The 72,089-nt window shown below is 39.2% G+C and overlaps 5 protein-coding genes across 5 annotated transcripts in view; 4 read left to right on the top strand and 1 right to left on the bottom strand.

The window, feature by feature from the left end:
* Positions 1 to 1,619, top strand: part of LOC111886965 (subtilisin-like protease SBT1.7) — a 2,453-nt gene extending 834 nt beyond the window's left edge. The window contains exon 1 of the mRNA XM_023883196.2: positions 1 to 1,619. This exon is cut by the window's left edge and continues 834 nt beyond it. Within this exon, the coding sequence (XP_023738964.1) occupies positions 1 to 1,539 (1,539 nt within the window). The 3' untranslated portion in view covers positions 1,540 to 1,619.
* A 19,492-nt stretch (positions 1,620 to 21,111) lies between these two features.
* LOC111886988 (subtilisin-like protease SBT1.7) lies at positions 21,112 to 23,721 on the top strand. Its single transcript, XM_023883223.3, has one exon. It carries the CDS (start codon positions 21,330 to 21,332, stop codon positions 23,592 to 23,594), a length of 2,265 nt encoding a protein of 754 aa, XP_023738991.1. The 5' UTR covers positions 21,112 to 21,329; the 3' UTR covers positions 23,595 to 23,721.
* A 19,874-nt stretch (positions 23,722 to 43,595) lies between these two features.
* On the top strand, positions 43,596 to 47,564 carry LOC111886990 (uncharacterized). Its single transcript, XM_023883225.3, has 5 exons — positions 43,596 to 44,087; positions 44,202 to 44,313; positions 44,429 to 44,977; positions 45,840 to 46,023; positions 46,759 to 47,564. The coding sequence occupies exons 1-5, from the start codon at positions 44,011 to 44,013 to the stop codon at positions 46,782 to 46,784; spliced, it is 948 nt and encodes a 315-aa protein (XP_023738993.1). The 5' UTR covers positions 43,596 to 44,010; the 3' UTR covers positions 46,785 to 47,564.
* On the bottom strand, positions 46,758 to 49,791 carry LOC111886991 (pyrroline-5-carboxylate reductase). Its single transcript, XM_023883226.3, has 7 exons — positions 49,410 to 49,791; positions 48,948 to 48,996; positions 48,730 to 48,821; positions 48,557 to 48,629; positions 48,169 to 48,289; positions 47,937 to 48,042; positions 46,758 to 47,753 (listed from the first exon to the last, which is right to left on the bottom strand). Exons 1-7 carry the CDS (start codon positions 49,605 to 49,607, stop codon positions 47,565 to 47,567), a joined length of 828 nt encoding a protein of 275 aa, XP_023738994.1. The 5' UTR covers positions 49,608 to 49,791; the 3' UTR covers positions 46,758 to 47,564.
* Positions 49,792 to 55,715: 5,924 nt separating this feature from the next.
* Positions 55,716 to 56,534, top strand: LOC111886983 (peamaclein). Its single transcript, XM_023883217.3, has 2 exons — positions 55,716 to 55,851; positions 56,166 to 56,534. Exons 1-2 carry the CDS (start codon positions 55,767 to 55,769, stop codon positions 56,348 to 56,350), a joined length of 270 nt encoding a protein of 89 aa, XP_023738985.1. The 5' UTR covers positions 55,716 to 55,766; the 3' UTR covers positions 56,351 to 56,534.
* Positions 56,535 to 72,089: the final 15,555 nt, after the last annotated feature.

The following is a 72,089-nucleotide window of genomic DNA, read 5'->3' as shown; positions in this document are numbered from 1 at the left end:
GCTTGCTGGGCTGGGGGATGTTTTGGAAGTGACATACTAGCTTCGATAGAAAAAGCAATCGCAGATGGAGTTCATGTAATATCCCTGTCGATGGGAACAGGCACACTATTTGATTACACCCATGATGTCGTCGCTTACGCAGCATTCAAGGCAGTATCCCATGGTATATTTGTAGCATGCTCTGCAGGTAACAGTGGGCCCGATCCTCTAAGCTTATGGAATGTCGCGCCGTGGATAGCTACAGTAGGAGCAGGAACTTTGGATCGTGATTTTCCGGCTTATGTTACCCTTGGAAACGGAAAGAAATTTAGAGGAGTATCACTTTACGGTGGAAAACCATTATCAGGTTCATTCGTTCCACTAGTTTTTGGTGGTGATGTCGGTAGCAATCTATGTGTGCCGGGTTTGTTGCTACAGGGAAGAGTTACCGGAAAAATTGTGACGTGTGAACGTGGCCAGAATCCTACGGCGGAGAAGGGCATGGCGGTGAAGGCAGCTGGCGGTGTAGGAATGATTTTGGTCAACACGGATGGATATGGGGAGGACGTGGAGGTGGCTGACGCCCATGTCATACCAAGCGCCGCCATAGGTCAGAGAGATGGTGATGCGATAAAGAAATACATAGTCTTGAATGATAATCCAACGGCTATGATTGCATCTGGAGGAACACAATTAGGCATCCACCCATCACCACTAGTGGCAGCATTTAGTTCCCGGGGTCCGAATCCCGTGACACCGGAAATACTCAAACCTGATTTTATAGCACCAGGGGTCAATATACTAGCTGGTTGGACCAATACAGGAAGTCCTACCGGCTTAAATGAAGATCCTCGGCGTGTTGAATTTAACATCGTTTCTGGAACATCGGTGTCGTGTCCACATGTAAGTGGTTTAGCTGTATTACTCAAGGAAGCCCACCCGGAATGGAGTCCAGCAGCTATAAGATCAGCTCTTATGACCACCGCATACAGCACTTACAAAAATGGCGAAGAGCTGCAGGATCATGCTACTGGAAGCCCGTCAACTGCATTCGATCATGGTTCAGGACATGTGGACCCTGTTCGGGCCCTTGATCCGGGTCTTGTCTATGATGCCTCGGCTGACGACTACCTGAGCTTCCTATGCGCTTTGAATTATAGTTCTACTTCCATTAAGATGTTTGCAGGTGGAAACTTCACGTGCATAGTGGGAAGGAAATACCGAGTAGAAGATCTTAATTACCCATCTTTTGCAGTTCCTATACTCATGGCTTCGGGGAATCGTAATGGAAGCAATTCTCCAACCATCGTCAAGTACAGAAGGAGCCTGAGTAATGTGGGCACTTCAGGAACGTACAAGGTTTCAATATCATCAAAGATTCGGGGTGTGAAGATCACGGTTGAGCCCGATCAGCTAACGTTCGTGAAGCAAGGTGAGAAGAAGGGGTATACTGTGACATTTATTGCTACTTCCATGCTATCAGGGACTACCAGCTTTGCTCGTTTAACATGGTCATGTGGAAAATATGTTGTGAATAGTCCGATAGCTTTATTAGCGTAAAGAATGATGTTAAATATGTTACTCTGGCTAAATTAAACCAATGTACATAATTTCGCTCCAAAAGCTAAAAGATTACTGCCTCTCGTTGCATAAATGTGTAGGGGTGTTCATGGATGGTTAAACGAACCGAAATCATATTTCGCAAGGTTAACCGAAACTATCGATTTGCTTTCATAAACCTAAACATAAACTGAAAAACTCAGTTAACCGGTTTTCTATTAACCTTTTTTTTCTAGTTATTTTTTCGGTTAACATATTAACTATCACATGTTCATAATGATACTAGTCATATATGCATAATTCTTTACATGTGTTTAAAAAAAAAGGTTATATATAAAACAAACATTTTGTAGAACCTCTTTTTAAAATAGAGCTTTTAAAGTAGGATAAGTTTTTTTTTTTTGTCCCCTAACAAAAAAAAATAATAAACAAAATAAAAATAAAAAATTTAGTTTTAAGGGGTTTTTTATTTCGTTTTAAATCTATAAAATTACAGTTTTAAGGGTTGTTTGATTTTGTGTTGATCGAGTCCGGTCATACGTTTTTGTCTGATTCAGTCACATCATTGAAACATCCCAAAAATACAAGTCAAAAAAATTTGTTTTTAAAATCATTTGACAAATATAGTCTCATCATCATAAAATAAAATCATCAAACATGTATCTTAAATCACATAAAATCTTACAACAAATAACTGTCTAAAATCTCAGAGTAAGCTCTCAGTCTAAAGAATTGTGGTGTGTGTCATGCCATCAGCTCGAGCCCTTCCTTTTGCTACCTGAAGTATCTGAAACCAAAACTGAAACTGTAAGCACGAAGCTTAGTGAGCTCCCCCAAACTACCACATACAATACAAAGTACATATAACAACTACTGGGCCTCGTCCACTGCATTGGGCCCCGCCCGACATCGGACCGAAATCTGGAATAACTTGGGCCCCACCCACTGCATTGGGCCTTGCCCGGCATCGGACTTAGTCCGGAATAACTTAGGCCCTGCCCACTGCATCGGGCCCCGCCCGACATCGGACCAAATTCCGGAATAAACTAAATCATGACATAAACTCAACACATAACATACTCACATAAACTCAACATGTAACGCTCATAGATCCGGGCTAGTCAATTTAGAGATAATAAGGGTCGAAAACGACTTTTTGACAAAATATTATTTAGAATAAATAATCTTAACCAATCTTTATAATATGTCTCAAGGGTTGCGTACATATAAAGAACGCCGAAATCCGAGTTATAACGAAGAAGTTATGGTCCGTCGAAGTTTTACAGCAAAACCGACACGGCACCGGGAGACGTAAATAGTGAATTTTTGATAAAGGACTTTTTAGCCTTATCAATCCAAATAAAAGTTGTAGTATATGTTAAACCGAGAACATACAAAAAAAGAACGCCCAAATCTGACTTCGTATGAGGAAGTTATGAATTTTATAAGATTTGGCATAGCAGTGCACGACCCGAAACTCGAATTTTAGTTCGAGCAGTTTTTGGCCTACGCGACCTAAATAAGAATTGAATATCTCATTAATAGGAACTCAACGGTAAAAAGACAGACGAAAACAGAGTCCGTATGTAGAAGTTATGAATTTTACGCGGACATTTAATAGTATAATATCCTCGTACTGTTAAATTTAAGATCGGTCGAGAATTAGCCGACGGAGTCAAAATGAAAGTTGTAGATCTTATTTTACCTACGTGTGGATATAAAGAACGTCAAAAATGGAGGTCGTATATGAAAGTTACGGATTTTAGAAGTCGTAAGTGTGCTGTGCGAAAATGGTTGATGTGGCACAATCTTGGTCATTGCTTTCTCCCCAAGTCTTGCCACTAGATGGTGACATGTGGCACCAAGTTCAGCCATTTTCACCCTATAAATACAACATCTCTCACCCTCATTTTCTTCACACCTTTCTCAAACTTTCTTCTCTTTACTCTCTCTCTCTAGAACCTCTCTCTAGCCCCGAATCCCCCCGAAAAAGCCTAAGGAACCTCCCTAGCACGAGGCGGAAGCCCCGAAGTGCTCGACGACTCTGAGAAGAAGAGCTTTTCGACTCGGGAACGCTGCTCCAAGCAAAGCCCGGTTTTCTATAAAAACTCGTTGTAAGTGAGCTACGCTTACGTTATTTTTAATATATCGTTTATTTAATTATAGTAACGTTATTAGGAAGTTATAATAAGTACTTGGGCTATTATTATGGGTTATATAAGTATTGTTTAATGCTTATATAATAGTAATATTATCTAGACTATTAATTAGTCTCGACAAATAATAAACTAAACTCTAGTGGTAATAATACTAGGTTTCGTCGAATGAAATTATTTTTAAGAAGCGAAGCACTGTCTGAGTTCGGAATCACCACCTTTTCAAGTGAGTGCGTATTCCCTTTCATGAACATTATTTTAATACAACTATTAATTAAAGTATTAAATATATGTTGAAGAGTTAAATATTTGTTGAAGAGTTTATATGTGAGTGCATAGTCCCTTTCATGAACATGATTTTAATACAAGTATTAATTAAAGTATTAAATATATGTTAAAGAGTTAAATATTTGTTGAAGAGTTTATGTGTGAGAGCATAGTCTCTTTCATGAACATGATTTTAATACAAGTATTAATTAAAGTATTAAATATATGTTAAAGATTTAAATATTTGTTGAAAAGTTTATGTGTGAGTGCATAGTCCCTTTCATGAACATGATTTTAATACCAGTATCGATTCAAGTATTAAATATATGTTTATGTGCGAATTATTTGATGTTGTCTGGGATACTTATTAAAGAACATACCTGATTATATATGTTGATTTAGGATAAAGAGTAAACCTAAATTAATTATGAGGAATATTGGGCAGTGTTTTCTTACGACTACGAGTGAATTATACTCAGAGAATAAAACCTTAGTATATGTCATTGATCCGGGAGCATGGATTAGACATAGTTATTGTCCCTAGTTCGAGAGTATGGATTAGGCATAATCATACATCATTAATATGAGAGTATGGATTAGTCATTCGTCCCTAGTCCGAGAGTATGGATTAGGTAAAGTCGTTCATTTTTGGAGAGAGAGATTGATTTGTTAATTTATTATATGATTAATAAATTAATTATAAATTGAAATAAATTATTTTTTAATATATTATATGATTAATATATTAATTTGAAATAGTAACTATTAATTAAGAATTAATTAGAAGTTAACTGGAATTAATTTCGGGTTAAATAAAATCAATTGAAAGTGGATGGGCGAGTTGGAGGCCTCAACTCATCGAGTAGAGGTTAAAATTGGACGCGGGTGGAAGAACCTACTCGCCGAGTCAGATGCCCTCACTCGACAAGTAGGCTAGTCTGGATGAAACCCTAATTTTAAGGGTTTACACCCTATTTAAACCCTAATTTCACGATCTGGAGGCATTACCTCTACGGGGTCCACTGTACCATATACACGGACCACAAGAGCTTGAGACACATTATGGATCAGCCGAACCTGAACATGAGGCAACACAGGTGGCTAGACGTAGTCAAGGATTATGACTGTGAGATCCTTTACCATCCGGGTAAAGCGAACGTGGTGGTGGATGCCTTGAGCCGCAAGTTGGCTAGACCTTCTGTTCCGACATCATGTAACTAGTGGGATTGATTAGAGAGGCTCGGGCTGAGGGAGTGCGAGAGGAAAATTGGAAGATTAAGAGGATCAGGTGTCACACCCCCGAACCAGACGGCGGAAACGTCCGGGGGCTGTCGTGACTCAATTGAATACCATAACATTGAATATATATGAAACAAAACAACATTCGTCACCATTCATCAACATAATACAACCAGTAGTGTTTACATGTCATACATTGTTTGAGATATTACATTTCCAAAAATTAATATTGTTTGGTTCATTCAAAAATAAACTGCAACCGTCACTGAGCATGATTTCCCTTGATTCACTGATTTCCTGAGAATACAAGTATTTTGAAAAACGTCAACATATGAAATGTTGGTGAGTTCATAAGTAGTGTTTGAAATCGAATGTTTATATTGTTTGAAAAACCACCAGAAAATCCGATATTTTCTGAAAAGAAAAGCTTTCATAAACGTTTGTGAAGATCCATAGGTATGCTTGTTTGTTTCTATACTTGCAAAAATTGTTCATTTAAGATGTATGCGTTGAAAATCTGTATGTGATAAAAACCCTAGGGAAACCCGATGTTCCCCTAGTTCTTTTGAAATCCATTGAGTTGCGTTGAAACCATTACAAAAATAGTAGTATCGGTCCCAAGCGACGTTGGAAGGTTCTCGAGCATTGATTATTTACTACAAACCCGCATTACACAAATGCCCGGTTTATAGATATACCAACGATTCCCGAAGGCGTCGTCAGTACTAATCACGTTATCCAATCGCCCGGACTATGAGTAGTCCCACATCCGAAGAGAAAGAGGTCACGAAGACCCCGGTAACTCTATTAACCGGCTGGGGAAATATGTGTGCGAGGGGTCCCCGACCCGCCTCGTAAAATGTGTAGACTTTTCTAGCAATACCATGGCCCTTGGGGTCCAATGATACAAGCCATTGAAAGTCACCCTACGTTGTGCCAAGTCGGTAAAACTCAACACTTCGTAGTAAAAAAAAAATGTCTTCGGGCCTTAAGATCAGGTCATTGGGCTAGCTAGGCCCAACAAACAAGATTTTACACTTTTGGGGCCCGAAGATGGTGCGTAGACGTCTGTGCACACTCGTATGTATGTGTATTACCAATCGTTATTTGTATGTATCAAAGAGTTAGTAGTTGTAGATTTCCATTGGCTCGAGACCGAGCCAATTCGTTTAGCAACAACTTTTGGTATTGTAATGAGTTGTATTTCGTTGGTAGTCGAGGTATCGTTATTTGATCAAATTGTATATAGTGTATCAGCCTTGAAATATTTTTGTTTTCAGCCCCTCATCATTTGTAAAATTTACCTTTTCAACCCTTTTATTAAATATTTCCCGGTTTGGTCCTTAAACTATTTTTCTTGACATTTTAACACCAAAAATTATTGAAATTAATATTTTCCAGCATATTTTTCAAAGAAAACAGTTTAAGTCCCTGAAAATGCAGTTTTTCTCGGTTTTAGCCCATCTTTTCGCAATTTTGACAATTTTGGCCCAAAATGGAAAATTTTTGCAACTTTGGTCCCTTTTAAATTTAAAAAGCATTTTAAACCTTTGAAAAGGGTTTGGGACACTTATAGTCCACTGTTTTACAGAAAGTTACAGTTTTGGCCCTCCAAAACAGAAAAATTCGCATAATGGGCCTTATTGGGCCGAAATTTGCATTTTTAGCCCAATAGGCTTGAAATTTATGTTTTTAATCCACCAATTGAATAGAATTCCAGAAATAGCTTTATTGAAACTGTTTGGGCACATTCCAACCATCAGAATCTGTAAAATGTCAATTTGGGCCCTTAATTTTGTATTTTTCACATTTTTGGCCCAAAATGTGTGTTTTTAGCTTAAAGAAAATTGTTGCTAACCACTTGGCTATTTATCTAGTACCACTTACTATGTAGGAACATATTTGAAGCTAATATCATAAAACATGAGTTATATCTCGGTTTTGAGGGGTTTAATGGCTAGATCCAACATTAAAACACATATAAGCATACATATAAGCATGGAAATCATACAAGGCATACAAATACATATAGATCTACACTTTCACTTGTATTCCCCCCCACAAAAACTCTTAAAAACAGAAAATAGGGGTATGAATCTCACCTTGAGTGGGTAGTTTCGGTTCTTGAAGAAAATTTGGAAGAAATGAAGTGATTTTTGGCCCTTGCACTCCTTGATGAACCTTTTCGAGATTAGGGGGTTTCTAGAGTGCAAGATCACGGTTTTTACATGGATTAGGAAGAGATTTTGATAACAAAAGAATTTAAACCATAGATCTATGAATAATCTTACCTTAGATGATGATTTACTTGCAAAAATCCTCTTGGAAAGTCCCTAAATTTCGAGATCTTTGGAGAGGGGAGGGAAGGAGAGTTCTTTGAGTGTTCTAGAGAGAAAGTTGAGATATTTGGTGTGTGTGATGATGCTTGGCCGAGAGCAAGAAGGGAGGAGAGAAAGAAATGACTCTTGAAGTGATACTTGCATGGGTGTATGTGATTTGTGCCTAGAAATCCATTAGGTAATAGTGAGGTGGCAACCAAAGTCAACCTCCCCTTGGATTTGGGCCTTGGGCCGAGAATATGAAGGGGAAAGAGGAAAAATTTGGGCTTTTGCCCCCAAGCCCAACATTAGAGGTAATTAGGGTGTGTTTTGAGTCTAAGGAGTGTGGTAGGATTTTTATGTTTTTCTTGAACTAGTTTTAAGTTATTCATGTATCAAGGCTTTTAATTTATTTAATTCTAGGCCCAACATGACCTAAAATGTTAAAATAAATAAGTGTGGGTCCAATTAGAGCCCAATTAGGGTTCTAAGCCCATGATAGTCTAGTTGGAAGCTTATTGGTCCATTAGGATCCAATAAGGAAGTTCTAGTCCAAAATAGGCTTAATAAGAACTTCTAGGGTCTCCAATTGTTTGATGACTATTTATAGTACTTGTATCTTGTATTTGGTTAAAGTTTTTGATTCACATTAACTTGAATGTGTAGATTACATAGCTTAAAATTTACAGTTGTGACATCATCCCCCCGTTAGAGGGAATTTCGTCCCGAAATTCTGTTTGAAAGCTAGATTTGAGAAAACTAGAATAGGTGAGGGTACTTCTGCTTCATCTGATCTTCGCGTTCCCACGTGAATTCTGGCCCACGCTTTGCGTTCCATCGTACCTTCACGATCGGGATGCGACTCTGCTTAGTACGCTTCACCTCCCTGTCCATGATTTCGATTGGTTCTTCGACGAACAGGAGATTCTCATTGATTTCGATTTCGTCAAGAGGAATGATAAGAGTTTCATCTGATAGACACTTTTTCAGGTTAGAAACATGAAACACGGGGTGCACACCGTTTAGTTCTGGGGGTAGTTGTAGTCTGTAGGCTACCGGACCTATTCGGGCGACGATTTCGAAAGGTCCAATGTACCGTGGGTTTAGCTTTCCTCGTTTTCCGAAACGTATGACTCCTTTCCAGGGTGAAACCTTCAACAATACTCGATCACCGACCTGGAATTCTAAGGGCTTTCGCCGTTTATCAGCGTAACTCTTTTGCCGGTCGCGCGATGTCTGTAATCGAGCTTTGATCTGGACAATCTTTTCTGTGGTCTCGCGAATAATCTCCGGTCCTGTCATTGCCCTATCCGACGTATGTGTTCCTGCTAGCTGGGTGTCACCTACTTCAGCCCAACATAACGGTGATCTACATTTACGCCCGTACAGTGCTTCGAAAGGGGCCACCTTAATGCTCGAATGATAACTATTGTTATATGAAAACTCGATCAACGGTAGGTGGGTATCCCAAGACTTTCCGAAGTCTATCACACATGCACGAAGCATATCTTCAAGCGTCTGAATGGTTCGTTCGCTTTGACCGTCCGTTTGTGGGTGATACGCGGTGCTCATGTCAAGATGAGTTCCCATGGCCTTGTGGAGCGACTGCCAAAAGCGTGACGTGAACCTACTGTCCCTATCCGAGATGATAGATTTTGGCACTCCATGAAGTCTTACAATCTCTCGTAGGTACAAACGCGTCAGCCTCTCCATCTTGTAGGACTCTTTGATTGGCAGGAAATGGGCAGATTTCGTCAGTCGGTCGATTATTACCCATATGGTGTCCAATCCGTCCGATGTCTTGGGCAGCTTGGTCACGAAGTCCATAGAAATCCCTTCCCATTTCCACTCGGGAATTGCCGGTTGCTGTAACAATCCGGAAGGTTTCTGGTATTCCACTTTTACTTTGGCACACGTAAGGCACTTACTAACATAAGTTGCGATTTCCGCCTTCGTGTTAGGCCACCAATAGTGCTGCTTAATGTCTAAATACATTTTGTCCGAACCAGGATGAATGGAGTATCGTGTCTTGTGGGCTTCCTTCATGACGGTCTCTCTAAATCCTCCGATTTTTGGGACCCAAATGCGGTTCATGAAGTAGTATACCCCATTCTCTTTGACTTCCAGGTTCTTCTCCATTCCGCGTAATGCCTCGCTAGTTTTGTTTTCCGTTTTCATAGCCTCTGCCTGGGCTGATGCAATTTGAGTGGTCAAATGAGACTGAATGGTTATCGAGTGCGTTTTCGTACGGCGATTTGTGTATTCCTTTCGACTTAATGCGTCAGCTACCACGTTGGCCTTGCCTGGATGGTACTTGATCTCGCATTCGTAGTCGTTTAACAATTCCACCCATCTTCGTTGTCTCATGTTCAGCTCCTTCTGATTCAAGATGTGCTGGAGGCTCTTGTGGTCCGTAAAGATGGTGCACTTTGTACCGTACAGGTAGTGCCTCCAAATTTTTAGAGCGAAGACCACAGCTCCCAGTTCTAGGTCATGGGTTGTGTAATTTACTTCGTGCGTCTTCAGTTGACGGGACGCATACGCTATCACTCTTCCACGTTGCATGAGAACGCAACCTAAGCCTTGATTTGACGCGTCACAGTAAACTACAAAATCTTCCGTTCCTTCAGGTAGAGATAGTACAGGAGCGCTGCAAAGAGCTTGCTTCAAGGTTCGAAACGCAATCTCTTGTTGGTCTGTCCACTTGAACGGCACACTCTTTTGCGTAAGCAAGGTAAGTGGCTTGGCGATCTTTGAGAAGTTTTGGATGAATCTTCTATAGTAGCCTGCTAGGCCTAAGAACTGACGAATTTCGGTGGGCGTAGTCGGAGTTGCCCATCCTTCCACAGCTTTGACCTTAGAGGGATCCACGTGAATTCCATCTTGGCTGACTACGTGACCTAGAAAATTCACGCTCCGTAGCCAAAACTCACACTTAGAGAGTTTGGCGTAAAGCTTTTCCGATCGCAGCGTTTCTAGGACTTGTCGAAGATGTTGGCCATGCTCCTCTTTGCTTCGCGAATAGACGAGGATGTCATCAATAAACACAATGACGAAGTTGTCCAGGAACGGTCGACAAATTCGGTTCATCAGGTCCATAAATGCGGCGGGTGCATTTGTTAGACCGAAGGGCATTACGACGAATTCATAATGTCCATAGCGGGTTCGAAAAGCGGTTTTAGGAATATCTTCTTCTCGGACCTTGAGTTGGTGGTATCCGGACCGTAGATCTATTTTAGAAAAATAGCTAGCTCCTTGGAGCTGGTCGAATAAATCATCGATTCGCGGGAGTGGGTAGCGGTTTTTGACAGTGAGTTTGTTCAACTCTCTGTAATCGATGCACATTCTGAAAGATCCGTCCTTCTTTTTGACAAAGAGCACCGGAGCTCCCCATGGCGAGTAGCTAGGTCGGATAAATCCCTTGTCCAGAAGCTCACTGAGTTGGCTGGATAATTCCTGCATTTCAGCAGGTGCCAACCGATATGGTGATTTAGCGAGGGGAGTTGCTCCTGGAACGAGGTCAATTCGAAACTCAACCTGTCTCTCTGGGGGTACTCCTGGAAGATCTTCGGGAAACACGTCCGGAAATTCACACGCTACCGGGATGTCTTGGATGTTAGTTTCTTCTTTTGTCTTGTCCACTATGTGGGCCAAGAACGCTAAGTTGTTCTTTCGCAGATGTTTTTGTGCTTTGATGCACGAGATAAGACGAAGATTCGTGCTGGGTTTGTCTCCGTAAATTACTAGGGTTTCGTGATTTGGGAGACGAAGGCGAACGGCCTTCTCGTGGCACAAAATCTCAGCATGGTGGGGGCTTAACCAATCCATGCCGATAATCACATCGAAACTCCTAATTGACACTGGCATCAGATCTATTCGAAAGACGTGCTGGTTAAGGGTTAGGGTACATCCGATGTAGATCTCCCTAGTGGATTCGGTTTTCCCATTGGCCATTTCCACCGTATAGGTTTCATTTAGCTTTTGGGGTAGTTGTTTTAATAGATGTTTAAACTTCTCGCTTACGAAACTTCGCTCCGCTCCGGTATCAAATAAGATGCATGCATAAGTGTGGTTTAGGAGAAACGTACCGGTCACAACTGCGGGATCTTGAACTGCATCACTCTGACCCATAGTCAGCATTCTTCCTGTTCCTCTGTTTCCTGAGTTGTTGTTGTTGTTAGGGCAATCTCGACGGAAATGTCCCGTCCTTCCACACCCGAAACAGGTGTGGCTAGGCCCTACGTTGTTGCCGCCGGCATTGGTGTTGTTGATGTTGCGGTGGTTGTTGTTGTTGTTCTGGTTGTTTCCCTGACTCTGGTTCTGAGAAGGATAAGTCCTGCAGAACTTTGCAGTGTGTCCCCTTCGGTTGCAACTGGTGCAATGGAACTCCCTACATTCTCCTTGGTGATGGAAACCGCACTTGTTGCATTTGGGATGAGTGCCGGAATAGGGTCTTGAAGTATTTGAAGCAGCTGAGGCTGGAGCATGTGAGGTGACTGGAACCGGCGCAGTGACAGCGTGAACTGCCACCGTTTGCTGCTTTTTAGAGGTCTCGGGACCTTGACGCCCCTTCCTCTTGTTGTTCCATCCTTTCTTACCATCACTCTCCTTCTTCTTCTCAGTCTCTACCGGTTTCTCGCCCTTTTTGTGGTTATGATCATACAGCCTCTTTGCCAATCTCTTCGCACTGTCAAAAGTTTCAGGGTTCGCAGCTATCACATTCCCTTGAATGGGGGATGTCAGTCCCCAAATGAATCGTTCAATCTTCTTCCCCTCTGATGTGATCATACCCGGGCACAACAGAGATAGTTCGCTGAATCTCGATATGTAAGCATCGATGTTCCCATTCTGTACCGTGAGATTCCATAGTTCCTGCTCCATCTTCTGTATTTCGCCCCGGGGGCAGTACTCAGCCGTCAACATCTCTTTCATCTCTGCCCAGGGAATAGAGTTGGCAACAGGGAGTGTCATAGCTTCTATGTGGCCATTCCACCAAGTGAGTGCTTGGTCCACGAAAGTGCAGGCCGCGAACTTCACCTTCATCTGCTCGGGGCACTCGCATATCTCGAACACCGACTCTACCTTCTCGATCCATCGCTTTAGGGCGATCACTCCTCCGGTACCGTTGAAAGTTCGGGGTTTAGCGTTCGCAAAATCCTTGTAGGTGCACGTTTTAGTGAGCCCTTGGTTCGTCCCGTTGTTCGAACTTCCGGAGCCTTGACCATTGCCTCCTCCATTGTTTCCTCGGTGAAGTTGTGCCATAGCTGCCGTGACCGCAGCAGACACGGCTGCCTGGAAAGCAGTGGAGTCAACTTCGGGCGGGATTGGTTCGGGATTTCCGCGAGTAGCTGGGCGAGGCATCTTCTTGTCATGGAACGGAAAGATGTTGAGTGTACGTGGTTTCCGTGAGGTCGTGATCCTACTAACTAGGGGTATGGTACAGACTTAAGTACTTCTATCATTTAGCACACAATCCTAGATTCGCAATACATAGCAAACACGTAAAAGTTCACTAATATTATCCTATGTCTCTTTCACTATTGCAGACTAAACATACGTTCTCTTTTTGGTGCTAGAAGGGTATAGTTTTAGGTTCCCTAGCTATCCCGATCTCATCAAGACGTGTGTTAGTTTTACTTTGGAGGGAATGTAGTTGATCAGGCTACATTCACTCCTTGGTATCACTAAGAACAGTCCCGAGTTAACCGAGATACCAGCATTATGGTGTTTGATTCAGCGTTAGGTCCTTACTCCTAATGCAGGCAAGTGTGTTTTATTTATTTGTTTTGTTCAGAGTTATGTTAGTCCTTCTTTTTGGTTTATAGTTGCATATCAATGTATGGCTCGACATGCTAGTTCACTATAAACAAAGCTCTGATACCAACCTGTCACACCCCCGAACCAGACGGCGGAAACGTCCGGGGGCTGTCGTGACTCAATTGAATACCATAACATTGAATATATATGAAACAAAACAACATTCGTCACCATTCATCAACATAATACAACCAGTAGTGTTTACATGTCATACATTGTTTGAGATATTACATTTCCAAAAATTAATATTGTTTGGTTCATTCAAAAATAAACTGCAACCGTCACTGAGCATGATTTCCCTTGATTCACTGATTTCCTGAGAATACAAGTATTTTGAAAAACGTCAACATATGAAATGTTGGTGAGTTCATAAGTAGTGTTTGAAATCGAATGTTTATATTGTTTGAAAAACCACCAGAAAATCCGATATTTTCTGAAAAGAAAAGCTTTCATAAACGTTTGTGAAGATCCATAGGTATGCTTGTTTGTTTCTATACTTGCAAAAATTGTTCATTTAAGATGTATGCGTTGAAAATCTGTATGTGATAAAAACCCTAGGGAAACCCGATGTTCCCCTAGTTCTTTTGAAATCCATTGAGTTGCGTTGAAACCATTACAAAAATAGTAGTATCGGTCCCAAGCGACGTTGGAAGGTTCTCGAGCATTGATTATTTACTACAAACCCGCATTACACAAATGCCCGGTTTATAGATATACCAACGATTCCCGAAGGCGTCGTCAGTACTAATCACGTTATCCAATCGCCCGGACTATGAGTAGTCCCACATCCGAAGAGAAAGAGGTCACGAAGACCCCGGTAACTCTATTAACCGGCTGGGGAAATATGTGTGCGAGGGGTCCCCGACCCGCCTCGTAAAATGTGTAGACTTTTCTAGCAATACCATGGCCCTTGGGGTCCAATGATACAAGCCATTGAAAGTCACCCTACGTTGTGCCAAGTCGGTAAAACTCAACACTTCGTAGTAAAAAAAAAATGTCTTCGGGCCTTAAGATCAGGTCATTGGGCTAGCTAGGCCCAACAAACAAGATTTTACACTTTTGGGGCCCGAAGATGGTGCGTAGACGTCTGTGCACACTCGTATGTATGTGTATTACCAATCGTTATTTGTATGTATCAAAGAGTTAGTAGTTGTAGATTTCCATTGGCTCGAGACCGAGCCAATTCGTTTAGCAACAACTTTTGGTATTGTAATGAGTTGTATTTCGTTGGTAGTCGAGGTATCGTTATTTGATCAAATTGTATATAGTGTATCAGCCTTGAAATATTTTTGTTTTCAGCCCCTCATCATTTGTAAAATTTACCTTTTCAACCCTTTTATTAAATATTTCCCGGTTTGGTCCTTAAACTATTTTTCTTGACATTTTAACACCAAAAATTATTGAAATTAATATTTTCCAGCATATTTTTCAAAGAAAACAGTTTAAGTCCCTGAAAATGCAGTTTTTCTCGGTTTTAGCCCATCTTTTCGCAATTTTGACAATTTTGGCCCAAAATGGAAAATTTTTGCAACTTTGGTCCCTTTTAAATTTAAAAAGCATTTTAAACCTTTGAAAAGGGTTTGGGACACTTATAGTCCACTGTTTTACAGAAAGTTACAGTTTTGGCCCTCCAAAACAGAAAAATTCGCATAATGGGCCTTATTGGGCCGAAATTTGCATTTTTAGCCCAATAGGCTTGAAATTTATGTTTTTAATCCACCAATTGAATAGAATTCCAGAAATAGCTTTATTGAAACTGTTTGGGCACATTCCAACCATCAGAATCTGTAAAATGTCAATTTGGGCCCTTAATTTTGTATTTTTCACATTTTTGGCCCAAAATGTGTGTTTTTAGCTTAAAGAAAATTGTTGCTAACCACTTGGCTATTTATCTAGTACCACTTACTATGTAGGAACATATTTGAAGCTAATATCATAAAACATGAGTTATATCTCGGTTTTGAGGGGTTTAATGGCTAGATCCAACATTAAAACACATATAAGCATACATATAAGCATGGAAATCATACAAGGCATACAAATACATATAGATCTACACTTTCACTTGTATTCCCCCCCACAAAAACTCTTAAAAACAGAAAATAGGGGTATGAATCTCACCTTGAGTGGGTAGTTTCGGTTCTTGAAGAAAATTTGGAAGAAATGAAGTGATTTTTGGCCCTTGCACTCCTTGATGAACCTTTTCGAGATTAGGGGGTTTCTAGAGTGCAAGATCACGGTTTTTACATGGATTAGGAAGAGATTTTGATAACAAAAGAATTTAAACCATAGATCTATGAATAATCTTACCTTAGATGATGATTTACTTGCAAAAATCCTCTTGGAAAGTCCCTAAATTTCGAGATCTTTGGAGAGGGGAGGGAAGGAGAGTTCTTTGAGTGTTCTAGAGAGAAAGTTGAGATATTTGGTGTGTGTGATGATGCTTGGCCGAGAGCAAGAAGGGAGGAGAGAAAGAAATGACTCTTGAAGTGATACTTGCATGGGTGTATGTGATTTGTGCCTAGAAATCCATTAGGTAATAGTGAGGTGGCAACCAAAGTCAACCTCCCCTTGGATTTGGGCCTTGGGCCGAGAATATGAAGGGGAAAGAGGAAAAATTTGGGCTTTTGCCCCCAAGCCCAACATTAGAGGTAATTAGGGTGTGTTTTGAGTCTAAGGAGTGTGGTAGGATTTTTATGTTTTTCTTGAACTAGTTTTAAGTTATTCATGTATCAAGGCTTTTAATTTATTTAATTCTAGGCCCAACATGACCTAAAATGTTAAAATAAATAAGTGTGGGTCCAATTAGAGCCCAATTAGGGTTCTAAGCCCATGATAGTCTAGTTGGAAGCTTATTGGTCCATTAGGATCCAATAAGGAAGTTCTAGTCCAAAATAGGCTTAATAAGAACTTCTAGGGTCTCCAATTGTTTGATGACTATTTATAGTACTTGTATCTTGTATTTGGTTAAAGTTTTTGATTCACATTAACTTGAATGTGTAGATTACATAGCTTAAAATTTACAGTTGTGACATCAGGGGCGAGATCACCCAGTTTGTTCAGGACAGTCGTGGATTGTTAACCCGTTTTGGTAGGGTGTGGGTTCCGGTGTCTGGCAAGGTTAGACAGATAGTGTTTGAGAAGGCTCATAAGTCGCGTTTCTCTATTCACCTAGGGGCCACCAAGATGTACAGGGATCTGAGTTTGAGTTACCGGTGGCCGTGCATGAAGCGAGAGATCGCTTGGTACGTCGAGAGGTGCTTGACCTGCAGGATGGTCAATGTCGAGCATCATAGGCCACATGGGAAGCTGCAGGCTCTAGAGGTTCCCATGTGGAAATGGGAGGACGTCACGATGGAATTTATCACTAAATTTTCGTGGACCAAAAGTGCCCATTTTCTGGCAATTTGGGAGAGTTTGTCGGCTAAGAAGTTGGTCGATGTGTATATCTTGAGATCGTTGCTCGCCATGGGGTGCCAGTCTCTATTGTTTCAGACTGTGATGTTCAGTTCACCTCCCGGTTTTGGCAGAAGTTCCATGAGGAACTGGGCACAAGACTGCATTTCAGCACCTCATACCATCCGCAAACAGATGGCTAGAGCGAGCGGACCATTCAGAACCCGAGGATATGTTGAGGGCATGCATCATTGATTTTAGTGGTAGCTGGGACTCCCACCTACCCCTTGTAGAGTTCTCCTACAAGAACTTTCATCCAACATTGGTGCTCCACCTTTCGAGCTGTTGTATGGACAGAGATGTTGTACCCCAGTCTGTTGGGGCGAGGTTGGTCACTGGGTTATGGGACAGACCGAGGTGGTTCTGCAGACTACCTAGAAGACTCAGCAGATTAGTCAGTGATTGCAGACTACCATAATCGGCATAATAGTTATGTCGACGACGTCGATCCGAGTTGGAGTTTCAGGTCGGCGTTATGGAGTCGTTGAAGGTCTCAACCTGGAAGGGTGTGATCCGCTTCGGGAAGAGGGAAAAGTTGGGTCCCCAATATGTTGGATTGTTTCGGATTATTGTCAGCGGTGGCAAGGTGGCGTATAGGTTGGATCTTCTAGAGAAGCTTCGTCAGATTTATAACACTTTCCATGTTTCGCAATTACGGAAGTGCATATTAGACGAGGATGCGGTGGTGTCATTGGATGACATTCAGGTTGACAAACACCTGAATTATGTTGAGCAGTTGGTGGCTGTCTTGGAGAGTAAGATAAAGGTTATGCATAGCAATGAGATACATTTAGTAAAGGTACAGAGTTAGCAACAGAAAGGGTCCGAGTGGACTTAGGAGCCGGAGGCAGAGATGCGGGAGCATTACCCATAACTATTCGTTGCAGCAGGCTTTGAGGACGAAGTCTAGTTCAAGTGGAGGAGAATTGTAACATCCCAATCTTCAGGTATAAATTTAAAACTTATTATTTATGTTTTAAGGGCAACTCGATGAGCTGGAAGGCTCCAACTCGTCGTGTAGAGTTTAATGGACGCACATCTTTCAGGGTCTACTCGACGAGTTAGAAGACCCCAACTCGACCAGTTGACGACTGTTTATGAAACCATAATTTTCAGGGTTTTGCACCCTATTTAATGAACTTATGACTCATTTATGGCCTCCCTCATCGTCCCTTCAGTCCAGATAAAACCCTAATTGTGCTTCTTTCCTCATTTTGAGTGTGTTTAGAGTGTTCTTTGGTGGTTTTCCTAGAAGAGTGGAAGTTGGTGGTGCATAGCTGAAGAGAGGAGCTCTAGATCCGAGATTTTTAGTGTTGTTGCAGCTACCTGGAGGTATAAAGTTGTTGTCTTGACAATCCTTTTTATTAGATCTCTTCTCTTGAAAGTTTATGGCCATTATTAGCTTATTTTGGGGTCAATCTTGGATTTGAGCATGTCATGAAGCTAAGACTCCAGATTTGGACATCTCATGGCCTCCATAGACTTAAAGTTGCCAACTTTATCAAGTCTTGGCCCTCCTTCATGTCCTAAGTCCCTTGATAAGCCTTATTTGAGTTTTCTAGCCCTCTGATACCATGCATGGACGTAAAGTTAGCAACTTTGCGTGGTATCTTAGTCCTAGGGAACCAAATTTATAGTTTGGAGCATTAGACTTGCTTAGAAGAGACTGAATGCATAAAGGCTAGGACGAACTCTACGAGTTGCTTTGCCAACTCGACGAGGTTGTAATGGTTTTCCCGCTTTCTGTATACTGAAGAACTTGACGAGTTGCTCTTTTAAGTCGACGAGTTGGATCGAGTTTTCCCGTCTTCTGGATGATAAACATACTCCGCGAGTTGATGAAATAACTCAGCGAGTTGGCTAGTGTTTCTCCCAGTTTTCCGAACACTAAAGGAACTCGACAAGTTGTTGGATGCACTCGACGAGTTAGGTCAAGATGGACTGTTGAGCTTAACTATTGATTGTTGACTCTGACCATGGTTGACTAAGGTTGACTTTGAGGGTATTTTTGGGAATTCGGGATTTTGATGGAGTTAGTCACATGGTGATTGTAGGGGTTGAGCTCAGAGCTGTGATTCAATAGTTGGATCTTGTCAGTCAGTGCTACTTGTAAGGTGAGTTTTCCTCACTATATTAAGGGGTTGAAGGCACCAAGGCTAGTTTGATATCCTAGTAATTATTAATATGTTGAGTATGAGTTAGATATACATGCTAGTTTGATATGCTAGTCTGGTAGATCTATAGGACTACCTGTGATACTGTCTGATTATCTGTATGTGAATTTATCTGTTACATGTCGACATGTTATGTTGGATGGGTTGAGCCAACAAACCCTAAAGTATGCCACATATGAGCTGAGGTTCGGGCAGGGCATGTCAGACTCATACTGAGGACTCCTGAGCATTCCAAATATGAGTTGAGGGTCGGGCAGGGTATGCCAGACTCGTACTATGGGCTAATCTTTTGTCTTTCAGTCCAAGGACTAAGGGAGCAATCCAGACATAAGTTGTGGACCCAAGGGGCAAGCCAGACTTATGTTGTGGGCTCAGGAGCAAGCCAAATATGAGTTGTGCGTCCTTTAGGCAAGCCAGACTCATGTTGTGGGCTCGAGGATAATCCAGTCTGTATCATTGTGGACCCATTACATGTTGTTATTTGTATATGTGCTACTTGTAATGTATCGGTATTTTTGGGGAACTCACTAAGCTTTTGGCTTACAGTTGTGGATTTTGTTTCAGGTACATCAGATGATCGCGGGAAGGAAAAGGTTTGATCGTGCACATCCTCACATTTTATGTCATGATTTTTGGGATTCTCTAATGTGATACTATTTTGAAAACAATTTATAAACAATGAATGGTTTTTGTGATGTTTAAAATTTTCATTAATTTTATGAATGTTACAAAAGCCATAGGAGCTAGGATCATTTCCTAAGTTATATGGACTATGTTGTTGTATACAATGTGACCGTTTGTCTTAGTAAAAATCATGTGTGTTATAACCGTTAATCTGTATGGAACGTGAAACGTCATGTATAGATCGACAATACTAATTTATAAATGTATACATCTCGCCAACGGTTGCTAGTTACAACCATCGTCTAATGAGTCGAAAACAGAAGTTGACGTTTCTATATTATTTACTCCACGACGTTGATAAAGTGCTGATGTGGAACTTTTAACATGCCCGTTTTTAGTGCTGGTACAAAAGTTGCTACTCACAGTTAATTCTGTTATGAGCTCATTATGGATCTCCGATTCGTTTCTTTACCCTTATAGAAATGAAATAAAATTTATATGGGGTTTTTGTTCACTTATACTAGTTGAAAGAGATTGTATGTAATGAGATAATTTGTGACTCAAAACGATAAGTGTCATTATGAAAAATTACGTCATATAATATTGTTTGTGCCTCAAAACGATAAGTGTTATTACCAAAAATTAAGTCATATAACACTTAATTAACATCATGACACGATTGATCAATGTTTAATAACTTACGGTTAATAAGTTATTTATATAAAGCCTATATTTTGAATGAAAACACATCTTTTATGTGGGAGGAGTTTGCCCCCATTGATTAAATGCCAGTTCCCAAAATAGATATCCCTTAATAATTACTATGTCACAAACCTTATAAGTTTTATAAATTTAATATGTACGAGTTTACATACAATTACTTATAAGAAACTTCAAGAGTAAAATTGATTATTTGATATTTTCACAAAAAATATGATATATTTTATTTTTATATAGCTACCTATTCAAAAATCCTTATTTTACAAACCAAAACACGTTTTTATTTTGTTGAGTGATTTAACATTTATATTGGAAGATGAATCATTCCCGATTACCCCCACTCCAATTTTCAAATATTTGTTAAATCCTTTTTGTGCTATGTGGTGCTTTCTTTGCTCCAAAGTGGTCCTATCTAAAGCCATATATAATAGTCAAAAAGACATTCACCAAAAACTTTTTTCCATTAACAAATACATGCAATCATATCCATATATAATAGGGTTTTTACTTTATCCCTTCACATGATACTGGACATGTTTTTACAATTACTTTTTTGAAGAGGAAAAGAAAAAATTTATCTTTTGTAAAAACCCAGATCAAGAGGAAATCCCTTTTACATCGTGTGTGTGTGTGTTTTCTTTTTTTAAATTAAATCTTGTGTCCTTTAATAACATCAGTACGTCTATACAAACACCGCAAATCCTTGGTGTCTTGTTTTGTAGTATCTACATTGTTTTCGAAAAATTTGCTAAATATCGAACAATTATCATCGTATTAGATATTTTGTTGCGTTAATTTAGTACTAGACACTACCCACGAATATAGAAATATTCTTTTTAGGAGACTACGTACTAAGGAGCACCACACACTTATTAATACCAGTCGAATCAGTGAGTCCATTCCCTCGCACTAATACTACCCCACCATATGCTACCAGTTAGCATCTTTTTAACAACTAAGACCACCCTGATATTAATCTAATAGTCAACTACTCACCCTTACACTCATAGATCAGATAGATGAACCCCATGGAGGTGGTGATGATGGTAGTCACGGTGGTGTTTTGTTACTGTGGTGCAGTAGCAGACCAAAAACACAATCAAAAAACGTATATCGTTCACATGGACAAATCAGTCAAGCCATCAGTGTTTTCCGACCACCTGCAGTGGTATGCAAATTGTATGAAATCCGTTTCCGAGTCGACTAATATGTTGTATGCATATGATTACGTCATGCATGGGTTCTCGACCAGGCTAAGTGTTGAGGAAGCGAAGCAACTTGAACAGCAGCATGGGATTCTATCGGTTCAAGAAGAGGTGATATACAAGCTTCATACTACTCGGTCACCGGAGTTTCTTGGACTACAAAGCCGCGGCATGATCGTTTCTGGGTCCAAATCAGGTGGTGGTGATGTGATTGTCGGAGTGGTGGATACTGGTGTGTGGCCGGGAAGTAAGAGCCTTGACGATACAGGGTTTGGCCCGATTCCCGTATCCTGGAAAGGTGAATGTGAGAGTGGTACAGGTTTCAATGTATCAAGCTGTAATAAGAAACTAATCGGAGCAAGGTACTTCTCGATTGCATATGACGCAGCTTATGGACCAATTGATGAAAAATTGGAATCTATGTCTCCTGTAGATGATGATGGACATGGAACACACACAGCAACTACAGCAGCTGGTTCCATGGTCACAGGGGCTAGTTTCTTTGGGTTTGCAAAAGGAACAGCACGTGGGATGGCTCCTCATGCGAGGCTAGCAGTTTATAAAGCATGTTGGGCTGCGGGATGCCATGGAAGCGACATATTAGCTGCCATGGAAAAAGCAATCACCGATGGTGTCCATGTGTTATCAGTGTCGATAGGAGGCACGCTTTCTGATTACACCAATGATTTCGTTGCTTTTGGAGCATTCAAGGTAGTATCACATGGGATATTTGTAGCAAGCTCTGCGGATAATAATGGACCGGAGCCTTCAAACATAGCGAATGTCGCCCCGTGGATAGCTACAGTAGGCGCAGGAACACTGGACCGTGATTTTCCGGCGTATGTCACCCTCGGAAATGGAAAGAAATTTAGAGGAGTATCACTTTACTCTGGAAAACCTTTATCACGTACATTGATTCCATTGGTTTTTGGTGACCTGTGTACGCCGGATTCGTTGCCACCGGAAAAAGTCGCCGGCAAGATTGTGATGTGTGAACGTGGGGTATTTTCAAGGTTGAGAAAGGGCAAGGTGGTGAAGGAAGCTGGTGGTGCCGGAATGATTCTAGCTAACCCTGATACATTTGGGGAAGAAGTCACGGCTGACCCACATGTCCTACCAACCGCCGCCGTAGGTGAGAGAGCCGGCGATGCAATAAAAAGGTATATATCCTTGGATAATAATCCAACGGCTAGGATTGCACCTGGGGGGACCCAGTTAGGAATCCAACCATCACCAGTAGTCGCATCATTTAGCTCTCGAGGTCCAAATCCCATCACACCAGCGATACTCAAACCTGATTTAATAGCACCCGGTGTTAACATTCTAGCGGGTTGGACCGGAAAAGTCGGTCCAACCGGTTTAGCCGAAGACCCTCAGCGAGTGGAATTTAACTTCGACACTGGAACTTCGATGTCATGCCCACACGTAAGTGGGTTAGCCGCATTGATAAAGGCTGCCCACCCTGAATGGAGTCCAGCGGCTATAAGATCAGCGCTTATGACCACCGCATATAGCTCGTATAAAAATGGTGAAGGCTTGAGGGATGCTGCAACCGGAAGACCATCAACCCCGTTTGACCATGGTTCAGGGCATGTTGACCCGGTTAGAGCCCTTGACCCTGGTCTGGTCTATGATGCCTCTGCTAATGACTATATTAGCTTCCTTTGTGCTTTGAATTATAGCTCTACTTCAATAAAGATGTTTGCTGGTGGAAAGTTTACGTGTGGAAAGAAAAACAGGGTAGAAGATCTTAACTACCCGTCTTTTGCAGTTCCTTTGCCTACGGATTCCATCAAAGATAATGGAAGCAGTGGGCCAACCGTTGTTAAGTATAGAAGGAGTCTGACAAATGTGGGCAATCCAGCAACTTACAAGGTTTCAATATCATCAAAGGTGTCGGCTGTGAATATCACGGTTGAGCCTGATAAGCTAACGTTCGTCAAGCAAGGTGAGAAGAAGGCGTATACTGTCACATTTAGTGCTACTTCCATGCAATCGGGGACTAAAAGCTTTGCTTCTCTAGCATGGTATGGAGGAAAATATGTTGTAAATAGCCCAATAGCTTTTAGCTGGATGTGATTACCGAAAAAATATTGTAAGATTCATCGTGGCTAGGCAATGTATTTTCCCTGGCTCTATGGTTACATAGATTTTTTATTTTTCTTTATAGAAATGCCAAATGCAAAAAGAAGTATACTTTGGTTTACTTTTCCAAAATCCATAAAATAAATCATAAAAGCCATTTTGCATTATCTTTTTTCCAAACCAAGTCAATTAGCCGATTAATTACTTTCATCTCTGCAACGTGTATTTTTAGTGACTTGGCGAGAAAAAAAGGGATATGGCCTTCAAATATACTATTATTATTCTTAGACAAAATTACATTCTTATGGTAAAAAAAAAACATACTTTGCAAGTTTTTTTAAGTTAGTTTTTAACATGGATAATCCTTTTTAGACTGTACACACAGTCGGTCCTTAATTATGACTAACTAGGTTACAACCCGTGGAACCCACGGAAGATAAAGTAAAAGAATATTGATAATTCAAAATGAATTAAATCATGTTTTCTCGGTAACTTCAATGGTTAGTTCAAATTAATATGTAAAATGGTTTGAAAGTAAAACTGAATAGACTGAAGAAAAAAAATAAAGAAGAAGCAAACGCATCGAATCATGAAAACGGCATTGTTATATGCAAATAAAAAATTAAGATAATATAAGAAACTTATATGAACACACTAAAATAAATTACAAATTCAAATGATGAATAAAATGTGTTCTACTAATAATAAAAACAATATTATATAAAAAAATCTACAAATTGTTTACGAATTTTTAAAAACTTATTTATACACAAAAATAATCATTAATCATATATTTGCAAATATTAATATTTTTATAAAATTTGATATGTTAACGGTAACAAATTAGAATAACTTAGATAATAATAAAAAAATGATAGATTTATAAATGCTTCTTTTGATACAGTATCTTTATCTACAATCTCTATATCAAATGGTTCAAAATTGTAATAAATGTTATTTGAATGATGATTAATAAGAAAATGATAATAGTGTACATAGAAAAATAAATTTTGAAAAAGTCAAAATAAGAACGACAATCATACATTGTATTAAAATGAAATTTTAAATCTGAAAAATGAGGTAATGTAACAAAACTACATGTATATAAGCAAGTGTGTAAATGAACTTTGATCATTTAATGTTGCAGACGTTTTATTAGATTTTATGTTGTTCAAATATAGTTCTTTAAATTTTTTATTGTCTTGAGCGCCACCAATATAATAAATATTATTTGAATTGTAAAAAAAATAGCAATTTAATACAATAAAAAAACACCGATGAACATTCCTAGAGTTGTTATAAGTTTTATTATGATTATATGTTTAATTGTTAATGAATAATTGGTCAAAAAATAATAGGCATAAAATATTAAATTTTAAGTTGGAAACTCTATTTCGAAAAGTACCCAAAATTATTTATAAATATTATTTTGTGGGTTCCTACAATGAAAACTCTTTTTCGAATAGACAACAAATAAAGAATTAATTGGAAATTAGGAATCATAAGGTAATAAGGTAACTGTTTTTTGTGATGTAGAATGTTTATGTGGTGAAGGGGAAAAAAAAAAGAACAACGGTAGTAACAAAAAACAATAGAAACAAACAACCAACTACAATGACACAATAACACATACACACACAAATACAAAACTACAAAAGCAAAAAAAAACTAGAGAAGAATATTTTTGATACACATGAGACGATTTCTCTGATGAATAGTATATGGTTATTGAGTTTTATTGAATTGAATATAATATATAGTGACTAAATAAAATGGGTAAGTCTATTATTGTTTTACATATTAAAGATAATTTCCGGAAATATTGATAAAAAATTTCAAATTTGAAATATGAATTTAAACCAACAGCTGATGTTAAGGGATATCAATTTATATATGGCAAATATATTTTTTACCATTTACTTCTTTATTAGTTCCTAATTTAAATAGATTTTTATTGGTCAATGCAATTAAATATTATTAGGGGTAAGAATGTAATTTAACTTTCATATGAAATGACAAAGTATAGTGACACGAAAAGGTTTCATTTATTAGGATTAGGATATCGTTAATTAAAAATGGTTTAATACATATAAAATAATTAATATACCCTTAATCTTATTTATTTAACTTATATTATTATTTTTTACCCAAAACCTCACCCATACCGTCTTTCTTTCCGTTTATTTTTCCACTCACTATAGAAAATTCTTAATCTTCAAACTATTGAGTCTTGAAATAGTCTTTCATGAACATTGTATAGATGATAAGCCTCGCGTATAGTTCCTCTTTCACGTATTTTATCAAACAACGACATTGCTTCATGTTCTAACCTATCATTATACATACCTTGTAGCAACACTACAATCGTTTGGTGTAACATCTCAAAAATCAAGGGTAAAAATTTCATTTTTATTATATTCAAAGACTAGAGTAATTCTTTCAAAACATAGTCAAACATTTCAATACAAAGCATTTATCAGAGGTCATTCCCAAAGATCACATATTGCAGAAAACACGGGTGTATGCGCTGTGATCAAGCCGGGTCATTTCCCTTCGAACCGGAAATACCTGAAACTGAAAATCACAAACTGTAATAATGAGTCATACATATCACACATAAACATAATCAATAGGAGTGTTATGTGTCAACCATAGTCTTGTCATTATGTCACGAGCCGCCTCGTGGTCTTCCTTGCCAGGTTGGGGGCCACAATCTTGGGTCTTACAGATGTCAGGAGCCACCTCCTGGTCTTCCATGCAAGTATCACAAAGACAACTAGCATACAATCTACTACTACTTACTAACATTTGCCAGGAGCCTCTTCCTAGTCTTTCATAAAAAAAATGCCAAGGGTCGCCCCCGGGTCTTCCTACCATACATAACCAAATAGGCCGGCATTGGTGCCTTCGACCCATAGAACAATGAGGAGACTCATCTCGAATGTTGAAGCTCACTGCAAGAAATCCTTAGTTGCCACCCTGACAACTTCCCCAGCTAACAATACCAAAATATCACCCAATTAGCAATTGGATTCCAAACCATGACCATAATCCATACTTGGGGTAAAATGACCATTATACCCCTAGCCCAACAAGACTCACAACTAAGGCTCAGGCCCAAAACCAAACAAGATCCAAAACCACAAAATCCATAAAAGCCCACTAATGGCCCAATTTTCCAAATTGAGCCCAAACCCTTAAATGAGACTTTCCCTAAAGCCCATTTACTTTTTCTAAACCAAAACACATAATTAGGGATGAGCTTCAGAACCGGACTGGTTCGGAACCGGAACCGGTTTTCCTATATTATAAGAACCGGGAACCAGACTGTCGGTTCTAGCGCCAGTTCCGGTCCCGGTTTTTCGGTTATTTTTCAAATTAGAACCGGTTGAAATATTATAGATGATATGTTATCTTCCGGAGCTTGTAAATGATTCAATACTTAACAAAGTTAAGACTTTTTACATTCTAAATTAAAGTACAAACACTAAATTACACAATGGAAAAAAAAAGAATCAAGTAATACTGACTTCATATGAGTTAGTTATGCGCATTTTAAAAGCCAGACAGATTCCAAAACAATGTTGAAACACAAAATACGCAGCATTGATATGCTGTCTTCTGGGGTCTATAACTGATTCAATATCTAACCAAATTAATTGTTTTTATAGTCTAAAATGAACTACAAACACCAAATTATATGCTGGAAAAAAATTAAGTAATTCCGACGTCATATGAATGAGTTATGCTCATTTATAAAAATGGGACAGATTCAAAAAAACAAAAAAAATGTTGAAATAGAGAAAACGCAGCATCGATATTATTTCTTTCGGAGCATGTATCTGATTCAATATTTAACCAAAACATATGTTTTTATAGTCAAAGATGAATTAAAAACTCCAAATTACATGTGGAAAAAAATCAAATAATTTCGACTTCATATGAGTGAGTTATGCGCATTTTAAAAAACGAAAAAAATGTTAAACCGGTTTCGGTTTTTAGAAACGGGACTGGTTTTCATAAAAATGGAGAATTGGTAACCAGGCCTTATTACCAATTCCGGTTTCGATTCAGGTCCGGTTCCAGTTTGGTTTCGGTCCGGTTCCGATTCCGGCAGTTCTAATGCTCATCCCTACACATAATCATAGCTAGCCCAAAAAAAACCCCATGCAATCCAAGCCTATAAGATAGCCCGAATCCGAAATGGCACCACAAGGCTTAATAAGGCCCAATTACCCCAATTAGGCCCAAATCCATCATGGTCCTATCCCGAGAAGGCCCAATATCCAAAAAGGCCCGAAATATTGAATGGTAAACCCTAGTCAACTCCTAGTCCAAGGTCCAAAGCGCAAAAAGTCAACAAAACAAGATGAGTCAACCAGGCCGAGTACGCCCTGCGTACTCATCTGGTACACCAAGCGTACACCCTTTGGGGCCAATACGCGCAGCGTACCATGTGCGTACGCCCAGCGTACTTCCCTGGACTCCAAACTTCTCCAATAAGCACTTAATCACTTCAGCCCTTGCTCTAACTCTCCAGTCTGATTCGTATGGATGACTTTTCAAGTAAAGTTGGCAACTTTACTAGCATGCATGGCTTAATGTGACTCTAGAGCTCAAAATTTCTTAATGAATGGTCTTAACTCATGCTTGAACTCAAAAGATCCATAAATCTTGCACCTTTATGAATGAAGGGCCCTTAAAATGTTCAGATCTACTAGATTGAGCTCCTAAAACAACCCTAGCTCACCGAGACCAAGAAAAATGGACTAAAATGGCCAAAAACAACCCAAAGTAGATCTATACAATGAATAGCCAAGGTAGAGACATTATACCTCTAAAGTTTCGAAATGGAGATGCTAACACTGGATCTCTAAGCCCTTCTCCAGAGGTTGATTCTTTCACCTTCTTTTTCTCTTGCACAGACCACCAAGAATCTTCTTTCAAGCTCCAAGCTTCACCCAAGGCAATCTAGGGTTTCATGAATGTCAAAAGGGGTGGTGGTTGACTTAAAATGACCAAAGGGATGGTATAATGTTGCTTATATAGGGTAGGAACCCCAAAATTAGGTTTTTGCTCTGAAGGGAGTACGCCCCTCGTACCCCTTAGTATGCATGAAGTACTCACAAACCACCCGCGACCACGTATCTTTATACGATGGGCGTACCCAGCCAAACACGTACATGCATCCTTGCATGCATGGGACTGATCTGCCAAACATTTCCATTAGGGGCCAAATCTGTCAATATCTTCAAAATACCATAACTCCCTCATCCTAAGTCCGTTTCCAACTAACCTTATATCCACGAAAAGGTGGCGAGAAGCCCTACACTCCTAAAAACACACCCATATATTAAAACCTCCCGAACAAAACCCAAAGTCCAAAAAGACCGAGATATCATATTATGATCATACCCCTGACCTCGCAGACACAATCGAACGCTTGGATCACTTATACCATGACAACCATATCCGAAATGGGCCAAATCCTTCCTTTCCTAAGGCCCTAATCCTTATGACAACTGATGATTGGGCCGCATCCCCGAGCGACAAAGCAATTCCAAAATCGAGTGTTACATTTGGATTGCCACAATGTCTTTTTGTTGAGTTGAGAAATATAGAATCTAATCATGTGACATTTGGTTTTATATATATATATATATATATATATATATATATATATATATATATATATATATAAATGTTTTATAGAAGTGTTAGAAAGATTGCTTATTATTTGATTCCTTGTATTTACCCTATATATAGGTTTAATAATGTCATTAGTCTTAACACCCTTCCAATAAGCTCTTAATTAGTTTAAGTTGAGCTAAACCCTCAAATTTTTTTGTATGTTCATAGTCAAATCGATAATATACAAAAGTTTTAAAAAGTTTACTTGAAAATTAATTGTTTAATTCATGTTGGTGCTTCCTAATTCAGTTATGTCATTTCAATGAGATCCTATATGTAGTATCAGAGCTTAATCTTGGAGATTTAAACAATTATTTCAAGTCAACTATCCGAAAATGGCAACTTTATCTCATGAATCTTACATTGTTCTTCAAGTTTTGTAAGTATTCTACATTTGAAGGAAATTTTGTTCTTGAAATCAAATTCTATCCATTGATTCATTCGGTTTTGATTTTCTCTCTTTAGAATGTTTTTTGGATCTTGTTTCATATTTTAACGACATTGTTGAAGAAGAGATTTATTAAATTTTATTCATAGATATGTTCTAGATCTACTAAAATTCGTTTCACATTTATATTCTCTCTTTAGAACTCGCTTCAGCTTTACTTTATTTTTCCTGAAATATTGGTGATCTTTTTGGTATCTAACTAAAAATAGAAGTATAGAATTATGATTTTTCGACACTGATGATTGGAATTTTTTATTACAAACTCAATCTCATGCAATATTTTGGATTTGTGTTGAAAGGTAAGAGAATTACAAAAGATACTTTAATTCCGTGCGCTGAAAAGGATAGTTCTAGAAAAATGATTTGTCATCCTCTTGGTCATGAATCCTAAAAAACTATGTTAAATGGAACGATTTTGTTTGTTAATGAGTTTCAAAGAAAAGAAACAAGAGAAAAATAAATGTTTTTAGGAAATATGTTTCTCTTATTAAAGATTCAAGTGTTCTTCATATTCTTGAAGTTGTTAAAATGTTCAACGAGTTCATAATAGAGTTCTTGATGTTTATCATGTTCTTGAAAAAAATCCAAATGCTCGGGTTAAGGGGGGTTAGATGATTCCAAATCTGTTGTTTTCAGTATATTTTTCAGAGTTATATTCTTGTATTTCTAAATTTCTAACTCATTTTATATCATCAAAAAGGACAATGTAACATCCAATTTTCACAAACAAAAATTTCGTTTTTAAATAAAGTAAAACACCATTTACTCAAAACCTAAGTTAGGAAAACTCATTTGTTCCAAAATATAGTTGTTTGAAAATCAAAATAATATAAATAATGTGGAATCTCCAATAGGGATGAGATTTAAAAGCAAAAAACCGGACCGGAACCGGAACAGTTAGACCCAGAATATATAGAACTAGTTACGGTTCCGTGTTTAAAAATTAGTTGTATCTGAGTTTCGGGAAATCCGGGTTTGGGTCCATCGGGTCCAGGCAAATCGGGTCTCAGAATTGGAATCGGTGTTAGGAACTGGAATCACTCTTAGGGGATGGAACCGATTTATGTGAAACGTTTAAAACATGCATATCTCATTCGTTTCAAGTCGTATTGACATACGACTTTTTCCAACATGTATTTTAGAGTTTGTACATGATTTTAGACTATAAATTTTGTCATTTTTAGTTTTATATTCATTCACTTACAGTCCTCCAAAGTCGAGATACCAAAGCTGAAAGATTTTATTTTTTAAGTTTTTAATTATTTATTATTTTTTGTATTTTGTGAAAGTTTTAAACATGCATATCTATGTAATATCCTGGTCTTTCAAGTACTTTCAAATCCTTCCATTGTTTTTTTAATATGCCATTTTGGGTCCTTGGAGTATAAAGATGTAGCCCTAAGAAGCCCTAGTGGCAAAATGGTAATTTTGGGAGCATGAGTAGTACGGTGGGCGTATATGTGAGTACGCTAAGCGTACTAGGGCGTGCCCTAGTACGTTGGGTGTACTAATGTCCGGGTGAAACCTTAATTTTTAGGGTTTTTGTAACATCCCGGAATATCAAGAGTAAAGTTGAAGGGCTAAAAGTTTTGTGATATGATTCTGGGAATACTCTAAAATAATTGTATTGAAAACCTTTTTGTAATAATTTTACGAAATCGGGATGTTTTTGAAAAGTTTAAATTGGTTGGAATTTTATGGTCGTTATAGTTTGGAGAGTATTTAAGCACCTTTATGGATCATTTAGCCTCACTCTTTCAGCCTCCAAGTCCTTGAGTCGTTCTTAGCAAACCCTAACCCAATAAGAGAGTGTTTTGAGCTTAAAGTGTGTTATTTGTGTGCTTAAAGGAAAACAAAGTGCATCAAGGAGTCTAGGAAGGAAAGCAATCTTATAGATATTGGATTATCATCTTCTTGGGAAGCTCCAGAAGTTAAAAAGTTGCTACCTTTATGCTTGGTTTGCTTAGATCTTATCTTGGTAGCTTTATGAGGTTCTTATGTCCTAAAAGTCCCATTGTTGCGCATGTTTGATTTTGGACGTTTTGAGTTGTCCTTCTAGACCCTAAAAATGAGGTCGTTAGTCATAAAAATGAGGTCCCAATGGGCAGGAGTGTCTCATGCATCTGGAAAAAGGGTCTTAATGGATTAAGGACTATTGGACGTGTAAAGTCATAAATTTGGAGACTTTATGACTCTAGGGTGCATCTAGACCATGGATCTATGATGTGGAATTAAGTGCTTAAGCAGTTAGGTAGTTAATGGACTTTTGGGATCTGCGAGGGTACGCCCTGCGTTAGGGGGAGCAGTGTCGGCCCAATACATGGGCGGCTTGGGCTTAGGCCTAGGGCATCAAAGTTTTAGGGGCATGTAAGTCCACATATATCTATATTATTTGTAATTATGGCCCAACTAACTTAGCTCATATCTCTTTTGTTTACTAACAAGAATGAAGAGAAAGAAATCAGGGGAAAGAGAGGCATCGCGCCATAGATAGCGGCATAGAGAAACGAAACATCACATGGCGCCTAGAAACACGTTAGTGTTGTTATCCATGGAGAAATCAATGCCTAGTAGCCTTGAATACGTCTTTATCTTTCTTTCTCTCTCTCTCTCCCTCTTTCTCTCTCTCTCTCTGATAAATAAAAAGTAAGAACATATATTGATATTGTTCTTTTATCGATTCTTGGCTGTAAGAGATATAACAATTTCGATAAGTGATAGTGTGATACTGATACATCAATTATTAATTTTAGAGTTAGTGATTTGGGTGTGATTGTATCTTGTTGGGTGTTGGATTTAGTAGTCTTTCATAAACCAAATATGATTTTCCTCTATAATTCTATTTGTGCTCGATATTGTTGATTCATAAATCATTTTGGGAAATGTTATTCTCATAATTTGCTTTATTTTTTTTTATCTCTTTGATGTATTCTCTATCTGATTTCTTCTACATTTTATTACAATAAAAAATGAGTTTACCAAGTCTCAAAGACATTGGACTTTTGTATGCTTTGAGCTCTCATTTCTCCATGGTTTCAGAAATCACATTTGGGTAAGTCTAATCTCAAAAAATGCTTTATTTTTTATTTATTTGATTTCTTCAATAACCATATATTTGATTTTCCACAGCTTTTTATTTGAACTCTATGTTTGTTTAGGTTTGTTTTAGAAATATGATTAATTCTTATTAATCTGATTTCTTCTCCATTTGATTATAGGAACAAGTCAAATTCTCAGAGAGTTATTGGATTTTTGTATCTGATTTCTCTATTGCTTCTGAAATCAGATAACCATAGTAACAAGGAGGCTTAAAGAGAGAGTAGAGGGGAGCTCAAAATTTTGGCCTTGACTTCTTAGAAAGGAGTGGATGAAATCATGAGGCCATAAGGAAGTTTATATAGCTTAAGGAAACTTGAGGCCAAATCCAGGGTTTCTGGGATAATGCCTAGATTAATTAATATAATAATCAAGTTACCTTATCTCCTTATCCTAACCCCATGGATGAAAATTCTAGGCTATTCCTAGTCAATTTTCGTCCACCCCATCCCAAGGGGTTCTAGAGTCTTCCTACTTCAACTTTCAATAAATAACCAAACAGTCTTTGCACTTTTAATTAATCCAAATAATCTCAAGTTAATTCTAATTAATTTATTATTAATTATTAATTATCTAATACAATTTGTAATTAATATATTATTTTCATAACATATTAATAAATTCATTTATTTCTATTTAATTTATTATTCACATAATAAATCAACAAATCAGTCAGTCTCTCTCTCTCTCTCTCTCTCTCTTTGTGTGTGTGTGTGTATATATATATATATATATATATATATATATATATATATATATATATTAATAAATTCATTTATTACTAGGTTTGAGGGCAACCCAAAGGATTTTGCTAATAATTCAAAATTGTACTAATTTAGTTATTTACTTAGATACTCAATCCAACACAAGGAATGTAACAGCCCGGATTTTTAGGTATCTTTATTGTTTTATGATTTTGGTGTTTTGAGAGGGGACTCGGCGAGTTGGAGCTCAGACTTGTCGAGTAGGGACGCGATTCTGGACGCGGGATTCGCCTGGACTCGGCGAGTCCAGGATATGGGCTCGGCGAGTCCGTGCTGTTTAATGAAACCCTAATTTCTCGGGTTTGGGACCTATTTAAAGGGCCTTATGGCCGTCATTTGTACCCAGCAGTCCATAGAGAGAAACCCTAGAGTGCTTTAGCGATTTGAGAGAGAGAGGAAGCATTTCTTGACCTTTGTGTGTTGTTTAGCAAAGAAGAGGGAGGTTCTAGCCAAGTGGAAGCAGAGGAGGTTGCTATTCTGTGGATTTGAAGCTTAGATCATCGATCTAAAGGTATGAATTCGGCTCATCTTCTGTTTTGTGAAGTATATTTGGGTTTAGGGTTTCTTGTGGCCTTTGATGGGTTGATTTGATGGCCAAATAGTCCCTTGCTAGTGATGAGGCTTTGGATCTGGATCCATAGAGGTCCAGAGAGCCTCATTCATCAAGATTTATGAAGAACAATGGAGGTTATGACCTTAAGTTGTGATATTTGTTGATAATTCTTCATATATGGACACATAGAGGTTGTATGTACACCAAGTTTGGGGCTTTACGTGGTGAATCAGTCTAGGAAGGCCAGATCTATGAATTGATAGAATAGATCTGACCTTAGAAGCGAGTTTGAGTGATTGCATGGCATGGACTCGCCGAGTCCGATGAGCAGACTCGGCGAGTAGCTTGAAGATTGCTTTGATTCGGCCAGTGAGTGGTCCAGTCGAGTCATGGGTTGACTCAGTGAGTCAGGGCGAGTAGGGAAGGGTGGTCAAGAGGATTGAGTCGAGCTGGGACTCGCCGAGTTGTTCTTGAGACTCGGCGAGTTGAGTCGGGGTGGCCCCGCGATTCTTCCAGGTGGAACTCGTCGAGTCAGGGGGAGTACTCGACGTGTAAGAAGGGAATCCTAGAGAGTTGGTGAAAACGTCTAGACTCGCCGAGTTGCCCTCGTGCACTCGCCGAGTCCGGTCAAAGTTGACCGTTGACCGTTGACCAGAGTTGACCTGTGTTGACTTCTTAGGGATAGTCAACCTTAGAGATAAAAAGTGTTAATTAGAGACATATGATGTTATAGGAGGATTATAGCTCGGAGGATCGGGCACGAGGGATTTCAGGATTTGTGAGTCATCGAGATCCGCGAGGTGAGTCTTCTCACTATACTTTACCTTGAGTAGGTAACCAGAGTTATGTGATAGAGTATTGTATGCTATATGTTGTACTGCATTATTTCTATGTGATTATGTTGTGCATGTTTACAGAGTTGGAACCGGAAGGTTCCTAGAGTTAGAACCTGAGGGTTCACAGAGTTTGGGTGTACGGACCCATAGAGTTATAGCCTCGAGTGGCTAATATGTGTTTTATGTGTGGTATTTTGGGGAACTCACTAAGCTTTGTGCTTACAGTGTTAGTGTTGTTGTTTCAGGTACTAGCGATGACCGTGGGAAGGCGCCGGCTTGATCCGTACACACGCATGGGATTTTGTTATACTTGTGATCTTGGGATTTTGTACAATGTAAATTGGGATTTAAACTTGATGATTTTATGAAAAGTTAATGGGAAATGTTTTTATAAATTGTGAAAAATTATTTTGAAATTTACGGTGTTACAAGTTGGTATCAGAGCCTTGGTTTGAGGGATTCAAGTACACCTTCGGGCGTATTTGAACTCAAACTGAGGATTTGTGATGTATTTACAAAAAGAGTAAAAGATTTTTGAAAAACACAGAGCAAGAGATGTGTGTACGATCAGTCAGCGCCCGAACGGTGATTTCCCAAAATACCTTTATATTATGTGATATTGATATTGATATGATGTATCTGCATGCTAGAGTAGGCTAGGTATTGCTATTAGGACTAGAGTGGCCTGATTTGTGATGCCTTAGCTTAGGGAGAGGTGAGCTGCTATGAGATGCTTGAGAGTGAGTAGATAGCAGCAAGGGGCTTATGAAAGATCTATTAGAGAATGGTCTACGCATGATAGAGTACTTGAGACTTGGGATCCGAAGAGGAGGACTTGGAGTGTATTCTGGTGCGGTACGGACAGTAGTATTGGGCCCGTACTACTGGAAGCACCGGAGCGGTATGCAACCCAAGTAAGAATCTTTGGAATACTAAGAATCAAGGAGGAAAGAGTTGTCGAGTGTGAGTATGCTCACGTGGATTCTGATTTCCGTATGTTGTATTTCAGAGGTAGATCATGGTGAGGACACGTTTGATGCCCGAGAGCAGTGATACCAGTGAGGAGGAGATCCGCCGGATCATCCAGGAGGAGGTGGCTGCGGCCATCAGGGCGGAGATACCGAAGATGTTTGGGTCTATAAAGACCACACTGATTGAGACGTTTGATGAGCGTTATGCCGCTCTTTCTGAGGTTGCTGTTGCAGCGGCTACCGCAGCGATTGCTGCTGCGAGGCCGCAGGGTGGTGATGCGTTGCTGTTTCGGGAGTTCAGCAACACCAAACCACCAGAGTTTGATGGGACTCAAGATCCGGTGGCAGCTATGAGGTGGATATCTGATATTGAGGGGTGTTTCTTCACTTGCTCTTCTCTGGAGCATTTGAAGGTTCGGTTCGCGCTGAACCAGCTTCGCTTGGGAGCGAAGGACTGGTGGAAGTTTGTGACGGCGCACTATACGCCTGCTGAGCTTTCTGCGGTGACGTGGGAGAGGTTCACTACCATGTTCCGGGATGAGTACGTTCCCAGGTGGAGAGGGAGCGTTTGGCACAGGAGTTTCTGACCCTCAAGCAGGGTACTGAGTCAGTTACAGCGATCACGAGGATGTTCCATGAGAGGGCGATGTTCTGCCCTGAGCACGTGTCCACTGAGCAGGCACGTATGAGCCGCTACTTGAGCATTTTGAGGCGGGATATTCGGGAGTTCGCTGCGAACTCCTTGTACCGGACATTTGCTGAGCTTCAGGAAAATGCCCGGAAGAGGGAGATTGAGCTTGAGACTCAGGCCAGGGAGGAGGCGGAGTCTCAGGAGAGGGATCGGCGACCGGCACAGTCTCAGCCGGCAGCCAAGCGGGCCAAGCCCGCTGATCCCAAACCAGGGAGCCAGAAGAGCCGCACTTGCGGGAAGTGCGGCAAGGGTCATGATGGAGTCTGCCGAGCGGGATCTTGCTACAAATGTGGCAATGAGGGGCATATGGCCAAGGACTGCCCCAAGGGGTTTGCAGTGTGTTTTCACTGCAACCAGACCGGACACCGGAAAGCCTAGTGTCCGCAGTTGCGCGGAGCATCTCAGGGATCTGCTCCTGCCGCCATCAGAGCTACAGAGAGTCGGCATGTGAAGGCCGAGGCGCCGAGAGCTCGAGGGAGAGCTTTCCAGCTGACTGCGGAGGAGGTCCGCGCTGCGCCCGATGTTGTGGCTGGTATGTTTCCTTTCATGTATTTATTTTGATGTTGAGATATTATGCTTATATTATGTTATGCGTAGGTACTTTCCTTGTGAACTCTGTACCTGCTTTAGTGTTATTTGACTCGGGTGTGAGTCGGTCTTTTGTATCTTTGGCCTTTAGTCAGCATATCAGTGTTAGTCGTGAGGCATTGAGTCGGCCTCTGAGAGTTTCCATAGCTGACGATAAAGTGATTTGTGCCACGGAGGTTCTCCGGGGATGTGTATTAGAGATTTTCGGGGTTGAGTTTCCAATTGATCTGATTCCTATTGCGATGGGTGATGTCTGTGTCATTGTGGGCATGGACTGGTTGAGCCGATTCGGCGCAGTTATCGATTGTGAGTGTCAGCTGGTGACCATACGAGACCCTAGTGGGGGAGTTCTTTCAGTATACGGTGAGGGTACTCGTTCAGGATCATATTTTTGTTCGGCCGCTAGGGCGAGGCAGTGTCTACAGCAGGGCTGTAAGGGTTTTGTGACGTATGTGATGGATACACGGGTGGCTTCCGAGAGACCGAGTTCAGTTGAGGAAGTTCCGGTGGTGCGTGAGTTTCCAGATGTTTTTCCCGAGGAGTTACCGGGTGTGCCTCCTGTGAGGCAAGTGGAGTTCAGTATTGATTTGGTTCCGGGGGCCGCACCTATCGCTAAGGTGCCTTATCGTCTTGCACCTCCAGAGATGCAAGAATTATCCTCGCAGCTTCAGGAGCTGCTGGGGAAGGGGTTTATTCGGCCGAGCAGCTCACCGTGGGGAGCGCCTATCCTGTTCGTCAAGAAGAAGGATGGTTCACACCGGATGTGCATTGACTACCGGGAGTTGAACAAGCTGACGGTCAGGAACCGTTACCCGTTACCGAGGATCGACGATTTATTCGATCAGTTGCAGGGAGCATCTTGGTTCTCCAAGATCGATTTGAGGTCGGGATATCATCAGGTGAGAGTGCGGGATGAGGACGTCCAGAAGACAGCGTTCAGGACGCGATATGGGCATTATGAGTTTGTGGTGATGCCTTTTGGGCTCACCAATGCCCCGGCGGTGTTCATGGATCTCATGAACAGGGTATGCAGGCCGATGTTGGATCGGTCGGTGATTGTATTTATCGATGACATTCTAGTATATTCGAGATCTAGAGAGCAGCATGAGGAGCATTTGAGGGAGGTCCTCGGGGTTTTGAGATCGGAGAAGCTTTATGCAAAGTTCTCCAAGTGTGATTTCTGGTTGCGGGAGGTCCAGTTCCTAGGACATCTTGTTAACCAGGAAGGGATTCTGGTCGATCCGGCCAAGGTTGAGGCGGTGATGAGTTGGGAGGTGCCAAAGTCACCATCTGAGATCAGGAGTTTCCTTGGGTTGGAAGGGTATTATCGGAGATTTATCAAGGATTTCTCCAAGATCGTAGTGCCACTCACCAGATTGACCCGGAAGGGTGTTGCATTCTCATGGGGTCCCGAGCAGCAAACCTCCTTTGAGACACTTCGCCAAAGGTTGTACGAAGCCCCGGTATTAGCTCTCCCGGAAGGGATGGAGGATTTTGTAGTATATTGTGATGCATCGATTTTGGGGCTGGGTGCGGTGTTGATGCAAAGGGGTCATGTGATAGCATATGCATCGAGGCAGCTGAAGCCTCATGAGACGAGATATCCCACGCATGATCTAGAGCTGGGGGCAGTAGTGTTCGCCCTCAATATTTGGCGTCACTACTTGTATGGGGTTCGGTGTACGATATACACAGATCATAAGAGTTTGAAGTACTTGATGGATCAGCCCAACCTAAATATGCGACAGAGGAGGTGGTTGGATGTGGTCAAGGATTATGATTGTGAGATCTGGTACCACCCAGGCAAGGCTAATGTGGTAGCCGATGCGTTGAGCCGCAGGGCGGAGAGCACACCACTGCGAGATGTATGTTTGAGGTTGACCGTGATAGCTCCGGTATTGGATGCTATTCGAGGGGCACAGGCCAAGGCTGTGCAACCGGGGATGCAGAAGAGGGAACGGGTCGTTGGTTTGGTTTCAGAGTTCGTTACGGATGGTCGAGGGCTTATGACTTTTCAGGGTCGGATTTGGGTACCGTCTGTGGGCGGTATGCGTGCTACTTTGATGGAGGAGGCTCATCGGTCGAAATTTTCGATCCATCCGGGGGCCACGAAGATGTATTTGGATTTGAGGAAAGAGTATTGATGGCCCTGTATGAAGAGGGACGTCGCCTGGTTTGTTGAGAGGTGCTTGACCTGCCGCAGGGTTAAGGCCGAGCACCAAAGACCGCATGGCAAGTTGCAGCCATTGGAGGTTCCTGAATGGAAGTGGGAGCAGATCACTATGGATTTCATCACCAAATTGTCGAGGACTGCCAGAGGAGTTGATGCAATTTGGGTGATTGTGGACAGGTTGACGAAGAGCGCTCACTTCCTCGCCATCAGTGAGAGTTCTTTAGCGGAGAAGTTGGCGGAGATATATGTGAGAGAAGTGGTATCTCGGCATGGGGTGCCGATCTCGATAGTTTCGGACCGTGATGTGCATTTCACTTTCAGATTCTGGCAAAAATTTCATGAGGAGTTGGGTACTAGATTGCATTTTAGTACCGCATATCATCCCCAGACAGACGGCCAGAGTGAGCGGACGATTCAGACGCTTGAGGACATGCTTCGAGCATGTGTGTTAGATTTCGGGGGTAGCTGGGATGCGTATTTACCCTTGGCAGAGTTTTCCTACAACAACAGCCATCATTCGAGCATTGGTATGCCACCCTTTGAGTTGTTGTATAGTAGGAGGTGTCGGACCCCCATTTGTTGGGGAGAGGTTGGGCAGAGAGTGATGGGCAGTATAAAGATCGTGCTTCAGACGACAGAGCAGATTCAGCAGGTCAGACAGAGGTTATTGACCGCCCAGAGCCGACAGAAGAGTTATGCAGACCGACGCCAGTCCGAGCTTGAGTTTCAGGTCGGCGACTTCGTTCTCCTGAGGGTCTCTCCTTGGAAAGGAGTGATTCGATTCAGGAAGAGGGGCAAGTTGGGACCCCGATATATTGGGCCATTTCGTGTGATTGCGAGGGTAGGCCGGGTAGCCTATCGTTTGGAGTTGCCAGCAGAGTTGGGGTAGATCCACGACACTTTTCATGTGTCGCAATTGAGGAAGTGTGTAGCCGATGAGTCGGCAGTGGTTCCATTAGAGGATATTCAGGTGGATGCGAGCCTGAATTTTGCCGAGAGGCCAGTGGCCATCAGAGGTCGGAAGATCAAGGTTCTGAGGAACAAGGAGGTACCTCTGGTGTTGGTTCAATGGCAACACCGGAAGGGATCAGAGGTGACCTGGGAGCCGGAGCGTGAGATGCGGGAGCAGCATCCGGAGCTATTTTCAGAGCGATACTTCGAGGGCGAAGTCTAGTTCTAGTGGGGGAGAATTGTAACAACCCGGATTTCCAGGTATCTTTATTGTTTATGATTTTGGTGTTTTGAGAGGGGACTCGGCGAGTTGGAGCTCAGACTCGCCGAGTAGGGACGCGATTCTGGACGCGGGATTCGCCTGGACTCGGCGAGTCCAGGATATGGACTCGGCAAGTCCGCGCTGTTTAATGAAACCCTAATTTCTCGGGTTTGGGACCTATTTAAAGGGCCTTATGGCCGTCATTTGTACCCAGCAGTCCATAGAGAGAAACCCTAGAGTGCTTTAGCGATTTGAGAGAGAGAGAGAGGAAGCATTTCTTGACCTTTGTGTGTTGTTTAGCAAAGAAGAGGGAGGTTCTAGCCAAGAGGAAGCAGAGGAGGTTGCTATTCTGTGGATTTGAAGCTTAGATCATCGATCTAAAGGTATGAATTTGGCTCATCTTCTGTTTTGTGAAGTATATTTGGGTTTAGGGTTTCTTGTGGCCTTTGCTGGGTTGATTTGAGGGCCAAATAGTCCCTTGCTAGTGATGAGGCTTTGGACTTGGATCCATAGAGGTCCAGAGAGCCTCATTCATCAAGCTTTATGAAGAACAATGGAGGTTATGACCTTGAGTTGTGATATTTGTTGATAATTCTTCATATATGGACACATAGAGGTTGTATGTACACCAAGTTTGGGGCTTTACGTGGTGAATCAGTCTAGGAAGGCCAGATCTATGAATTGATAGAACAGATCTGACCTTAGAAGCAAGTTTGAGTGATTGCATGGCATGGACTCGCCGAGTCCGATGAGCAAACTCGGCGAGTAGCTTGAAGATTGCTTTGATTCGGCCAATGAGTGGTCCAGTCGAGTCATGGGTTGACTCAGTGAGTCAGGGCGAGTAGGGAAGGGTGGTCAAGAGGACTGAGTCGAGCTGGGACTCGCCGAGTTGTTCTTGAGACTCGGCGAGTTGAGTCGGGGTGGCCCCGCGATTCTTCCAGGTGGAACTCGTCGAGTCAGGGGGAGTACTCGACGTGTAAGAAGGGAATCCTAGAGAGTTGGTGAAAACGTCTAAACTCGCCGAGTTGCCCTCGTGCACTCGCCGAGTCCGGTCAAAGTTGACCGTTGACCGTTGACCAGAGTTGACCTGTGTTGACTTCTTAGGGATAGTCAACCTTAGAGATAAAAAGTGTTAATTAGAGACATATGATGTTATAGGAGGATTATAGCTTGGAGGATCGGGCACGAGGGATTTCAGGATTTGTGAGTCATCGAGATCCGCGAGGTGAGTCTTCTCACTATACTTTACCTTGAGTAGGTAACCAGAGTTATGTGATAGAGTATTGTATGCTATATGTTGCACTGCATTATTTCTATGTGATTATGCTGTGCATGTTTACAGAGTTGGAACCGGAAGGTTCCTAGAGTTAGAACCTGAGGGTTCATAGAGTTTGGGTGTACGGACCCATAGAGTTATAGCCTCGAGTGACTAATATGTGTTTTATGTGTGGTATTTTGGGGAACTCACTAAGCTTTGTGCTTACAGTGTTAGTGTTGTTGTTTCAGGTACTAGCGATGACCGTGGGAAGGCGCCGGCTTGATCCGTACACACGCATGAGATTTTGTTATACTTGTGATCTTGGGATTTTGTACAATGTAAATTGGGATTTAAACTTGATGATTTTATGAAAAGTTAATGAGAAATGTTTTTATAAATTGTGAAAAATTATTTTGAAATTTACGGTGTTACAAGGAAGGAAAGAAATCTAATAACACACTTCAAGGTACAAAGGAGGTAACCAAGTAGGGTTTAATCCCAGATTCTAAGGTTAATGTTGCTTAAATACTTCATAACTTTCAATTTGGGCCCGTAAGTGTGAAAAAATGACTCCATGACCCATGTATAAGTATTGTTTATTTATTTATTTATTTATTTTTTTGCACTTTACCCAATCAAAGTTAATTTTAACCATGACAAAAATAACTCAACAATAACATAACGAAAAACTAATATTGATGACGAAATGGAAAAGTTTAGGTCGTTACATCAATAATTATATGGACTAATATTAAACCCGCTAGCCAATAAGATGACATTTCAACATTTATTTCTATACAATTCCTCAAACGACACCATTTTAATGTCATAGTGATAAGTATTGTTATATATATATATATATATATATATATATATATATATATATATATATATATATATATATATATATATATATATATATATATATATATATACTCTACCATAAGAAGATGTTTATCACAATTGCTTGCAAAATCTAAAACACATGTACGTGTCATATCCTTTGAGGTTTGAATTGTCCTCACTTTGTTCGTTCATTTGTGGATGATAGTTAGTACTCAAACATAACTTCGTACTCGTTTCTTCTTGCAAATTCTTCCAAAATCGTGACTTGAACCAGTTGGTCATAGCTTACAAGAGGTCGTCCACGTTATGTCTCTATAGTCCAAATATCATTCACACGTTATGTCCTCAAGTTTGTGTGGACAATTGATTTGGGCTATAGAGAAATTCCTTAAGGTAGTCAACATTATGTCTCTACAACACACATTTTAGCGGCACTCTCACCGTCCGTGGATGATTTCAGTGGTCGTCGAAGACCGAGCAAAATCTTATCCACACAAACTTCAAAAAGAATTTGTATATCCCAAATGTCACGTACCACTAAAATGTGTTGATTCTTGTTCAGTTCATCGACTACCACTCAAATGATATCTTGTGCCGTTTTTGGTGTCTTCGACAACTTAGTTATTAAAAATACATCATCAGACGTCCGAATTTCCCATGGCCACCTCAAATAGCTCTAGCTCCCCACACGATTTCTGATGTTGCATATTTACTTTCAAACCATTCAAGCACTTGGCAGCATAGGTCGCACCAAGAACTAAAAGAGGTCGCAGTAAGAACTAAAATAGATTATCATCTACGAATACCGATTGTATTATATTAGAATTTTGTTTTCAATGTACTTCTGATTAGATTACTTCTTTTCGAGTCCGCAATTTTGACCAAATGCATTATTTCTGGTTTCTACACACTCGGTTTTGACCGGGCACCTAACATAAAAGACAACGACGCTGTAACCTTCCCCCAAAGCGGTTGGCTCTCGACAGCGCCACGATACCATAAATAAAAGCTCTCTTTTTCCCAAATCTTAATCTCTTTCCACCTGAAAAATTAACCAACCAACTTATTTCAATCGAAAACGGGTATCGAGATTTTGTGTAGTGATCTATTGGAAAATTCCATCGTCATTGATTTTGATTTCGGAAGGGATTGTTTACGAGTTAGGGTTTAATCGCTCTTTGATTTCTGGGCTTTTCATTCCATTATTCTTTGTTACATTTGAACATAAATCTTTGCTCCCAAATCGGTACATTCGTTTTTGTCAAAGAGACCGTGGAGAGCTATGTCGTCGCATTTCGAACGGTGGGAGAAAGATCCGTTCTTTTCTGCTGCTGAAGAAGTTCAGGAATCTGCTGACAGGTATCTGATGCTTGTGTTTTGTCGATTAGGGTTTATATCGTTTTAGTAGTTTTGTACTTGTAGTTTCTTTACCAGATCTTCGTTTATTTACTGTTAATTCTTTCATGGATGAAGAATGGAATCAACATACAGAACACTGATTCACGCTTTGAAAGAACCTTCTGCTTGGAAAACAGAAGAACTTCGAAGGGATTTACGCACTGCCCATGGCACTGCTAAATGGCAGGTGATCTTCACGCCATTTATATAGATAATTAATAGCTTCTTATTTGCTTACAACTTAACAAAACTACATCGCTATTTTCTCCATTTTTACCCTATTGATAATCAATTTTATACAGTTAGAAGAGTTTGAAAAGGCAGTTGAACAGAGTTACATCAAATCTTCTACAGAAGATGCTAAAACCAGACACCGTGAATTTATCAAAGCAATCGATTGTCAAATTTCAAAAGCTTCAAAAGCATTAGATGAATCAGCTATTCCCACAGGAAAACCACCTCGTCCATGGATACGCCTTAATGAAGGAGAAACCGAAGAACTAGCATCATTCCTTTCAGGGTCAAAGTCAAACGTTGACCAAAAACAGAAACAAAAGCTTCCTTCAAAAGTACAATGCCTTAATGAGAAAAATGAGAAGAAAGTTTCAGGGCATAGAAGAACAGCAAGTGCTGGTGCTGACATTGGTGGTGCCTGGAATATTGTGGTGGATGATGATGGTGGAAAACCAGAAGAGCCTCCAAGAAAGATACCGAGTTTTTCAGGGTTTTTAAATGCCATGGATTCTGCAGCAAAATTACAGTGGTCAAAAAATGGTTATAGGAAACTGAAGCTTATTGATAATCGACATGAAGCAGATGTTAAATTGCCTGAGATTCAACCTTTGAGCAAAGTGAGTTTTTATTTAACTTTACATGATTAAGAACATCCACAATAGTAGAAGCTTTTTTTTTTTTTTTTTTTCAGATTACCTTGTAAATTTACAAGTTTGACCAAGTAGCTGTAAGCTGTTTTATATTTTTTTGATAATCTTTTATTCTCTTAGTTTATTAGTTACAAATAAAAGTTATTTTGTTTAGTATAATGTAAAATGGATATATAAGATATTCTAAAACTCGTAAAATGTTATTTCTTAGAATTTTATAAAAATGTAAATAAGAAAACGTTAGAAATTTGGTAACATTTAGAAATGGGATTGTGATATATCCACCCGCGTTTTTTATTCATTCGCTTTGAAAGAAGATGATTTGACTTTTATAACCCTCATTTTAGTTTTTTTTTTTAATGGCATCCCTCATTTTAGTTGAAACGAGAGAATCACGATAAGGGTATAAAAGTCAAAACGTCTTTTTTAAGTGGATGAATAAAAAACATACATGGAAATATAACCCCCTTAGAAATATATAAATAGTTAGAAAGTTCATAATAATTAAATATAAATGAGCTTAGAAACATTTATTGTGATTGTATTATTTTATGCTATAAATAAAAATGAAACTACCAATACTACTACTTCACAAAGCTAAATTTTATATACTATATAGTTATTTATATTTAATTTTGATTTTTTTGATTTACATATAACATCAAAAATGATATAATTTGAAATTGGTAGCATATCATCCAATAAATAAGCTTTACTATTGTGGATGCTTTAATAATAACTCGTCCTGTATGGGTAGAGAATGAAAATTTTGATTATCTTATAATATGTTATGTAATATTTTGTTTGTTATTTTTTTATGCATGAAAAGGGTATTAATGCATGTTATGAAAGGAGTAAGAGTTGCCTTGAGAATGGTGATGATTGTTATCAAAAGCAACTTTACGGGTGGTATGGTGGTATTCAAAGACAACTTCAAAGATCACAATATTATGTGCAATATAGTCGCCCTACCCAAATCATATTTTGGATACTTGTCCTCATTTTCATTTTTGGTGAGTTTGCTTTTTCATATTCCAAAAATATATTTAATTTTAATCTTCCTACTTTCATTCTTTCTATTACCACATTCTACTCGATGAATCTTTTTAAGTGCTAAATAAGGAAACAACAATTGGCTTTCATTTATTTGTATATTATAGCACCCTACTTTTATTCTCGTCTATTACATCATTGAACTTTTTTTTCTTTTAAGGAAAATTTTACCCAATTTTAGCATTGTACTTTTAAATATTTTTCTTTGTAGGACATCATTATACATTTATACTTAGAAATATCTAGCCAATTATATAGGAGTGGAAATTGCTTTGTCTTTCGATTATATTGCTACAATTGGGTAGATTTTTTAAAGCATGATACTGTAAATTCTAATAACAAGAAATGAATATATAATGCTACTATCAACAAATCAACGACAATATGTTGCTATTTATTGCTTTAACCCGTTTTTTATTCACAAAATTACCGTTTTTCTTGTTTTCTTTAACCACATTCTTATCTTTTTGTTATTAATCACAAACATTTTCAATGTTTTATTTCGATTATATTACAAGATAGATTTTTCAAGAGCACGATTTTGTAATAAGAAATGAAAGAAGAATGCTATAATAAACAAATCAACCGAAGTATGTTGATGTTTTATCTCTTCAAACCATTTTTTTAATCTCAAATTACAGTTTTCTTGTTTTTTTTTTTTTTGAAAACTTATGTTTTTAATCTTTTTCTTGCAGCAATAGTGACAGTGCATGTGATCTGAAACTGGAGCTTTAGTCTTAATTGCAGAAGATTACAGGATACCAAAAAAAGGGTGTCTTGGAATATTTGGGCATGTTTAAGTGATAATTTTTTTACCCAATTATAACATTGTATTCAACCTTCATCAGCAATGGTTGTGAATTGTCATAGAAGAACCATGTTTGTAGGCGAGTTTTGCAAGTTTATTTTCAGATATGGATTTTTTGTACATATATCAATGTTTCTTTTATGTAAAACATAAACTGTAAATCTTTAGGGTCAACATGTATGCTTTTGTAGTTGTAGTTGCAGTTGAAATATTCATCCCACTTTGAAACAGTCTGTAGAATGTTTTGGCATGTATTTCTTGGAATATTGGATATGTGTATTCTTATCATTGTTGTACTTGTGCATGTTTTTCTTACTTTCCGTTGGTTAATACCCATAATGGTTTTAAAATCCAGCGGACCTGAATGGTTTTTTGATAATGAAATTTGGATAAAACCAACCAGAAAGCAACTTTACAAAACTGCCCCTACCAGAAAGCAATCAGATATGAAAATAAAGAAGACATTAATGCTATCATTGGAAATCATCTACTGATGTCGAAACAATTTTACAAAACTGCCCCTACCAGAAAGCATGGACATCCATCATGAACTAATACCAAAGGCCAATCTTTATTCAATCTCTCAAAAAAAAAAAAAAAAAACTAGCCGAAAATAGCAACGTACTTTAATTCATTAATTATGCATAATATGTTTCTACCATGAAATAAAAATAAAAAATAAAAAATAAAAAACTAATTTTGTGAAAGCTCACGGCTACGTTTTGCAGCAGCAACAACCGCATTCATTAAAATCCCACGGAATCCTGACTTCTCCAGCTCATGAATCCCAGCAATTGTCGTGCCACCTGGCGATGTCACATCGTCTTTCAGCTGTCCTGGATGCCTCCCAGTCTCCCTAGCCATACTCGCTGCCCCCAAAACCTTAAAAAAAATATATATGAAAAGACATAAATGCCCTCCGTTTATAGGAATTATAATCTGTTTCAAATCCATCTCTTATTTTTTGTTTGGCTTTTTAAATTGAAATGTAAATCAAGTTAAATGATATTTTAGGTAATTCTTTCTAAATATAAATTATATGTTATGGTAAAAAAGACTACTTACAGTTTGAGAGGCCAAATTAAGAGCAAGTTCCCGTGGTAGACCTGCAGCAACAGCACCATCCGCTAAAGCTTCTATGACCAGAAATATATAAGCTGGCCCACTCCCACTGAAATTTAAAAAAAAAAAAAACAACTTAATTTCTTTATCAATAATTACTTTCATTTCAAAATAAATAAATAAATAAAAAGTTACATTGGTATTTGGTATTATATTGAAAGAGACATATAGTTACCTCAAGCCTGTGACTGCATCAAAGAGTTTCTCATCGGCTTTCCATATCTTACCAACCGCTCCAAATAACTTTGCAATTATTTCACCATCTTCTTGTGTTGCTCCTGCTCCCATGCTCATAACTGCATACAAACTATTTTTACAAATATTCCTTTTTTTTTTTTTCTTGCATTATCTTACATATTTAAAAGTAGTAGTTCCATTGATTTGTTTAGTATAGGCTTTATAGCATGCTGCTTTTGTTATTTTTTGTGGGAAATTTTCAGAAAAGTCCCTACATTTTGACCTCATATTCGATTAAGTCCTTATATATCTTTCTTTCTAGCAATCAAGCCCAAAAAACCAATTATTATAAATAAATAAAAAAAAAAAGAAGAAGAAAAATATACCAGATGCTCCTTCACCTACAGCAGCAGGGGTATTTGGCATAACCCTAATAAATCGATCATGACCAGCCCATTCCTGGATCAAACAAAACCAATTATTATAAAATTATCACCTTCTAAATATTTCCATAAAACATCAAATATACAACATTATTAAAATTTTGTTTTCATGAAACCTGAAGATCTTTTAATTTGACACCAGCAACTACTGACACCAGAAGCTTTTTCTCAGATAGGAGAGGCCTCAGTTGCAACACAGCATCTTTAACTGCAGCCACAAGTAGAAAAATAGTAATCAGATTTTATATTTCAAACAAAGAAAAAAATAAAAAAAACTTTGTGCACTCTAATATTGCAAAAATGACATTAGAGGTATAGGCAGCATGAAAAATACCAACTTGTGGCTTCACAGAGAAAATCACCACATCACTGTTTTCAACAACCTGAACACGAAAGATGTCAGTTAAAAACAAAAAAAGATTACAGTGGGATAAGTAAAAGGGTTAAATGCAATAAACAGCTCTTTCTAATGTACTTCACTAACAATTGTTAGAAAACTCATTCACTCAATTACTAATACTAAGCTTAAACAAACGAGATGTTTGCAATTTCATACATCCAGATGCAAATACACTTTGCAAATATGTATCGAAATTCTAAACTAGGAAAGATCGATGATTTCGTCGACAGCGAAATGGTTGAAATTAATGTTTGTTGCTAAAATCCCGACAATCGGAAGAAAACCCCATTAATAATCACATCAGTATGCAAATTCATTTCCTGAGGTTGTTGGGCGTTGTACAAGAACACAGTAACATATCACTGCTACGAATGGAAACAAACAGTATTATTATACCTGGTTGTTGTGTTCAGCAACACCGACACCGAAGGACTCGAAAGCGGCGCGGCGAGAGCCTTTGTGAGCTGTCTTAATACGTGAAGCGGGGAGAACACCGGATTTGACAACGCCTCTGGCTATACTCTCCGCCATCTTACCAGCTCCGATGAACCCTAGCTTGTACGTCTCACTCGGAATAGGAGAAACCGCAGACATTGTTCAATGATCAAAATGCTTCTACCAAAGCAGCGATGACAAGATTGAAAGAGTCGGATCAGTGGCTTGATGATGCGAAAATACAGTTTTACCGAATACTTCAGTAGCCCCGCAACTGATTGGAGGAGTAAGTAACCAATCCTTTCCAGTCTTCAGGAGAATCGACTTCTTATGGGCCGGGCCATTGGATAACTCAGTTGTTCAGGGTCCGTATCTATATTCTATATTAATCTTATATAGAGACAAAACTGCACAAAGGTTTGCTTACCACTTGGGTCCAAAACAGTTTAGACTAGCACCACGAGTCCAAAGTTTTTATTTTGTTGCAAGTTTGGTCCAACTTACTTTAAACTTTTTTACAATGACGATTTTGCGCTTAATTTTTGTTTTTTTAGATTTTTTATTTATCTAAATAATTTTTCGATTAAAAGAAAAATAAAAAAGAAATCTTTCTCTCTCTGTGTGTGTGTGTGTACATAAGAACACTTCACTTCTGTATATTTTTTCTTTGAAGATGGATCAAAGATCACCCTTATTCGTGTCTGAAATCCAGACAACTTCCTCTTCACAAAAAGCTTGTACCAAATAAAACACTTAGGAATCTGATTACTCTAGGAAACTGAGTACTCTAGGAATCTGATTACTCTGTGGTGCATATCCAATGAAAATTTGTTGCCAAAATTGAAAAGTTTAGGTAACTATTTTCCGATGAGGATAACCTAATTCCCAGAAAATAACTGAATCGAAGTAGTGAAGGAATTGGCATGCTGGAACTGGAGTTCCTAAGTGTGATATTGGGTGACGTGAAGTTCGTCTGGATTGCATCGGTGCTGGTGGCGGCGATGACGGCGAATTCAACTTGCTGAAGAAGCTGCTCGATTATTTGCCCTAAAACCATCCTTCTTGTTGTCCATCGCTTCTTAGAACCCCAAAAAAGTCAATTCTACAACGATTGTCTCTGCAAACTACATTCCAAAAAGGTTTCCATCCTGGGTTTTTGCCCAAATAACAAAAACATGCCAGAAATCAAAGATTTATGTGAAAATTGTTTTTCATGATTTCCAATGTGATGTGAAGCAGATGTTGATGAACAAAACTTGAAGTATTGCTTTGGTTTAAAGTTTCATAAGAAATTTTGCACGCTCAGAATTCTTGTGATGTTTTGGAGCATACCAAGAGAGAGGGTTTGATCATAGGTTCCAATGATAAAGTTGGATCAGGTTTAATCTAGCAACATAAAAAATGAAAAATTAAAAACCCAATTTACAAAACAAGAACACAAAATCATGAAATCAAAGGTCGTTCCTACCTATTGTAGCATGGGTGAGTGGATTTATGATTCCAGGGTTTACCATAGCACTGGGAAAGAGAGGCATCCCTGTTAATCTACCTTCGTACATATCTCTCTTTAATCTCAACGATTGCACTTTGTATGTTTGTTTTATATTTGGCAAATTAATTTTTTACAGGTCTGTTTACTCCATGGCTAAATTAATTTGCAAATGGGAGAATTTTCTAGGGTTTAAACGGAAAAGATGAGAGAGAGGGAAAGAAAGAGAAAGAGAGAAATTTCTTTTTTACTTTTCTTTTAATCGAAAAATTATTTAGATAAATAAAAAAAACTAAAAAAAACAAAATTAAGGGCAAAATCGTCATTGTAAAACTGTTTAAAGTAAATTAGACCAAACTTGCAACAAAATGAAAACTTTGGACCTGTGGTGCTAGTCCAAACTTTTTTGGACCAAAGTGGCAAATTTCAACATACCACAGGGACCATTTGTACAGTTTTTTGTCTATATAGAGTGTAATCCAAATTAATGTAATTCAAAATTAACTAGTATTAAGGGTAAATTACACCATTCGTCCCTCGTACATACGCCAAAAAGCGTGTTTAGTTCCTATTTTCAAAAATTAACTCGGACTGTCCTGAATTTGTTTTTTTTTTTTGCACGGTTAGTCCCGATTGACATAAAATGACTATTTACCCTTAATAATTTCTTTTTCATTTTTCTGTTAATTATTTATCAGTGTTTAGATTTTAAAAAAAGGAAAAAGTTAATATCCCACCCCATCCCTTCCCCTATCCCCGGTTTCCTTCTCCCTCTCTCCCATTCACACTTACAACCGACAACCACCTAACTCTGGCGAGACCAACCTTTCTCTTTCTCTATTTTTCGATCGCCACCCACTGCAAGTGCTGACAACTACGAATGGTGGTTCTTTGTCGCATTCTTTTGAAGTCCAATCTTCCTCCCCCAATTCTAGCTAAAAAATGCACACATCATATACTTAATCACGTGTAAGATGAGACTGAAAACCGATGAATTATTGCAAACAATCATCAGATCTTATATGGAGTCTTAAAAATCAATGCAATTTGATAAACAAAATCCACCAAATCCATTCCCAAATAATCACCAGATGACTTCTTTCTCTCTATCCTTCATCTGCCTCCTACCTACACGTCACCATCCTCTATACCTTCAACTTCTTCATCTCTGTCCCTCCACATCCACTGCATCGTCATCATCCCATTTCAATAAACTAACCCATTTCTATATTTAACCTCATCGATGTTTAGATCAGAAAAGGAGGATGAGAGACATAATGGAGATTTGTGGTCCGTCTAACTCCACAGTAACAACATACAGGTGAGGATGCAACGGTGGCCTGGAGGATATCACGACATTACTTTCAGGGGATGAAATCGATGGTGTGAAGGGGACGATGTCGGTGTTTTGAAGGGGACGATGAGTACCTCCGGCGACTGGATTTTGACTTCCTCTGGTGGCCAGATTTTGATTTCACAAGAAGGGGAGGTTTTCAGATGAAGATAGAGAAACGGGAAAAAGGATTTAGGGTATCTAGCTAAATGAGGATGGGGGTGGGTAAGTGTGAGGCCCACTTCATTTTCTATATATTTTAATTAATAATAAAAAAATAATGAAAAAGAAAATAAATAAGGGCAATATAGTCTTTTCAAGTCTCGCAAGGATGAAACGTGAAAATTTAAATTAATGAGGGATGAACCGTGCAACTTTTAAACAAACAAGGGACGGTCCGAGTTAATTTTTGAAAATAAGGATAAAACACGTTTTCTGGCATATGCACGAGGGACGATTGGTGTAATTTACCCTAGTATTAAATTATATTTATGTAATTAAAAAAAACTAGTTTAAATCGTATTTATTTGAACTTTAAAGACTTTTCAACTTATCATATTTAAAATAATTGGTTAATTGAAATATTTTGTCTATATAAAAACATTATTTACATGTTTTTGTTATCCATATTTTGTTATCTTAATTTTTCGTTATTGTTATCAGGAATGCATGAAAATAGAAAAAATGTTTATATAGACGTACATGTTCAATAAAAAAATATTGCTAGAAGAGATATAGAAAATAAGATGGGAAAATGTGTATAGGTGTATTTATTACATATGCATTGAGCCAATATTTTGCAAGTGAAGAAAAAGATAGATGCTAGCCGTACAATCTCTAAAAAAGAGAGTTGAATGATGAAATATATCAAAAAGAAGTAAATGTTGGTATGATTAATTTGGATTTTGAAAGACTTCAAGTTATTTGGATTCCTTCTTTGTTTTAGTTTAAGTCCCCTTTTTCCTTTCACTTTCTTTAGAATTCAAGAAAAAAATTTTGGTTATACATTTAGAGTTTTTTCCATGGAACGCTCAATATTTGAGTTTTTGAATCGTCAAATTAATTGACTCACAACACTTGAAAAATAGGTGTTTGAAAAATGATGGGGTAGAAAACGCCACAAGATTTCTAAAGCACTCCACGACAAACAACGTGATATGTCTATATTATTTAAATTCCAATAGATAAAACCAATCATGAGCGTCTTTAAAATTTTATATTCTTTTATTCATGTTTGAAAATTTTCTTTTATAGGGTTTTTATTTTCGAATTGTCTAATTTGTAAGCCTAGCGATTAATTTAATGTAAATTAACAAATTTAATTTAATTTTTAACATTTTTATCATTTTCCCCTTCAACCCCTAATTAACAATCATTACAAATATAGACATAACACTTATAAACATAGACAACAATTCAAGAACATAATGACCACTACAAAAACTACATTCAACAACTTGCTTTGATTCAACTCTAGTTTACTTCACCACGTTCCCTCTAGAAAACATGCTTCCCTCTAGAAAACATGTTTCCATATTCTCCTACACAAATTTTGTATCATAATAACAATCCTATAGTATATAGTATCCTATGCAAGTTTTTAAAACAAATTTTATACCACTTACTCACAATAATCTATTTTTAATCATAACATGAAAAAGAATAAATTCCATTAAAGAAGCATTGAAGAAAAAACCACATTGATTTAGGGGAGATTCACTTATTGATGAGTTAAGGTGGGTCATGAACCTCCTACAAGGGTTCCAATTTGTCTAGGAGGTCGTCGATTTGACTACATAACCACAATCGCACCCTACATTTCTTGCACAAAACTGATTTGTGAAGTTATGTGTGTATCTCATCGACATTGTTTCTTTGTTGGTGATATAGATAATCAATTTGAATGAGAAGAAACATAGCCAAATGACTCTTTTAAGTTTTAAGAAACTTCCAAACAGAAGACGACGTCGTTCTTGCTCACATTGGCTTGACGTCAGCAAGAAAATCGGCTAACTGGGAGCTGGGGTAACATGAGCTAAATGTGTACAAAATTGTGACTTCAATACCCTATTTAATACGATTAGAAATTTAATGGTTAAAAGAAGAAAATTTAAAAAAAAAAAAAAAACTTGGAATAAAGTTACTATTTTCAGTTTATCACAAAGGCCATTTCACTAATTTACTCTTACTTTTATAAAATGCAATACAATAATCAATTTTAACTTGATCCAATCATTCGTCAAGTAAGAAACTCAATTTTATGACTATGATATATTCATATGATATCATGGATGCGAAATGGAAAGTAGAAAAATAAAAGGTAAAAGCATAGCGAAGGATGGTGGAACAAGCCACGATAAGTCACATGATTGGTCTGTTGAAACTTACCAACAATTCTTCAAAATAAATACAAGTTTGTAATGCACAAAGTCTAGAGCATCCAGAGTCCACTAAAGATAGGATCCCTTCGAGAATCATCCCTGTGTTATATTAAAACAATAAAACTTAATTACATAATAATTATCCCTCTACTCTTTATCCTGTCCTTTCATAAATTCTAATTATCATCGTAGAATTTCGTTTCATAAATTGCATTTATCTCCACATAGAATATCGTTTCATATGTTATTTGGTCATAAATTGTAGTTAAATCACAATTGAACAATATCGAGATCCTTGTTGCACGAGGATGCTTTAGCCTTTATGCACCGGACCGCTTATTTTCTTGATGATGGTATAGCAAAAAACCAAGTTAATTGTTAAAGTGTTTTTTTTTTCTTTTGTAAATTGCGTTATTACATGAGAAAACATCTTAGAGGACAAAACTGATTTCTTGTTTAACGTTTAGTAGAGACATGATTTTATGATCGACATATTACTAAAATAAACAAATTGTCCTTGAGTTATCAGACTTTATGTAGATCTTCTATAATATTTTTTAAAAGAGAGTAATAATTAACGAGACATGTCAAGTAATATTTATATATTTTTATTTATTTTTTATACATAACTTTTTTAACATACATACATATATATACACAACAGGTCGTTCAACAACATAAAAAATGTAAAATACTAATACATATATACTTAATTTGTTCCACTTTTCAATATGAAATGATAGTTACTACTAATAATAATAATAATTTATTATTATTATTATTATGAGGTTTTGCCTTTTGGGTTGTGATTCCAACTTGTTCCAGCTTCTTCCGCGGAAAAAAAAAAGATGCGAGTTCTATCCAATGAGTGAGTCTTGATCACAGTCTAATCGCAGGTGAAACGTAAAAGAAAAAAACATTGTGATCATGCTTTATGTAAGAAATAATATTTTATAAGTGATACATATCAAATAAACTACATACAAGGACAATTTAAGCAAACAAGTTTAAATTGTTTTACCAACCTCTTCCCCTATAAATAGTGCCCCATTCTCGCACCAAATTTCTCTCACATACAATTTGTGAGTTCATACACAATTCACAAAGGAAAAAAGATGAAGCCAATTGTTGCAACTTTCGTGCTTGTGGCACTTGTACTCTTGAGCTCTTCTCTCATTCATACAACTATGGCGGGTTCAAGTAAGTTTATTCACTAATTTACAAACCCAATATCAACTGTCCAATAACAACTTGTACATTAAATACTATTATATATTATGCAATACAAAATATAATTTGATTTATATATTCATTTCAAATCTGTGAATACTCTAGTCTTAGGGTTATTTTTTCATTTGATGACACATGGATATTGTGCATTTTCTTCGTTCTTTTCATTTATGTGCATGAGATGTTTGCATTTTGTGGGTTTAGATCTTTTATTTGCATGGGATGCTCGTACTTTGTGTTTTAAAACGAGTTTGAGTATTATATTACTTTGTAATTTGTAATAGGTTTTTGCGACTCCAAGTGTGCGGTGAGGTGTTCAAAGGCAGGGCGAAAAAATAGATGCCTAAAGTATTGCGGGATATGCTGTAAATATTGTCATTGTGTGCCTTCAGGAACGTATGGACACAAAGACGAGTGCCCTTGTTATAGAGACAAAAGGAATTCTAAAGGCAAACCAAAATGTCCTTGAATCTCATTGTACTTTATTGAAAAATATTTCATGAGATATTTTTCATATAATAGTTTATCACTTAATTAGGATTAACGTTGTTAGATATGTTACAATCTATATATTAAGATGTTTAAGATAGAAACCAAATCAAACTAAAGTTGTCTATTTGAAAGTATTGCGATTACAAGGATAGAGTTGCATATGCATGACTCTTCAAGTTGTTGCGCGTGTGTGTGTGCCGTATACAAAGCAATGCAGAGAGAACATCTTACCTAACATAAATTTTATCTAATAATTAGGTTATAGCCTATGAAAATCATGATTACAAAAATAATTAAATTTTTATAGTAAAAATTCATAATTATTAATCAGTTATTTTCAATAAATTATTAATAAAGAGATGGGTTAATGTCATAAAAACCAAGTTTTCAGGGTTTTGTCCGTTTTGCCCAAAATTGAATTTTATGTCCGTTTTTACCCTAACATTTTCCAAAAAATGTTCGGTTTTACCTTTTTACTGGTGATCACATGTTACCATTATATTAACTTCGCAAAAAAACCCTTACGTTTACAGTTTTTTTACGTTTTTATCATTAAGTTTATAATTTTTTTACACTTTTATCCTATGTATTTTTTTTTTCATATTATATGTATTCATGTAGAAAAATCATATTTATATACGAAAAAAATTTAATTAAAGATTGCATTTACATTTTTTTAATGTTATATATATATATATATATATATATATATATATATATATATATATATATATATATATGTGTGTGTGTGTGTGTGTGTGTGTATGTGTGTGTGTGTGTGGATGAGTTTTTTTCTTAGATAAACCATTTAAGATGTAAAAAACAAATTAATATGTTTTTAGAACTACAAATACGTATTTTTATGTATTTAAAAATATAAATATCAATAAAAAAAAACTTGTTCAATCATAAAAATGTTTATATAAGTATATACATATATTTTTAGAAGTGTAATATGTATTTTGATATATGTATTTTTTTTAAGTATAAATATATTTTTAGAAGTATAGATACATATTAATATATAAAAATGTAAATATATATATATATATATATATATATATATATATATATATATATTTATTTATACTTCTAAAAATTATATCTATAAAACACGTATTCATAATTCTAAAACTATTATTTATCTTTTTAAATGGTATAACCTTGCAAAAACACACACACACATAAACAAACAATAATATATATATATATATATATATATATATATATATATATATATATATATATATATATCATATAAATACAATATTTAATAAAACATTTTTTCATATATAAATACGATTTTTTTGCATGAATATGTATATTATGAAAAAAAATATATATTTAGGGTAAAAGTGTAAAAAAATTATAAACTTAAGGGTAAAAATGAAAATAAAAGGTAAACTTAAGGGTTTTTTTGCGGATTTAATATAATGTTAACCTGGAAAACCTATTATCACCGGTAAAAGGGGTAATACCGAACATTTTTTTCGAAAATGTTAGGGTAAAAACGGACGTAAACTTCAATTTTTGGCAAAAACGGCAAAATCCAGTAAACGTGAGGGTTTTTATGACATTAACCCTAAAGAGATTTATGTTTTTATTATATATGTTTTTATTATTTATGTAAATTATAATCGTTAATTCAAATATGACAGTATTTATTTGTTTAATTAATGAAAAAAATAATGATATTGTACAATGAAATGCTAAATTGATTATAAAAATAAAACAACCACAGTAAATGAAGTAAATTAAAATTGGTACATGATAAATAAGAAAATTAAGCTGTTAAAATAAATATATATATAAACAATAACATGCACATCAAAATAAAGCAACCATTACCAAAAGACAAAGCGTACAAACACATAAACACTATAAACTAAACAAAAAAAGAGTGTTAATTAGTGTGTGTCTTCTTCCAAATGAAACACCATAACTGCAAAAAATGATATGCATGTCTCTTGATTCAAGCTCTATATTACCAGTACACAACCAAAGTCAATCATTCTCTTCTTGTTTGTGAGAAGCTTTATGATGATCGGGACCACAAGGTGAATTCTCTATATTGAAGTTTTCAAAGTATAATATCTTTTTCCTGTTTCAGTTACTCCAAAGATTTTTATAAATCTAAAGCCAATGTTATAAAATTTAGTTACTTTTCCAAAGTTGTTATTTTTGTAGTGATTCTTCCATGACAATTTTTTTTGTCAAAATCAAAACCACCACTATTATTCCAGATACACAAGGAAAATAAGATGTTAACAAATAAGTTCAAAAGAACTATCATCTTTGTAACTGAGGTTGTTTAGCAACTCATAGAAGTGTAATTTACATCAATTTCATCTCCTTCTTCACTTTATCAGGTTGAAATGAATCTTCACATTCATTTTGACTTCTATGTTGGTACATGAAATGAAAATTTATTCTAATCTCATGACATTTGTGTTGAGTTTTCTCCGTACCCATGATAGTTCATACATATTCAAAGCTAAAACTGGATCCATTTGAAATTGAATTTAACTTTGGGACAAAAAGAATAAGAGGTGATTACCAACTTCATCCTTGGTTGATCTTTTCAGGTCTATGTCCTCTATTCCCAGTACAAACTTCCCTCCTTTAGACCTGTTCCAATTCAAAACCTCGATTTTGGAAGCATAATGTTTCATTTCAATTAAGGAGAAAAAGATATTCGAACATGCAACAACCAACCTAGCGTGAAATAACAGACCATGAGGCTTACCAGACTTCACTTGTTATTAAACAACTTCCGAATGTAACACACCTCTACGTTTGGATTTTGTCATGCTTTTGTCATACAAAGAACACAAAATTGTGTTGTATGTTATGATGTCATGTGCTGCATACATTTCATCAAACACATTGAATGCTTTATCTAGCTGCTACATATGGATTTATTTGGTCTCGTGATTGTTCTGAGCATCAACAAGAACTCTTATTGTTTGGTTATAATCGATGTTTACTCACGATTCACCTGAGTTTTCTTCTTGTCTAATAAGAGTGAAACTGCTGAACTTATCAAGAGGTTTATTGTACTTATTGAAAATCAGACCAACGAGAAGGTGAAGGGGATTCGAAGTGATAATGGCACAGAGTTCAAGAACACTGTCCTGGATCACTTTTGTGCTAAAAAAGGTATAATGCGTCAGTACAGTGCTGCTCGGACACCTTAACAAAATGGCGTAGCGGAGCGACAAAATTGTACTTTAATTGATGCAGCAAGGATGATGCTTTGTGACTCTAAATTACCGGTCTTTTTCTAGGCTGAAACCATTAACACGACATACTATGTTCAGAACCGTGTTCTGATCAACAAACAGCAGATGAAGACCCCATATGAAATTCTATATGGTCACAAGCTAACGGTTGCTCACTTTAGGATCTTTGGATGCCCTTGCACGCTACTTCACCTGGAGTCAACTCCTAAGTTCAATTCAAAAGCTGATAACTACTATTTTGTGGGATATGTTGGATGCGCTGCTTATCGAGTTTACAACAAATCTACCAAACAGATCGTGGAGTCATTCGATGTGCGCTGGCTGGAAGAGAACGCGACACATGCTCGAGTTGGACCAGACTGGTTATTTGATTACACTTCTTTGATTAAATCATTTAATGTGTTTTCAGATGATGTTTCAGGTTCATACTCAGGCTCGAGTGTAGCTGTTGAAGATGATGAGGAAGACGTTGTCATTGGCTCATTCAAACCATTTGTGGTGATTCCTGAATCTCCTACGATGGATGCAGCTACACCAAGTACACCTCCTTCCTCACCGGTCCAAAAGTCTAGTTCTGACACCGAAGCTACTCCCCTTACTTCCGAAGAAGCTGAGATTCTCTCAAGGGAAAATGTAACTGCCACACAAACTTTCATGAAATTTCTCTTTCCAGATCCGTTCACAAATGAATTTGGGGCAAGTACTTCTACTGATCACAGACCGTCTGAAGGGGGTGATTCGGTAGCAGGTAGATTTGACAACATCACAAATCTTCCAGTCATAGTCAATGATATCAGCCATCCAATCCTAACCAGAGTTCAACGTGATCATCCTATCCAGAACATTATTGGTCCACTAGAAAGCGGGGTTCAGACCAAAAGTCAAAGCGGAGATGTCAATGAGTGTCTTTACTCGTGCTTCATATCCCAAATTGAACAAAAGAATGTGGACATGGTTCTAAATGAACAAAGATGGGTGGATGCAATGCTTGAACAACTAAATTAGTTCGAGAAGTTGAAAGTATGACAGTTGGTAAAGCTACTGAAGGGCTAGAAGTCCTTGGACACATGTTGGGTTTTTAGAAATAAGCAAGATGATAGCGGGGTGATTGTGCGCAACAAAGCTCGTTTGGTCGTTCGTGGATTCAGGAAAATAGAGGGTCTTGACTACATCAAAGTGTATGCTCCTGTGGCGCGTTTGGAAGCCATTCATGTATTCCTAGCATACACTTCCTATATGGGGTTTACGGTTTATCAGATGGATGTCAAGACAACCTTTTTGTACGGAGCCGTGAAGGAGGAGATTTATGTTGATCAACCTCCAAGGTTTGTCAATCCAAAGTTTCCAAATCATGTCTACAAATTGGACAAGGCTCTATATGGTTTGCATCAGGCTCCTAGAGCTTGGTATGCTACCTTAGTTGATTCTCTATTGGAGCACGGGTACACAAAGGGAACGATCGATCAGACATTATTCATCAAGAAAGTGGATGCAGATTTGATTGTCGTCCAAATATACGTAGACGACATCATTTTCGAGTCAACCAGCCCAGAGCTATGCAAAGATTTCGAGGAAGTAATGAAGAAAAGATTTGAGATGTGTTCGCTGGGTGAAATGACAATGTTTCTAGGTATACAAGTTCGATAGGATTCAACCAAAAATTTACTACATCAAGGCAAATATGTGGAAAGACATGCTAGAAAAGTTCGGGTTTAAAGATTCGAAAATTGCTCCTACTCCAATGGGAATATCGATCGATGATCGGATCTCAGATGTATCTGACTACCAGCAGACCCGACATCATGTTTGTCGTCTCTCAATGCGCTCGTTATCAGACTATCCTAAACTTTCCAATTTAATTGTTGTTAAAAGGATTTTTACGTACCTTAAAGGTAGCCTTAAATTGGGTCTTTGGTATCCTAAATATCCCGAATTTGATTTATATGCTTTTGCTGACAACAACTATGGAGATCGTGATTTTGACAGGCAATCTACAGCGGGTGGATGTCAGTTCTTGGGGGACTGACTGGTGTCATGGAAATGCAAGAAACAGCAAGGGGTCAACCTCGACGGCTGAGGCTGAATATGTGTAACATACACGTTTTGAAATCGTGTTTTAAGTAAATAATATTATGAAATATTATGTGAATTTGAATGTTGAGTTCAAACAGATAGTTTTTACTAGAATTGAAGTAAAACTATGCTTAGAATCATTCAGAAAGTATTGGAAGTCTTAGGAGATTCCAATCAAATGTCAAATAGTGAAATTTAACGAAAATATAAAATTTGAAATAAGTAAAATTTTATTATTGAAAGTAGTAGATAATCTCGTTAGAAACATTTAGGCGAAAACCTCATCGAAATCCGAGTTATAACGAAGAAGTTATGACCAATCAAAGATTTGCGATAAAACCGGCACGACGCCGAATGACGTAAAAAGTTAGTTTTTGATAAAATACTTTTTATCCTTAATAATCTAAATGAAAGTCTTAGTATTCGTTAAACCGAGAAGTTCGATAAAAAGAACGCCAAAATCTGACTTCGTAGGAGGAAGTTATGATTATTCGAAGTTTCAGCTTAGCAGTAGACAGCTAAAAACTCGAATTTTAGATTGAGTGATTTTTAGCCGACACAACCAAAACGAGAATTGAAGGTCTCGTCATTTGTAATACAACGGTAAAAATTCTGACAAAAACGGACGTCGGATGAAGAAGTTATGAATTTTTAATGGATTTTCCTGTCCCGGTCTGTTAAAAATAATAATATTAAAATTAAAATCAAAACTAGCCGACGAAGTCTAAACGACAGTTGTAGATCATAATTTTAGCTACGTGTGCATATAAAGAACGTCAAAAACGGAGCTCGTATGCAAAAGTATGGATTTTACAAGATTTGGCACATTTTCCATTTAATTTTCGCATGAATAGTGCCAGCCACATCACCCTCGCTCTAAGCTGACCACGTGTACGAAGCTGCTGCGTGGAGCGTCCAAGAAGCGACGCGTGTCGCACAGGAGTCCGAAGTCGTCACGTGATTCTCGCATGCCTGCCTCGTGCCTGACTCGCGTGTCGCATGCTGATTCGACCGAGGGTGCGGTCCAATGGCTATCCGACGCGCCTCGCATCAGACTCCACCCCGCGTCCGAGCCGAAGACCGAGCCGATGACGCGCCTGAAGCCGATAACTCCTCGCATCTGAGCCTCTCCGAAGCTGCCATCTGGTCCGAGCCTTGCAGCCACCTGCCCTCTTTCCCTCGCTTCGGATCCGAACCTCGGCCCTATATAAAGGGTGCGAGACCTCCTGGGTAAATGTTAGAAATTTGCCCCTTTTTACCCCTAAACTTATATTTCTTTTACTTCCACTTCCCCCGAAGCCCCGATACTGATTCCAAGGCCCGAAATACGCCCCGAGACTCCCGAGAAGCCCGACAAATTTATCTTTTTGGTTTTGAAGCTCTACCTTCGCAGAGCCCGGTTTCCAAGAAAACTCCCGGTTTTCAACGACGAAAGTCATATTTAGAGCCGAAGTACTGCCCAAATTAATATTTTAGCCCCCGGTTATTTCACGGTGAGTTTAATATATAGAAATAATTGTATGTTATGTGTCATATGTGCTACGTGCTTTTCAGTTTTATTATTCCGGGTTATTTTCCCGGGTTATTTTTATTTGCTATTTTTAATAGCAAAGAAATACCTTTGACCATGTGATCAGTGAAAGGACTTAGATTCACGTTGGTACTGGTAAGTAGCCTCTGGCCATGTAGAACATGTCTCTGTAAGAGAATGAATTCTATTCTATGGTATTGGCAGAAGGTTAAACAGGGCTATAAGCCTGAAATCTACCAAAATGTTAATCCGAAGTTGTATATCTTCTGTGCCGTTTGGGCCAAAGCTTTATTGATGTATATCAAGCATGGAAATTGTTATGTCTCATTGATTGTATATCTTTAAATCAAATCAATGATTGATATGGAATGTTTGTCACATGATTCACATATGCCCTTGTTGTTCCTTGTTCCTCTTTGCTTCTGCCATATTAAAGTATATATATGGCATAACGTTATATTGTATCTATTAGTGAACTCACTAATCGTCACCGCTTACCCTCTCAATGTTTAAGAAATTGCAGGAGATAAGCATCCAGTATAGTTATATACTGATAGAAGATTTTTGAATAGTTTGAAACTATTGTATCGATAGAAGCTTATGAATAGTTTGAAACTATTGTATTTTGCACTCCCATATGTATAAAACTATAGAATCCTGGGAAGTTATGTAATATATAACACTTTAAAATAGTCGGTTTGTATCCAGTAGTTTGTAACCTCTTTATCAATGTAAAATATTGTTTTTTTATGAATATGCAAGTAACATGTTTTGGAGTAACTATATTGTCGAGTATGAAAGTTTGGGTCTTTCATAAATACGAAAGTTAGGGTCTTTCAATATATTTCCGCCTCAACCTACTATTCTCAGGTTATCTGGATTCAACACCAATTATTGGATTAAGGTTTGAATTTTCATGACACCTCCATTTTCCGTGATAAATATGTGGTCATTCAAATAGCCAAAAATCCTTTTCAACATTCAAAAACCAAGCACATTGTAACATCCAGAAATACCAACCCAAAATTTTTTGTTTTAATATTACTAAAAGCCCACAATATCAAATGTCATACAGAAAAACCATGATTCGTATGTCTCAAATGCCATAGTAAATGTATCAAATCAAACTAATGTCAATATCATATCAAACATCTGAACAAACTCCTAGGATAAAAATTGTGGTGTATGCCATGTCATCATCCCAAGCTCTTCCCCTTGCTAGCGGAAGTACCTGAAACCACAACTGAAACTATAAGCACGAAGCTTAGTGAGCTCCCCCAAACTACCACGTATATACAATAACATATAAAGCAACTACTGGGCCTTGCCCACTGCATCGGACCGAAGTCCGGAAACTAAATTAGACTGAAGTCCGGAAACTACATTAGACCGAAGTCCAGAACTAACCAGGGCTTTGCCCTCTGCATCAGACCAAAGTCCGAAAATTGGATCAGACCGAAGTCCGGAACTAACCAGGGCCTTGCCCTCTGCTTCAGACCAAAGTCTGGAAACTAACTGAACATAGCATAGCATAATCATAACTACAAGCATAAACACATATACTGTATACTGCATCAGATTGAAGTCCGGAAGAAATAAAACAAGGACTTGCTTGAATCACAAAGACAACAAGCACACTAAACTACTGTATCGAACCGAATTCTGGAACTACGGCTAACTAAACGGGCCGACATTGAGGCCGTAGAACCATTCCTACTGGAAGGAAGACTCACCTCGTAACGCTAGCTGCTGAGATGCTAAATCTGAAACTGGCTGACTGCTGCTCCGAAACTCCCCGACTACAAATCCCATAAACACTAAATCAGATACTGATAACTGTTCTCAGGGTAAAATGACTTTACCCCCGGTCAAAGTCAACTTTTAGTTGACCGGACTCGCCGAGTTGGGCCGCCAACTCGCCGAGTCCCTAACACCTTTCTAATCCTCTACTCGCTTCATCTCGTCGAGCTTGGCGACAACTCGACGAGCTCTCCTTCCATACTATCGTCCAATCTAACTTCATTTGACTCACCGAGTTGTATGAACAACTCGTCGAGTTCTCCTTCATCATATGAACACGTCCAGTCTGTGACTCGCCGAGTTGTATGAGCAACTTGTCGAGTCTGTTCTTGAGACAAGAAGATTGCCTTGGACTCGCCGAGTCTCCTACATGCCATTACTATATAGTCAATTCTAATCAATTTCAGTGCATCCAATTTATAGATCTGGGCTTCTAGGGCTGGTTTTGCACGTAAAGTTTCCAACTTTATGTGCATGCACACGAGAATGAGGCTAGAATACCAAAATCACCCAACACTAAGCACTTAGGGTTTGGAACAAGGCTATATTTGCATAAAGGTAGATATATTGAGTTCCTAGAGCTCAATAACATCTAGATCTATGGTCTCCATCCTAAGGTGAGCTCAAATCTCGAGTTCGACACATATAAAGCTCCAAAAGAGACATAAACAAGGATAAAAGAGGGTTAAATGGAAGAATAAGCAAGGTAATAACTTTAATACCAGAATATGAAGCAGATGGAAGCTAGATTCTAGATCCCCTTTCTCTTCTATTGATCTTCTTTTCCTTCCTTCTCTTCTACAATTCCTAAGCTTTCACAAAACACTCAAGCTCAACAATGAGACTAGGGTTTTACAGAGAAATGCTCTAAAGGTGTTGGAGGCTGGGGTGGGAGGCCATAATGACGCTTAAATAGAATACAAACCCTGGGATTTAGGGTTTCATCCAGACCAGCGGACTCGCCGAGTCCAGAATATGGACTCGTTAAGTAGCCAACTAAAAACGCGTGCAATTCCCGTCTCTACTCGACGAGTTGGGCTACTGACTCGTCGAGTACCTCTTAAGAAAGGTAAATACTTTATATAAATTACTTAACAGAAATGGGGGTTACAATTCTCCCCCACTTATCTTAGACTTCGTCCTCGAAGTCTGCTGCTACTGGTCCTGAAAATAACTCTGGATAGTGCTCCCTCATTTCCTCCTCGGTCTCCCACGTCCACTCTAAACCCTTCCGATGCTGCCACTGCACCTTTACCAACTGGACCACCTTGTTCCTCAAGGTCTTCGCCTTCCTATCCAAGACTGCCTCGAGTTTCTCAATATAATTCAAGCTGCTATCAACCTGAATATCCTCCAATGGTACTACTGCTGACTCATCCACTAAACACTTCCGTAACTGAGAAACGTGGAAGATGTTGTGGATTTGGCTAAGCTTTGCTGGAAGATCCAAATGATAAGCAACCCGACCCACCCGAGCCAAAACCCTAAAGGGACCAATGAGCCTGGGGCCCAGCTTGCCCCACTTCCGGAACCTGATGACACACTTCCGAGGTGACACCTTCAGGAGGACCATATCGCCCACCTGAAACTCCAAATCCGAACGCTTCCTGTCAGCGTAACTCTTCTGCCGACTCAGCGTAGTCTGCAGTCTGCTACGAACCTGCTGGATCAACTCCATGGTCTTGAGCACCACCTTAGTGCTCCCGATGACCCTCTGACCGACCTCACCCCAACAAATCGGGGTTCTACACTTCCTCCCGTAAAGCATCTCGAAAGGAGGGCGGTCAATGCTGGCGTGGTAACTGTTGTTATACGGAAATTCCGCTAATGGAAGATATGTATCCCAACTGCCACCAAAATCTACAAGACATGCCTGAAGCATGTCCTCGAGAGTTTGAATCTTTCTCTCGCTTTGCCCGTCCATCTGAGGGTGGAAAGCGGTGCTAAAGTGAAGATGAGTCCCCATCTTTTCATGAAACCTCTTCCAAAACCTAGAAGTGAACCGGGCGTCTCGATTTGATACTACTGATACAGGCACTCCATGCCGTGCCACTACCTCGCGCACGTAAATATCAGCTAGCTTCTCGGCCGATATGCTCTCCTGAATCGGTATGAAATGTGCACTCTTGGTCAGTCGATCCACTATAACCCAAACCGAATCAACTCCGCGTGCGGTCCTGGGAAGCTTAGTGATGAAATCCATAGTGATATCCTCCCATTTCCACACGGGAATGTCTAACAGCTGCATCTTTTCGTGGGGTCTCTGATGCTCCGTCTTGACCTTCTTGCAGGTCAGGCATCTCTCCACATACCAGGCCACGTCCCTCTTCATGTAGGGCCACCAATAATCGAGTCGAAGGTCTCTACACATCTTCGTCGCCCCTGGGTGGATGGAGAACTGAGACTTATGGGCCTCATCCATCAGCAACTGTCGTACTCCTCCCCAGTACGGTGCCCAAACTCTCCCATGAAGGGTCAACAATCCTCGACTGTCATAGTCAAAGGAGGCTACTCGGCCCATAATCCTCTCACACTTCTGCCTCTCATCCTTCAGGCCCTCAACATGTGCCTCTCTAATCTGCTCCAACAAGGGAGTAATCACTATCATCCTCAAACAAATATCTCTGACCAGGGCCGCTACCGCCTTGCGGCTCAGGGCGTCGACCACTACGTTGGCCTTACCCGGATGATAAAGGATCTCACAGTCATAGTCCTTAACCACATCTAACCACCGACACTGCCTCATGTTTAGATTCGGCTGATCCATGAGGTACCTCAGACTCTTGTGATCCGTGTAAATGGTACAACGGACCCCATAGAGGTAGTGTCTCCAAATCTTGAGGGCGAACACCACTGCCCCTAGCTTTAAATTGTGCGTCGGATAATTAGCTTCGTGAGGCTTCAACTGTCTGGAGGCATAAGCTATCACATGCCCTCGCTACATCAACATTATCCCCAAACCTGTGATCAAAGTATAACAGTAAACTACGAAGTCATCCACTCCTTATGACAAGGTAAGAATTGACGTCTCACACAATATATGTCTGAGGGTCTCAAAAGCTGCCTGCTGCTCAGGCCCCCAGCGAAAAACCACCGACTTCTTGGTCAGTCGGGTGAGCGGAACTGCTATCTTGGAGAAATCCTGGATGAATCTCCTTTAGTACCCTGCCAGTCCTAGGAAGCTCCAAATCTCAGATGGAGATCTCGGGACCTCCCACTACATCATGACCTCTATCTTGGCTGGATCCACTAGTATACCCTTATGGTTGACGAGGTGTCCAAGGAACTGCACCTCGCGCAACCAAAACTCGCACTTGGAGAACTTTGCGAAAAGTCTCTCCCTCCTCAGCGTCTCTAGCACCTCTCTCAGGTGCACCTCGTGCTGCTCCTGAGTCTTGGAATAAACCAAGATGTCATCAATGAATACTATCACAGACTGATCCAGCATCGGTCTGCATACACGGTTCATGAGATCCATGAACGCGGATGGAGCGTTGGTGAGCCCGAACGGCATCACCACAAACTCATAATGACCATTGCGGGTCCTAAAAGCGGTATTCTACACATCCTCATCCGTGACCCACATCTGGTGATATCCTAACCGAAGGTCAATCTTGGAGAACCAAGATGCTCCCTGAAGCTGGTCAAACAAATCGTCTATCCTCGGGAGTGGGTAACGGTTCTTCACCGTTACCTTATTCAACTCCCGATAATCTATGCACATACGGTGCGACCCATCCTTCTTTCTTACGAATAGGATCGGGGCTCCCCATGGTGAACTACTCGGCCTGATGAAACCCTTATCTAGCAGCTCCTGCAACTGCGTAGACAACTCTTGCATCTATGGAGGGGCCAACCGATACGGTGCCTTGGCTATCGGTGCTGCACCCGGAACCAGGTCAATCTGAAACTCAACCTGTCGTTCCGGAGGTATCCCAGGCAAGTCCTCTGGGAATACATCTGGATACTCTCGCTGCTGAACAAATAACTGGTCTGTGCTATGGCCTCTCGCCCTGAATCACTAACTCTCCTCCAATGGCAGTACGAACACTCACTAACTGCAGCTCACAATCAATCATTGCCCCATTGGGGCTCAGCCAATCCATACCCACTATAACCTTATTCCCTCGCAAGGGAATAGGAACCAAGTCCACTGAGAACTGCTCAACAAATAACTGCAGCGAACACCCCTTATGTACTCTTGCGACCCTGACGGTCCTGTCGTCTGCTATCTCCACTTCAAGTGGACAATCCAGCTCCCCCGGAGCTTTACTAAACCTCTTGCTAAGCTCAAGGGAAACAAATGATCGGGTAACCCCCGAGTCTACCCCGAGTCAAACAATACTGTAGCTGAAATGTCGTTCACTAAGAACGACCATATACAAAAACGTATAACCATGAGAAACAATCAATACCAATAAAGAGATAAGAGGAAAATACATATCCGTCACCACATCAGGAGTCGCTCGTGTCTCCTCTGCTGTCATCTGGAAAGCTCTACTCTTCGCCACTGGCGCATCACCCCAACCCTGGCGGCCATCTGTAATCCTCAATGTAGCAGGGACAGGTGCTGCCACCTTCCCTGCTGCTGCCAAACTCGGACACTGGGACTTTTTATGTCCCCTTTGATTGCAATGGAAGCAAATCAGATCAGATGCTGTGGTAGTGGTAGGAGTAGCTATACAATCTCTGCTCATATGCCCGGTCCGGCCGTACTTGTAGCAACCGGGACTCCCTGCCTTGCACGCCCCATCGTGAAATCTCCCATACTTGCCACACCGACCGTGGCTCTTCTGTCCTCTTGATCTATGATCCGATACCCTAGGCTTTTTGCCCGAACTCCCTGTGCCAGATGCCGCCTCTGGCTTCCTCTTCTTCTCCATCTCCAAATCTATCTCTCTCTTTCTCTAGCCCTCGCAATCATATCATCTAGCGTTTTACAGCTGGACCGAATCACAAACTGGCGGATATCACTCCGCAACATCTCATGATAACGGGCCTTCTTCATTTCCTCATCAGCTGCGTACTGAGGAACGAGAAGAGCCCTCTCTCTGAACTTGGCGGTAATCTCCACCACTGTCTCTGTAGTCTGGGTGAGATCCTGAAACTCCCTAGCTAGCTGCTGCACCTCAATAACCGGTGTGATTTCGGCTTTGAACCTGGTAGTAAAATCAGCCAAGGTCATCGCATCAAGAGCTGCGTCATCTGCGATAACATGCCTGATCACCTCCCACCAATCTCGTGCCCTGTCCTTCAGAAGATAGGATGCTAGTCTGACCTTGTCCCCCTCGGGACATCTGCTGGTGCGGAACGCATTGGCGACATCCACCAACCACCTGGTACTCACAATGGGATCCCGTGCCCCATGATAGTCTGGAGCTCCACAAGCTCGAAACTCCCTGAAGGTGAGTGTGCGCGACCCCATCATGGCCACCACCTCAGCACAGAATGTGCTCAACCTCTCGTCCATCAATCTAGAATACCCTTCTTGATCGAACCGAAGATCATAGGAGTCTGCTCAAGTATGGTGCGAGTAACCTCTAAGGTGAGGAACTCTCTTGTCTATTCATCTAGATGCTCGGCCCCCGAGCCTGATCTTGATCCCTCGCCGGCTCCTGAACTGCCGACTGCTAGCCTAGGGCGTAAAACCACCATTCTGAAAACACATCATGATAAACATCAGGAACACTGATATATATCGAGGGATCACTACTACTACAAGTTACCTGGTCTCATCTTAGCCTTCCTTGATTCAAGTACAGATCCTCTGCTTTCAGCAGTATGGCCCCATACTACCTTCCACATCTATCCGTACTTTCCACAAGAACTGCCTCAACTCCACCAAGTCACTACTACTACTACTGATCTCTGCTACTCTCATCCTAGGCTTGCCCTAGGGAAATCTCTGACTCCACCCAACCCAGTCCTCAGTTGCTGAAGGCCTCCTTGTAATGCCAATTAGCCATCACCTGAATACCATTACATGTGAAGAGGCTCAGATAATCCTTCGAGTAAAAGACTCGTCCTTACAACGGTTAGACTCAAACAAGAGCTACGCAATAAGGCCAAATCCAGCACTCTGAGATTATTCAACCCTGATCACATGTGACGTAACGTATTCACCTAATGGCTAACTCCCATCACTCAGAGTCCCAAAAAGCACAAAGCAAGTAGCATTCAGACACAGGAAACTACTCAAGCAATTCTATCCTCATAACAAGTAACTGTACTAGCATACAATGCTAAGCTCATACTATCATGCATAACCTAAACAAGCTATCCTACTACTGTCTACTCAATACTAGCATAGAATTATCATAAAGCTGAGACACATAAGGCATCCTCCTAGATCCTTATTCCTATTCTAGCATGCTTGTAACGACCGTAAAATTCCAACCAATTTAAATTTTTCAAAAACAACCTGATTCCATTAAAGTTATTACAAAAAGTTTTTCAACACAATTTATTTAAAGTATTCCCAGAATCGCATCACGACAAAAACACGAGGAGCGGTACGATCACGCCTTTGCCTTGCCACGGTCTCCTGAAGAACCTGAAAAACATTAAACCACAACTGTAAGCCCGAAAGCTTAGTGAGATATCCCCAAAATACAAACCACATATACCATACACACATAACATGCCATAACGTATCCGATCACAGAACAGCCATGCACTTCGGGTCTACTGTGTGACTGGTCCGCCGCACCGGCCAACAGTCCACCTGGTCCACCCTCCGAGTCTAGCCATATACATCGAGTCTATAGTGTGATTGGTCCGCCCACACCGGGCCTTTAATCCCCCCGGTCCACTCTCTGAGTCTACAGTATGAATGGTCCGCCCGCGCCGGGCCTTCAGTCAGCCTGGTCCACTCTCCGAGCCTCGACACGTCTGGTCCGCCCTCTTGGGGCCTACAGCCTATCCGGACCGCTCGCTGGGCCTTCGAGACAACCGGTCCGCCCTGGGTATCTTGGCCTACAGCACAAAGCAGGACCCGCCTCAACCCAACTCCCAGTCCAAACAACCATGTGCACATAAACATACAATCATATAACAATTCACAGTCAACA

This window comes from Lactuca sativa, chromosome 4 (genome assembly GCF_002870075.4).
Source record: "Lactuca sativa cultivar Salinas chromosome 4, Lsat_Salinas_v11, whole genome shotgun sequence".
Classification (NCBI taxonomy): domain Eukaryota; kingdom Viridiplantae; phylum Streptophyta; class Magnoliopsida; order Asterales; family Asteraceae; genus Lactuca; species Lactuca sativa.
This window is presented reverse-complemented; position numbering and strand designations above follow the sequence as displayed.

Coding starts and splice junctions, on each gene's coding strand:
- LOC111886988 (XM_023883223.3), top strand. CDS start 21,330: ATGAACCCCATGGAGGTGGTGATGATGGTAGTCACGGTGGTGTTTTGT.
- LOC111886990 (XM_023883225.3), top strand. CDS start 44,011: ATGTCGTCGCATTTCGAACGGTGGGAGAAAGATCCGTTCTTTTCTGCT. Junction 44,088..44,201: donor GTTCAGGAATCTGCTGACAG/GTATCTGATGCT, acceptor TCATGGATGAAG/AATGGAATCAACATACAGAA. Junction 44,314..44,428: donor ATGGCACTGCTAAATGGCAG/GTGATCTTCACG, acceptor AATTTTATACAG/TTAGAAGAGTTTGAAAAGGC.
- LOC111886991 (XM_023883226.3), bottom strand. CDS start 49,607: ATGTCTGCGGTTTCTCCTATTCCGAGTGAGACGTACAAGCTAGGGTTC. Junction 48,630..48,729: donor TCAAATTAAAAGATCTTCAG/GTTTCATGAAAA, acceptor TGTTTGATCCAG/GAATGGGCTGGTCATGATCG. Junction 47,754..47,936: donor TTAATTTGGCCTCTCAAACT/GTAAGTAGTCTT, acceptor ATTTTTTTTAAG/GTTTTGGGGGCAGCGAGTAT.
- LOC111886983 (XM_023883217.3), top strand. CDS start 55,767: ATGAAGCCAATTGTTGCAACTTTCGTGCTTGTGGCACTTGTACTCTTG. Junction 55,852..56,165: donor TACAACTATGGCGGGTTCAA/GTAAGTTTATTC, acceptor AATTTGTAATAG/GTTTTTGCGACTCCAAGTGT.